Source organism: Rhinoderma darwinii, chromosome 2, assembly GCF_050947455.1.
Source record: "Rhinoderma darwinii isolate aRhiDar2 chromosome 2, aRhiDar2.hap1, whole genome shotgun sequence".
Taxonomy (NCBI): domain Eukaryota; kingdom Metazoa; phylum Chordata; class Amphibia; order Anura; family Rhinodermatidae; genus Rhinoderma; species Rhinoderma darwinii.
This window is the reverse complement of record NC_134688.1, coordinates 45,588,640-45,660,728: the sequence shown is the minus strand read 5'-3', so window position 1 is coordinate 45,660,728 and position 72,089 is coordinate 45,588,640. Positions and strand designations below refer to the sequence as shown.

At 45.2% G+C, this 72,089-nt stretch overlaps 1 long non-coding RNA gene across 1 annotated transcript in view; it reads left to right on the top strand.

Moving 5' to 3' along the window:
* Nucleotides 1-1,176, top strand: part of LOC142740524 (uncharacterized) — a 2,409-nt gene extending 1,233 nt beyond the window's left edge. Inside the window, exons 3-4 of the long non-coding RNA XR_012880752.1 lie at nt 173-304; nt 1,137-1,176. This is a non-coding gene — a long non-coding RNA (uncharacterized LOC142740524). The remainder of the gene's footprint in view (nt 1-172; nt 305-1,136) is intronic.
* Nucleotides 1,177-72,089: the final 70,913 nt, after the last annotated feature.

Here is a 72,089-nt window from a genome sequence, read left to right as displayed (position 1 = left end):
GGGGCGTATGGAGCCCCAGAGCTGTGGGCCACCCCAAATCCCTGGACCCCAGCCGGTCATCCTATTTACCCCTTTGGTAATTTTACACTGGTTGGGGACTGGACTCTGTTCTAGATAGAAATGTTGCCATTGATTGAGATTTGTCCTAAAACATTGTCTTTCTTTCTCCTAGAATTAATTCCTCATAAGAGTTAATGATAACCACACGTCCCAGGAGGGCAGATCAAAGATTAAGCAGAGCCCTCCACCTCACATCACATAACGTTCTACATTCAGTCGGATGTATTCAGTAGGAGAGTCCAAGGTCAGTGTATTTTATTAATTGCATCTCTAAATGATCACATAGTGTGTATTACTGGTCAATACTGAAGAGGGCACTACCACCATAGATGGCCTGGGCACCCTCAACTTACACTGCCGATCCGGCATTTAGGGCCCAAACCTATAATATAAAAAAACTGAAAGATACAATCCCTAGTTTATTGACTGGGTGATGTTATTTGGGCACTGTATGATTAAATTATTTGGACACTACATGGTGCATCATAAGGGGGAGGACGTCACAGATAGTGCACATGTCACCAATAAACCTAAGGCCGGCCCTGGATGTGACACAATAGCTGCCACGTGACATGCCATCCACACGGACATGACCGCTGTGGCCTAGCAACTAAAGACAACAGAACCACTAGCGCAGGAGCCACAGGGAATTTAAAAAATGAGTAGGGACAATTTGTTATTTTTAGCCATATGCGGCTTAGACTAAGGTTTATGAAACTGTCAGAAAACCCCTTTAATAATTATTTTGTCTGTTGAATCCAGAAATCCAATTTACCATTTCCTACTCTCTCTACTCCAGTCCAAAAGACTCCACAAAAGACAAATTAGAAGTTTTCCATTAAGGATAAGATTATATAGAAGAATAACAATAAGCTCCTGGTCCCTGATACAAAATCTATACCAGGGTCCTCCAACTATTATGTGCCATTATACTGCTGGTGTTATTTGTGTGGCAGAGGGGCATTGGACTCGCCCTGTGATAGAAAATGAAATGTGTGAAAGTAAATATATTATTATTCATTATAGATATGGGGTTATTTTATGTATGTGCATTAAACCCATTATGTATTTTACAGACATTTATAACATCTGAATATGTGGCACCAGTGACAGCCAACATGCTAGGAGATCCACTGTATATATGTAAGTAATATAGCAAATAACAACCTATAGAAATTCTATAATGTGATGTCATCCAGAATGTTCCTATAGAGACACATGACAAGTCTGTGGGAACAATCTCCCTGATGTTTTCAATAGGCTGAACATATATTTGTTGATATGATGAACCATACTAAGCGCACGTCATAATATCTTCACAGTTTATACTTTTTGTTCCAGAATTTCTTGAGATCGGCTGCCTGCTGCCAGGGGGACTCTCTGAAGTAATATTTCATCTATATGCAGTATGTCCATCATTAGTTACTATATACAGTATCCACCAGTAGCTCTGTACATTGAAAAAGTAATGAGCGGGCAAAATGCCAAGAAAGGCGTAGCAGTGGGGAACCTTGGATAGTTGGTAGGAATAGGCATAATGTAAGTTAGGGGTATCTTTGTCCAAAATGCTGGCCACATGGCTCGGTTTGGGACTGAACGTAGGTGTAAGGTAATTGGGTGAGGGAGTGTAGGGGGATTTTAGACAGCTTTGGTCTGCCAAGAACATTTGCGATGTGTCAAGGCCTGGATGAAATAGACAAGGACTTAAGTGAGTTTCATTACACAGTCATAATCTGCAGGCATAGGTGAAAATGGACACTGGCAGAATGTTTTTATATTTACAGCACTCAAGCGGAAAGCAATGGAAGGTGCCAGGATATTGCCACGTATAGAGCCCCCACAAGTCATGCAGCACAAGGACCTGGACTTGGGGTGTACTGGATTGTTTGGAGCAAATGGCATCAAGGAAGCAAGGCAGGTATCCTCAATGGTATCATTCTAGCAAAAATTTGAGGGAACATGGCACGATGATGGGCCAAGTGCCAGGATCCTTGCGCAGGGATCCAGGGTCAATGAAGGCAGCAATATCCCAGTAGGGCCTCATAATCTCAACATGGGAGAGGGACACCTTGGGGTTGCCAAAATGTTTAGAACACGGGGTACTGGCACAATGTTTGGAATTACAGGAGCAGCGCATCTGGATGTAAAGAGAAGCAGAAGAAGGCAACAGTAGCTGGTTGAGTCTGATTCTGATCTGTCAGATGATAATAAGTGGTCTGATGTTGGGGATAGATGGGCTAATGGGCAAGACGTTTAAGATGCTGAAAAAAATGTTTACGCAGGATAAAGTAGAAAGGTAAAAGCGAGGAGGCGTGATACCGAAAGCCAATCCTTTACTGGAAAGAGGGGGTAAAGTTTGGGGCCAGGAAACATGTTTGTTGATTTCTACCTACACACACTTGTCCCAGGAAATGTTGGGAAACATAAGGGAGGAAAGGCTTGTCTAGTTTTTGTGATGTCTATGGAAGATTTTGTTTAGTATTGCAGTGTTATGGTGGTGGAGCAGGACCCCCTTATTGATCAGGTGCCAATAAAAAGGGATGGTGCCTGTGAAGCAGGCTGGTAAGTATAAAAAAAAATACATCTGTCGCATCTAAAAGAGGCATCAGTAAACGATGAAATAGACAAGGAGTTGAGTAAGTTGCATCATTAAAGCAGAATCTGCAGGCACGGATGACAATGGATACTTGCAGAATGTTTTTTGTGCCTACAGGACTCAAGTGAGAAGCAGTGGAAAGGACACGGATATCGCCACGGATAGGGCGTCCACGAGTCATGCAGCACAAGGAACTGGACTTCTGATGTAATTGACTGTTTGGAGGAGATGGCGTACATTTGCGAAGAATGTAGTTGGCTTTCGAAGCGCGTAAGCAGTCTTGTATCATCACTTCAACATGCCGTGTGGTTTATAAAATGTTTTTCTAATAAAGTCATCACATTGTCATGAGGATTGCTGGACCGTATTTTCTTCTGTTTACTGTATATTTATTGGACAGTGCTAACGCCATACAGCCCTCCCTGTAGAGAACGCCATACAGCCCTCCTGTAGAGAACGCCATACAGTCCCCCTGCAGAGAACGCCATACAGCCCCCCCTGTAGAGAACGCCACACAGCCCCCCTGTAGAGAACGCCATACAGCCCCCCTGTAGGGAACGCCATACATCCCGCCCCTGTAGAGAACGCCATAGAGCCCCCCCCCTGTAGGGAACGCCATACAGCCCCCCTGTATGGAACGCCATACTGCCCCCCCTGTAGGGAACGCCATACAGTGTTCCCCCCCTGTAGGGAACACCATACAGCGTCCCCCCTCCCAAAAAAATGCGACCTACAGTGTGTCCTACAAAATACATGTATCCCCTATCCACAGGATAGGGGATACATGTGTGATCGCTGGCAGCGAATGCTGCTTCTATCCTCTCCTCAGGGTCCCCGGCAGTCACTGACATCCGGAGACCCGACATTCAGCAGCCCGATCGCGCGGGCAGTAAGTTAAAACCGGAGTCGTAAAAAGTCTATGGCTCGGGTTTTAAGGACCCTGACCGCTGGCCGTAAAAATACAGCCAGCGGTCGGGAACCAGTTAATGGCAGAGCGGGGAGATACCTCCCTGCTCTGCCGTAGTGTTCAGTGGCGTCCCGCTGTAGCAGCCATAGCGGCTGCCAGCGGAGCCTCCGGCCATGGTGGGGGCCCGTGCCGGCGGGCGACACGGGCCCCCTCATGCCGCGGGCCCCGTAGCAGCCGCTACAGCTACTACGGCGGTAGTTACGCCACTGCTCAGTACATATATACAACACCAAAAAAAATCTCAGTGTTATGACTGCGGACCTCTGTCGCTCACCCTGTGATGAACGGCCGCGACCACAACTTCCTGGCCACCTCCCCAGAGACCACGGCTGGCGCGGCCTTCCCTTCCTGGAGTGTGCGAGGAGTGCCTTAAAGGGCCAGCGTGCGCACTTCCTAAAAGTTTTCAATCCTACCCCAGTGCACCCTGGATTATAAAAAGGTCTCTGCCCTTCCACTCCTTGCTTGAGCGTTGTTTGTACTTTTCCCATGTTTGTATTGCAAAGGGTCCCTTAGTATTTTCCTGCTTGATCCCAGAGTTCCCGTTCCCTGCATCCTATTTCCTGTATCCCTTGCTGTTTCCTAACTGTGCCTGCCTTTTATCAGAGTCGTGTGGTACCGCCGGCTGGATATGCCACGTCTGTGTGTCATCTACCATTCCTGCTGCCATCCGCTTCGTCTGGCGCAACCTGCCACACCTAGCCCTATCTGAGCCGGAGCCCACGGCCTAGTGGGTCCTCATACGGATGTAGCCATCTTTAACTTGACTCTGATAACTTGTTGCAGCATGATATCACACAAAAATAATTGAAAAGGTCAAGATAAGGGATCTTTCCACTGTGTATTTAATGCGTTATTAGTCAAGTTAAAGTCAGCTACATATGTTCCCTAGATTGTGACAGTACGCTCAGGCCATGGAACCCGCTGGCCAGCCTAAGACCACAGTTCAGGTCATACAGACGGATATGCGTGACCTATATGCACGTCAGCAATTACTAAGGGGTGGACCCCAATAGTATATATTGTATCTATATGCACATCTATATACAGCCTCGTGGCTGTAAACTTCATCATCGCCCGACTGGATCAACCCCCTGTTCCTTCCCCAGAGACTGCTGCCGTTCCACTGTCTAATACTCCTACTGTCTGTTTTCCGGATCCACAGTTGCACTGCCTCTTTTTCCTCGCTATGACTGCGTGCTCACCATTTCTCCTCTGATGAGGCCAAGGTAGCGTTCATTATTTCCCTCCTCGCTGGCAAGTCCTCGCATGGGCGAACCCCATCCTGGAATGAAAGGGGCCCACATTTTCGGACTTAGCCCTGTTCTTACAGACTTTTTGTGACGTGTTCAAGAAGCCGGGTCGAACATCCTTAGCAGCAGCCACTCTGCTAACCCTCAAGCAAGGAGGTCCACAGCAGGAGAGTATGCCATCTCCTTCCGTACCCTGGCAGCAGAGTTGGCATGGAACAATGAAGCATTGGTGGCGACCTATGGCATGGACTGTCCTCACACACCATGGACGAGCTGGCAGCCCGCGACCTCCCACCTACCTTGGATACCCATATCCTGTTGGCTACCCAGGTCAACATGAGGATCCAGGAACGCGATGAGGAGGTTCAGTGGAGAGACGTTTTCACAGATTAGCACCCTCGTTCCAGAGACCACTACTGCCCCCTCTTGTTGCTCTACCTGAGGAACCAGTGCAGGTAGACAGAGTCAAGTTGTCCGAGCAGGAGAAACAGCGCTGACGCTCTTCAGGTCTGTGTTTGTATTGCGGCCTTAAAGGCCCTTTCGTGCGCCAATGTCCACAAAAGCCGGGAAACTCCAGCTCCTAGAGAGGCAACTCTAGGTGGGATGATGCCAAACATCAAAACCTCTTCCAAATTATCTATTCCTGTGACCATCATCTCGGGAGAGACATCACACTTCTCCTCTGCCTATTTTGACTCCAGGGCAGCTGCAGATTTCATCCAGCAGGATTTAGAAGACCGACTACATCTACCCACAGTTCTTCTGGAGAGATCCCTTGCTGTTGCTTCTGTAAATGGACTACCATTGCCCGATCCTATTGTGGCTATCATGAAACCACTTACGTTACAAATCGAAGTCCTTCACTCAGAACAGATCAACTTCCTCGTCCTGCCTAAAGCCATCAACCCGGTTCTGCTGGGTCTGCCTTGGCGACTACACGCCCAGGTCCTTCACTGGAGTTCTGGAGAGGTCCCCCAATGGGGGCCAAGATGCCTTAGCCGCTGCCTGCAACAGGTCCGCCCTGTTTTGCCTCCACTGCCTCAGTCACTCTCCGATCTACCATCTCATTAAGCCAGTTTTGAGGACATCTTCAGTAAGAGCAGGTAGATAAAAACAGTGGGAACCTGGTGGGATCCACTGTAAAAAAGAGACACCATCCAGGCGCAATACTTTTTTGAGAAAAAAAATATATATAATTAATTGTCTAAAACAATAGATCATAATAAAACATACATAAAAAAGAGAGATAGAGGGTCTCTTAAGGTACAACGCGTTTAGTGTAAACAGAACCACTTTATCAAGTAAACATGAGACCATAAAGTTTTTTCCAGAGAACCCCTTTAATGACCACCGTGAAAAGGCGTATTGTCATTAAGGGGTTAAATTCGCAGTGTTGGACGGTCATCTCCAGTTTACTGTTGTATCATTATTATACCGAAATTTATATTATATTATATAATATAATATAATAATATATTATATAATATATATATTATTATATTATACCTGTTAGGAGATGATGTCACCCCCAGATGAAGGCTTTGCCGAAACGTGCGTCGTGGTTGGCGCCATCCCGGTTGTGTCATATAGATGGGTATATACTGAGGCATGTTATTTCATATGCTGTACTCTTTTGAACATGTGTTGCACCTATCCTAGGACCATCACTACTTGTATTTAGCTTCTTGTCCATGTCCTTGTCCATCCTGCAGTATTTTAAAGACAATTTATATTATATATGGTATATATATCCTTATTTCATATATATTGCTTAGCACTATACACTTTATAAATAAGATGTATCCGTATTGTTATGGGCATGTGTTCACCCTGTGTATTTCACTCTGGAGATGTTGCTATATCTATTGTGTGACACTTTTTATTAATTTGTCCTCTATATTTAATAAAGTTTTTTGATACTTTTCAAAAGCATCACTATTTGTGCTTGGTGCCATTATTGTTTAGGTCAGGTTTGCCCCCTGCCGCTAGGGGCTGTGGGGTAACACAGCAGGAGGCGTGTGCAGATGCATGAGGGACTCAGTGGTGTGCCTGCTGAACATGGTGGGCGGTTCCCTGGTGAAGGGTGCGGGTCCATCCCAGGTTTTCGCGTGGGCGGTCCTGTTTCATTTTCCCTTGTTAACCCTCTTCCGGTGAGTTATGAGGCGGTTGCGGTCTCAGTCCAGACTGAGACACCTAATTAGGTAAACAGGGATAACTTGGCTGTGTATGTCTGCTTCGAGGGATCGGTGCCCATCTTAAGCAGGAGGTCAGGAAACAAATAGGGAAGGATGAGTATGTGGAGATGTTCTCCCTCCTCCCCTTGGAGAAGTTCTATCTGGATCAGGGGAAGAGGAGCTAGAGCATAAAAGAAGGAGGAGGAGAAAAGGCGTTATCTCCTGATTCCGCAAATGTTTACCAATTGGTTAATATGGTGAACATTTTCATTTGCGATTCTAGCTAGAGTGATTTGCGAAAAGACCCCGGAGCACTGCTCGGCCCTTTTATTTTTTATGGATTCTATTGGGGAAGCATATAGGGTGTATAAGGGCCTGGTATGGCTCCGTTATGATAAAGAAGTCACAGTACAGCTGACACTAAGCTTTATGCAGAACATAGTGGAATGTCAAAAACAGCAAAAAAAATCAAGAGAATCAAAAGAAATTTAATAAAACAACACCAGTCCCAAGTGAATATAATTCGTAATGTTGTAGGGGGGTAAGGGAATGATAATGCTGGGAACTCTCTCTGTTATACTCTACTTAAACCCTATACACACACAAGAAACAGAGTATAGAGCCAAGTATATATGAAAAGAATAACACATTTTATTAAATACATATAAAAACATACATGTTAAAAAGGTACATGAGTGGAGAGACTCTATATGATATGAACACAGGTAAGTAGGAAAACCAAGTGTATGGTGTGTTTAAAGTCCTTATATTAAGGACATATGAATAGGGCAGTGTGCTATCGTATATAACGTTAGTTGTTTGAGTGTGAGCTGTTTTGTTAAGGACAGAAGTGTCCAAAGCGTGTTTTCTAGAGTAAAATACTCCCAACATTAATAACTCAGATAGCCTTACCCATAATATTAGTCCTGGTAGCCTGGATACCTGTGTGTAGAACAATAAGATGTCATTTTTTATCAAAATTTCTTATTTTCACAGGAAACAAAATACCCCATTTTGTTGCCCAATTTGTCCTTGGTGCGGCAATACCCCATTTGTGGTGATAAACTGCCGTTTGGGCCCATGGGAGGGCTCAGAAGGAAAGGACCACCATTTGGCCTACTGGAGTTTTTCTGGTGCTAAGTCATGTATGCAGAAGCCCCCGAGGTACCAGTACAGTTGAAACCCCTGAGAAGTGACCCCATTTTAAAAACGACACCCCTTAAGACATTCATCTAGAGGTGTAGTGAGCCTTTTGACCCCACAGGTACAGTGTAAAAGATAATGCGCAGCAGATGGGGCAGAGTGAGATTTGCAATTTTCTATATATATATGGCATGTCCGTGCCCGATATAGTGTGCCCAGCATGTGCCACTGGAGATATACACACCATAAGATGTAATGTGGGTTCTCCCGGGTACGGCAATACCCTACATGTGGCTGTAATGATAGGGGTAGCGAAACGGACAAGTGAGCCCTAATCTACCCGCCACTCTGTCCCTGCCTACTTGCAACGACCCGCCCTAGGCGACGGGGTACAATTGGGCGGCGGTCCCTACGCTCAGTAAGTGCACGAGACAAACAGACAAGGGTACACAAAGCTAAGGGAAATGGGGCAGTTGCCCACGGCAACACTGTGAGCAACAAGAGAGGTGAACGAGCCGAGTCAAACCAGGAGTGTACGAGGTACCAAACGCAGAGCAGAAGAGTAGTCAGTAAGCCAGGGTCAGTATGGAGCAGGATCAAATAGTCAGGAGCTGTAGCTGGACCAGGAAACCACACGAGAAGAATCACAAGCACTGGAGGAACAGGAAAGGCAGGTATAAATAGACAGAGGGCGGGAGCTAGCTGAGTCTGGCCAGGCTGCGATAGGCTCTCCCACTCCTAAGCCTGCCAGCCTGAGTGGTGGAAGCTGGAGTCAGTCTCAGAGACATAGGCTCAGGTGTCGACTGATTACCTATGGGTGTTAACCCCGCTGTGCCTGGCAGATCCTTTACAGTACCCCCCTTTTATGAGGGGCCACCGGACCCTTTCTAAGTGGACCTGGTTTATTGGGGAAACGAAGGTGGAACTTCCTGACCAATACCCCAGCGTGAACATACCGGGCAGGTACCCAAGTCCTCTCCTCAGGCCCGTATCCTCTCCAATGGACCAGGTACTGGAGGGAGCCTTGGACCATCTTGCTGTCCACAATCTTGGCCACCTCGAATTCCACCCCCTCAGGGGTGAGAACGGGAACAGGAGGTCTCCTCGAAGGAGCTAAGGACGGGGAGCAGCGTTTAAGGAGGGAGGCATGAAACACGTCGTGTATTCGAAAAGATGGGGGCAACTCCAGTCGGAAGGAGACAGGATTGAGGACTTCAATGACCTTATACGGCCCAATAAACCGGGGAGCAAATTTCTTGGACGGGACCTTAAGGCGCAAGTTCCTAGACGATAACCACACCAGATCCCTGACCATAAACAAGGGGTTAACAGAACGTCTTCTATCAGCCTGAGTTTTTTGTACGCTCTGGGACGCCTCTAGGTTCTTCTGAACCTGGGCCCAGACTGTGCACAGTTCCCGATGAACGACCTCTACCTCGGGATTGTTGGAACTACCAGGTGAAACGGAGGAGAACCGTGGATTAAACCCAAAATTACAGAAAAAGGGGGAGACCCCTGACGAGTTACTGACCTGGTTATTGAGGGAAAATTCGGCGAGGGGAATGAATGAGACCCAATCATATTGACAGTCAGAGATAAAACACCTTAAATATTGTTCTAGAGATTGATTAGTCCTCTCAGTTTGGCCATTAGTTTCAGGATGGAAGGCAGAGGAGAAGGACAGATCAATCTCCAACTTTTTACAGAAGGCTCTCCAAAACAATGAAACAAATTGTACCCCTCTGTCCGAAACAATATTGAAAGGGACCCCATGGAGACGCAGGATGTGTTTGACAAACAAGGTAGCTAACGTCTTGGCATTGGGTAGTTTCTTGAGGGGCACAAAGTGGCACATCTTACTGAAGCGGTCTACTACAACCCACACCACCGACTTGCCTTGAGATGGAGGCAAATTGGTGATAAAATCCATGGAGATATGGGTCCAAGGTCTCTGGAGAATGGGTAAAGAACGTAGTAAGGCTGCTGGTCGGGACCTGGGAGTCTTGGACCTAGCACAAACTTCACAAGCGGCAACGTAGGCCTTAACGTCTTTAGGCAACACAGGCCACCAATAGTTTCTGGCAATGAGGTGTTTGGTACCCAGGACGCCTGGATGACCAGATAGTGCGGAGTCATGGTTTTCCCTAAGTACCCTTAGCCGGAATTGCAGGGGAACAAACAGCTTGTCCTCAGGAAGGTTCCCGGGAGCTGAACCTTCATCAGCCGCGATTTCTGAGACTAAATCAGAATCAATAGAAGAAATGATTATACCAGGAGGCAGAATACAAGCAGGATCTTCCTCTGAAGGGGGGCTGGCCATGAAGCTACGCGACAGCGCATCGGCCTTAATATTTTTAGACCCAGCCCTATAGGTAACCAAAAAGTTGAAACTGGTAAAAAATAGCGCCCATTGAGCTTGTCTCGGGTTTAGCCTCCGGGCAGATTCTAGGAAAACCAGATTCTTGTGGTCGGTAAGGACCGTTACCTGGTGCCTAGCCCCCTCCAGGAAGTGGCGCCACTCTTCAAATGCCCATTTAATGGCTAAGAGTTCGCGGTTGCCAATATCATAGTTACTCTCAGTGGGCGAAAACTTCCTGGAGAAGTAGGCACAGGGACGGAGATGGGTGAGGGACCTGGTACCCTGGGACAAGGCAGTCCCCACTCCCACCTCGGATGCGTCAACTTCCACGATAAATGGCTCCATTTGGTTGGGCTGAACCAGCACCGGGACCGAGATAAAGCACTTCTTAAGGACCTCAAAAGCCTGGACAGCCTCAGGAGGCCAGTGGAGGAGATCAGCACCTTTGCGAGTGAGGTCCGTAAGAGGCTTAGCGATGACCGAGAAGTTAGCAATAAATCTCCTGTAATAATTAGCGAACCCCAAGAAACACTGTAACGCCTTCAGGGAGGCAGGTTGGACCCATTCCGCCACAGCCTGGACCTTGGCGGGGTCCATGCGGAATTTATGAGGAGTGAGGATTTGACCCAAAAATGGTATCTCCTGTACCCCAAACACAGATTTTTCGGTTTTCGCAAACAGTTTGTTTTCCCGAAGGACCTGGAGCACCTTCCTGACATGCTCAATGTGGGAGGACAGGTCCATGGAAAACACCAGTATGTCATCAAGGTACACTACAAGAAAAACCCCCAGGTAATCCCTTAAAATTTCATTTATGAAATTCTGGAAGACCTCAGGAGCATTACACAACCCAAAGGGCATGACGAGGTATTCGAAATGACCTTTGGGCGTGTTAAACGCAGTCTTCCACTCATCCCCCTCTTTGATGCGGATAAGGTTATACTCCCCCCGTAGATCAAACTTAGAGAACCATTGGGCCCCCTGAACCTGATTAAAGAGATCAGGAATCAAAGGAAGGGGATACTGGTTCCTTACAGTGACCTTATTCAAGTTACGGTAGTCAATGCATGGCCTAAGACCACCATCCTTCTTCCCTACGAAGAAGAAGCCAGCACCTACCGGAGAAGTAGAGGGGCGAATGTAACCCTTGGCCAGGCATTCCTGGATATACTCTCTCATGGCTTCACGTTCGGGACAAGAAAGATTAAATATCCTACCCTTAGGGAGCTTAGCTCCTGGTACCAATTCGATAGCGCAATCGTATTCTCTATGAGGAGGTAACACTTCGGAGGCCTCCTTAGAGAAAACATCAGCGAAGTCCTGCACAAACTCAGGTAGCGTGTTCACCTCCTCAGGGGGAGAAATAGAATTAACAGCAAAACATGACGTCAAGCATTCATTACCCCATTTGGTAAGCTCCCCAGTATTCCAGTCAAACGTGGGATTATGCAACTGCAACAAGGGAAGGCCTAAAACCAAATCGGACGATAATCCCTGCATCAACAGTACAGAGCACTGCTCCAAATGCATGGAGCCAACAAGGAGTTCAAAAACAGGGGTATGCTGTGTAAAATAACCGTTAGCAAGAGGAGTGGAGTCGATACCCACTACCGGAACAAGTTTAGGCAAATCAATCAAAGGCATAGCTAGAGACATAGCAAATTCCACAGACATGATATTAGTAGAAGACCCTGAATCCACGAAAGCACTGCCGGTAGCAGACCTACCACCAAAAGAGACCTGAAAGGGAAGCAAGATTTTATTACGTTTCATATTTACGGGAAATACCTGTACGCCCAAGTGAGCTCCCCGATGATCACTTAGGCGCGGAAGTTTTCCGGCTGCTTATTCTTACGCCTAGGACAGGTGTTCACTTGATGCTTGTCATCCCCACAATAGAAGCAGAGACCATTCTTCCTGCGGAACTCTCTACGTTGTCGGGGGGACACGGAGGCCCCGAGTTGCATAGGTACCTCCGAGTCTTCCGTGGAAGAGCGAAGCAACGGGACCTCGGGAGGCAACATGGGGGAGTCAGAGGGGAAAACACAAAAACTTTCAAGTTGTCGTTCCCTGAGACGTCGGTCAAGTCGTACAGCTAAAGCCATAACCTGGTCTAGGGAGTCAGAAGAGGGATAGCTAACTAGCAGGTCTTTCAGGGCGTTCGACAGACCCAACCTAAACTGGCACCTTAAGGCAGGGTCATTCCACCGAGAAGCTACGCACCACTTCCTAAAGTCAGAACAATACTCCTCAACAGGTCTCTTACCCTGACGTAAGGTCACCAGCTGACTCTAGGCAAAGGCAGTCCTGTCAGTCTCGTCATAAATGAGTCCAAGAGCAGAAAAGAAACGATTAACGGAGGAAAGTTCAGGGGCAACAGGAGCCAAGGAGAAGGCCCACTCTTGGGGCCCTTCCTGGAGCCGGGACATAATTATACCCACCCGCTGGCTCTCAGAACCTGAGGAGTGAGGCTTTAAGCGAAAGTAAAGCCTACAACTCTCCCGAAAGGAGAGAAAAGTCCTCCAGTCCCCTGAGAATCGGTCAGGCAACTTGAGGTGGGGTTCAAGGGGTGAGGTGAGGGGCACTACCATGGTAGTGTCAGGCTGGTTGACCCTCTGAGTCAGGGCCTGGACCTGTAGGGAGAGACCCTGCATTTGCTGGGCCAGGGTCTCAAGGGGGTCCATAGTAGAGACAGGGAACAGGGTAGACTAGGTAACGGGCTTGTGATTATGTAATGATAGGGGTAGGGAAACGGACAAGTGAGCCCTAATCTACCCGCCACTCTGTCCCTGCCTACTTGCAACGACGGGGTACAACTGGGCGGCGGTCCCTACGCCCAGTAAGTGCACGAGACAAACAGACAAGGGTACACAAAGCTAAGGGAAATGGGGCAGTTGCCCACGGCAACACCGTGAGCAACAAGAGAGGTGAACGAGCCGAGTCAAACCAGGAGTGTACGAGGTACCAAACGCAGAGCAGAAGAGTAGTTAGTAAGCCAGAGTCAGTATGGAGCAGGATCAAATAGTCAGGAGCTGTAGCTGGGCCAGGAAACCACACGAGAAGAATCACAAGCACTGGAGGAACAGGAAAGGCAGGTATAAATAGACAGAGGGCGGGAGCTAGCTGAGTCTGGCCAGGCTGCGATAGGCTCTCTCACTCCTAAGCCTGCCAGCCTGAGTGGTTGAAGCTGGAGTCAGTTTCAGAGACATAGACTCAGGTGTCGACTGATTACCTATGGGCGTTAACCCCGCTGTGCCTGGCAGATCCTTTACAGTGGCTGTTATTAGCTGCCTGGGCACACGGCAGGGCTCAGAAGGGAAAGATGAGGGGCATAAGCTGTGCGGAGTGTATCAAGGTAAATTAAAAATTAAGGGATGTATGATAAATTCGAAAACAATCTTTCATACAGAGCCCTGGTTTTTCGGGACACGTGTCGCATTCGTATATTGTTTACCTCCTTATCCCCCTCTTTGAGCAGACTCTGCACCTCTTTTGACTTTTTCCCTTCTTGCCAGTTTGGGGAACTTCTCCTGGAAATTGTTGCCCTGGTACGATGCGTGTGGCCTCGCTTCCAGAAGTACTGGATGCTCCCTATTCTTGGTCCTAAAGATTAGGTTCTTGATAATCACCTCTTGAAATTCCAGGAAAGTTCCCCTCTGGCCTGCACATCGACGTAGCACATACGCATTGTACAATTCCATCTGTATGATGTGCACGGCCAGCTTCTTATACCACACCCTCGATTTCCGCATGGCGCTGTAGGGCTTCAGGACTTGATCTGACAAGTCAACCTCTCCCATGTACCTATTGTAGTCCAGGATGCAGTCTGGTTTGGGGGTCTCTATACTGGTACCTTGCACAGGTACATGGGTACTGGTGTGGCCATGTATTGTTGTTAATACAAGGACATCTCTCTTGTCCTTGTACTTGACACACAATATGTTGCTGCTAGATTGTGCCCTGCTCTCACCCCTTCTGAGTGTTTGCCAAGCAGAATCTTAGGGAGGCCTCTCAGATTTTTTCTAGCAGTGCCGCATGCCGCAGGACTTCTGGAAGAGAGGCACTTGAAGAGTGGGACGCTGGTATAAAAATTATCCAAGTAGAGGTGGTAACCCTGGTCCAGCAGTGGGTGCACCAAATACCACACAATTTTTGCATTAATTCCCAGTAAGGGGGGGCATTCTGGGGGCTGAATACTGCTGTCCTTCCCTTCATACATCCTAAATTTGTAGGTATACCCTGATGCACTCTCGCACAGCTTATACATCTTTACGCCATACCTTGCCCTCTTACTCGGCAGGTACTGGCGGAATTGAAGCCTCCCTTTAAAATGTACCAGGGACTCATCAATAGAAATACACTTCTCGGGGGTGTATGCTTGGGCAAACCGAGCACTGAAATGGTCTAATAGGGGTCTCAGTTTGTACAAACGGTCAAAACTGGGGTCATCTCGGGGTGGGCACTGCTCATTATCCTTATAATTTAAGAAGCAAAATATTGCCTCATAATGCATCCTGGACATGGCCATACGGTACATTGGGGGTATGGTATAAGATGTCCAAGTTCCAGTAGGTCCTAATGGATGGCTTTTTCAGAAGTCCCATGTTCAAGTGAAGTCCCCAGAACTTGCCCAACTCTGCTACATCTACAGGGGTCCACCTGTAGGATTGGGCATAAAATGATGTAGGGTTCTTAGTAATATACTGTTGGACATATAAATTTGTCTGGGAGACCATAAGATCTATAAAGTCATCAGTGAAGAAGAACTTGAAAAAGCCCATTTCACTGAGCCCTGCCGTATTAAATTTTACCTCTGGGATTTTGGGCTCATAAATGTCTGGTGTGGGGGTCCAAATGGGGGCTTGAACTGCGGCGGGGTCATTTCGCTCGGGGGCTTCAACTGCACTGGTGGTCAAGGGGCATCTCCTAGGAGGTTCCTCTTCTTCATCACTGGATGAGGAGGTGGATAAATAAAACAGAGTCTCACCATCCGACGACTCTGTGTCGGAGGCAAGAAATGAATATGCCTCTTCGGCACTAAATGTCCGTTGGGACATGTTTGATTGCTTTCCTAACTAGGAGCAATAGGCTGCTACCTAAACCAGCTAAAAAAATTGGTGTTTTTATAGAACGAGTGGGCTTCCCTGAGACTAAACCTAACAAGGGCGAGGGTTCCTAACACTAAACCTAACTAGATTTTATTTGAACTTCCCTGAGACTAATTCTAACTACGGCGACTATTCTCTGACACTTAACCTAACTAGATTATTCTGAGCTTCCCTAACACTAAACCTAACTACGGTGACGGGTGCCTGACACTAAACCTATCTAGATTATTCCGAGCTTCCCTGACGCTAAACCTAACTACTGTGATGGACCCCTAACGCTAGATTAACTATGGTGATGGATTCCTGACGCTATACCTAACTATGCTTTTTGACGGTTCCCTGACACTAACTAACACTAATACTAAACTAACTAGATAAATTGTCTAAATTAACAGGTTTTTTTTTCGTTTTTTTTTTTTTTATATATTTTTTTATTTTATATGTTTTATAAAGAAAAAAATAATCCCCAGGGACCAAGAAATTGGTCCTGAAGACTAAGAAGTGGTCAATGATAGGAGATCACTGACCAAAAATGTGGGGGGAACACAAGGAGGAAGGGTAAAGGACTGGGTAGTGGATTGGGGAGGTGGGAAGCAGAAAAAAGTTGTATTTTTTTCACTTTTTTTCACTCTTTTTCTTCTCTCCCTCTACTCACAAACGCTCTGAACGCCTCGCTATCTCCATCTCAGGGCGGCTGCGGCAGGATGTGATGTCAGGGAGAGGAAGTGAAGAGACCGATCGCCACTATTGGACAGTTACTCACTGACTGACCAATAGTGGCGATTGTGGAGGCGGGACCATCGCAATAGGTCCCGGCGTATTGAGCTGTGATAGCCTGCTGTCGGAAACAGCAGCTGTCACAGCTCGTGCACGCGCCGGTGGAAAATGTTGATACATTTTCCCTGCAACATAATATTCCGTCGCTGAGCGCGAACGGGGCGGTCAGGGCGACGGAATATTACGTTGCTGAGCTCGAAGGGGTTAAATACATTGAATACACGGTGTCAAGAAACTTTAATTTCACTTTTTCAATGGTTTTCAGTGACTTAAGTGATAAATTATCACCCTGCAGCAAGTTATCAGAGTCAGGATAAGGATTGCTATATCTGTACATGACTCCAAACAAAGAAACAAGAAGTTCATCTGCTCACCAGGCCGTCCATGTGTCCAATAAACTCTCGGTGGGCGGATAATTGTCCGGTAACTTTATCCATTAAAATGGAGACGATCCAGAACTTAGGCTACATTCACACGACAGTGAAAAAAAATGGCCATTAAAAACTGATCAACTGTCAGTTTTTCATGGCCGTTTTGCATCATTGTGTCTGCAAATTTTTATACACTTCCAGTCCGTCTGTCCGTTTTTAATGGCCGTTTGACATCCATTTTGCATCCGTTTTTCATGGCCGTTAAAAAAACTGATGAATTTCATTTGTCTGGCTTCTTTTGTCCCAACCCCCTGAAAACACCCAAACAAAGGTCATTGTCATGATTGTTTCACAGCCCCCCTGTAGATGATGCCACACAGCCCCCCTGTAGATGATGGCACATGGACCCCCTGTATATGATGCCACACAGACCCCCTGTAGATGATAAAACACAGACCCCCTGTAGATGATGGCACACAGCCCCCCTGTAGATGATGGCACACAGCCCCCCTGTAGATGATGGCACACCGCCCCATGTAGATGATGGCACACAGCCCCCTTGTAGACGATGGCACACAGCCCCCTGTAGACGATAGCACACAGCCCCCCTGTAGATGATGACACAGACACCTCTCCGGAGAAAGCACCACACCCCCCCTCCCTGTGGTAATCTTCCGGGACTCTCTCTGTAAATTCAGGACCGTGCCGAAAAATTTGCTACAGTAGACAACAATGTCCCCTGTACTAGCGCCATGCTACCATAGTAGTGAGCGCAACAATAGCCGTAATTTTTGTCAGCCTGAATGCCCTACATACTCACCGATGTATGACCGTCTACGTCACGAGTGATCTCTAGTCTCACTGGTTTTGCGAAGGCGACGCGAGGACGTCATCTTGTCACCTTCGCAGAACCCATGAGACTAGAGACCACACCTGTAGAGGACGGCGCTGCAACGGTGAGTATGTGTCATTGCGCCGCCGATTACCAGCAAGGGAGCCAATAGTTCCCTTGGCTCTTGAATCCCCAAATCACAGAACCGTTTTTAACGGCTGTTACATGTATTGACGGCCGTTAAAAATTGATCCATTGACTTCTATGGGGGCCGTCTGGCCGTGAAAGCGGCCAAAAATAGGACATGTTCTATTTTTTGACGGCAAATATTCACCGGTGGTTAAAAAAAGGCTGTGTGAATATACCCATAGAACATCATTGTTCTGAAAGCGGACGTTTTTTACTGTTGTGTGAATGTAGCCTAAAACAAAATTCAATAAAATGTATCCTTTATTAGTTCAGATGTTGCCGTCTTTACCTTGACTTTTAACGCATTAAATAAACAATCCCTTATCTTGACTTTTTCAATGGCTTTTGTTGTGTGATATCACGCTGCAACAAATGATATTTTATTTCACATATAGCGAAAAGTAGTAATCCAAAAATAGGTTTTTAACGTTTCGGTCTATACATTCAACCTTCTTTAGACACGGATATGCGGCGCTTGTGACCTCGGTCGCTGTTGGGTAATGGCGGCATTATTTTTGGATTACTACTTTTCGCTATATGTGAAATCAAATATCACTTATTGCATAATACCTTGGAGTGCTGAGTTCCCATTTTTTACACATTGGCGTGGAAGCCTACTCACGCACACTTGAAACACGGAGTGCTGCGGGATCAAGAAAGTATCACGCTGCAACAAGTTATCAGAGTCAAGTTAAAGATGGCTACATCTGTATAAAATCCATCTAGTAACAGATTACACGTTTCATACATTACATGTTCTTAGTCGTAGCCGCTATAACCACACATGTATCTTTCTTACATGTTTATAAACAGCAGTCCCATGTAACGCCTATATCCAGTGTATGCACAGACAGTCTATCCAGGCAGTAGGAGATAATTAGATGATGTAACAGATACTGCAGCCGCTTATGATGTCACTGATGATGTCATAGACAGTACTAGCCGTTAGGTTCTATGTGCAGCTGGATTACATATTTTTTACAATTTCTGCCAATGACGTCTGGACCGGGACTGTGATTGACTGTGTGATTGACAGGTAAGATGCAGCATTTTATCATTAATTCTACAGTTCAAGTTCCAGTAAAATGTTTCTATTAATGCAAGTAACAACTGAACATTTTACATTCAGATTTCAATGTTTCATATTTTCTCATTAAAGTTACAACTCAGTACATCAGAGTATGTTTACACAGCCTATTTTCAGCCGTTTCCTGGCCGTAAACACCCCGAAAAACCGTTTTTCATTGTCTCAATAGAAAAACAGCTCCAAGAACGTTGGTAAAAACGCCTCAAAAAATGTTTGTGGTTTAAAAGATGGCTGAAAATCAGAGGCTGTTTTCCCTTGAAAAGAGCTCTGTATTTTAGAGACGTTTTTTAGTTAAGTGTGTGAACATACCCTTACCATTGTCTGAGAATTGCAGCTGTCAGTAATGTGGAATGTGACTTCTCAGTAGTTTTCAATATGATGTCTAATTTAATTTAATTAAAGTCTTAAAAAGCTACCGTATATTATCCTAATAAGGCTCAGCAGTAGCCAGGGCCGGCCTTAGGGGTGTGCGACCTGTGCCATTACATAGGGTGCATCCCTCCAGCAGGTGGAACGGGGCGCTGCGCTGGCTCCTTTCCACTGCTTGTGTTTTAGAAGCGGCCGGGCAACTCAGCAGCTGCCTTTCCGCCTGGGTGCGTCTCTCACTGACATCGCGTTTCTAGCAGCGAAAATCGGGATTCCTCTAGGAGATGGGGGCATTGGGGATTGGCATTTGTAAATTGCCCACATTGTGACCCCCCCTAACGTCAGTCATGGACACCTGGGCCTGGGTGTGACTGCAACCTCTTCACCCCTATAGTTATGTTCCCTGGGTTTACACTAACATTACAAAATATTTTCAATGTCTGACTCGTCCTGTGATAGAAAATGAAAGGTGTGAAAGTAAATATATTATTATTCATTCTAGATATGGGGTTATTTTATGTTTATTCCATTATGTATTTTACAGACATTTATGACATCTGAATATGTGGCACCAGTGACAGCCGACATGCTAGGACATACACTGTATATATGTAAGTATTATAGCAAATGACAACCTATAGAAATTCTATAATCTGATGTCATCCAGAATGTTCCTATAGAGACACATGACAAGACTGTGGGAACAAATTCCCCAATGTTGTTCATCCAGGGCCTGTCTTAGGGGTGTGCGACCTGTGCGGTTACACTGTGTGCATCACCTGTCACTAATGAATGGGGCGCCACTGGTCTTGATGTCTGGGGCACCCATTGCTTGAACACTCAATCCCACTCTTCATGTAAAAAAAAGTAAAGGGCACTGGTCAGGATGCAGATGCAATTCCTTGATAATGGATTACATTACAGTGTGGCAAACAATACTTGTCTGGCAGTGTTATTTGGGCACTGTATGATTGCAGTATTTGAGTACTATATTCTACGCCATAAAGCTGAATTCAGACGCTGCAGATTTGCTGCGCGGCAAAATTCACAAGTGTTACAGGTGAATAGTTACAGTCTCAAAAACTCATCCACATGTAGCAAAAGTAAACGCTGGGAATTTTGCTGCAGCTTTATATTATTATTATTATAGAAATGCTCCATAAAGAAGATATTATGGTATTAGTAATATATAAGGGACTTGTTATTTATGTAATTTCCTAATACACATTTGGCTTATGGGGGAGCACACAGCGCACACAGAGTGTCTACATTACCAGTACTGCAGTCTGTGCGCCACCATACAGGTCCGTCCACATGAAGTTGCTGTGTACATGAGCCCTAATGTACATTTCCTTCATTGTTGGGTGGTCTATACTGAGCACACGTCTGTCTGGAGAAATAAAACTACACAATTATTGTTTTTTCCAGAACATCTTAAGATCGGCTGCCTGCTGCCAGGGGGACTCTCTGAAGCAATATTTCATCTATGCAAGGTGCGTCTCTTATTAGTTACTATATGCAGTATCCACCAATACCCTCCACAGTTAGAATGACACTTTTTGTATGTCCTGGGTCAGAATGCCCCTTTTGTATGGCCCCACAGTTATGAAGCCCCCTTTTCTAAGCCCCGACTCAGTCCTTTTATCCCCCATATTAATAGTGTGCCCCCTTTGCTCCTATAAAATAAAAAATTATACTCACCTAATAGACGACCAACCGGGTCAGACATTTCGCTTCCTCCCTGCGCCGTTATTGTTTGACCAATTTCAGGGGCGTATGGAGCCCCAGAGCTGTGGGCCACCCCAAATCCCTGGACCCCAGCCGGTCATCCTATTTACCCCTTTGGTAATTTTACACTGGTTGGGGACTGGACTCTGTTCTAGATAGAAATGTTGCCATTGATTGAGATTTGTCCTAATACATTGTCTTTCTTTCTCCTAGAATTAATTCCTCATAAGAGTTAATGATAACCACGTCCCAGGAGGGCAGATCAAAGATTAAGCAGAGCCCTCCACCTCACATCACATAACGTTCTACATTCAGTCGGATGTATTCAGTAGGGGAGTCCAAGGTCAGTGTATTTTATTAACTGCATCTCTAAATGATCACATAGTGTGTATTACTGGTCAATACTGAAGAGGGCACTACCACCATAGATGGCCTGGGCACACTCAACTTACACTGCCGATCCGGCATTTAGGGCCCAAACCTATAATATAGAAAAACAGAAAGATACAATCCCTAGTTTATTGACTGGGTGATGTTATTTGGGCACTGTATGATTAAATTATTTGGACACTACATGGTGCATCATAAGGGGGAGGACGTCACAGATACTGCACATGTCACCAATAAACCTAAGGCCGGCCCTGGATGTGACACAATAGCTGCCACGTGACATGCCATCCACACGGACATGACCGCTGTGGCCTAGCAACTAAAGACAACAGAACCACCAGCGCAGGAGCCACAGGGAATTTAATAAATGAGTAGGGACAATTTGTTATTTTTAGCCATATGCGGCTTAGACTAAGGTTTATGAAACTGTCAGAAAACCCCTTTAATAATTATTTTGTCTGTTGAATCCAGAAATCCAATTTACCATTTTCTACTCTCTCTACTCCAGTCCAAAAGACTCCACAAAAGACAAATTAGAAGTTTTCCATTAAGGATAAGATTATATAGAAGAATAACAATAAGCTCCTGGTCCCTGATACAAAATCTATACCAGGGTCCTCCAACTATTATGTGCCATTATACTGCTGGTGTTATTTGTGTGGCAGAGGGGCATTGGACTCGCCCTGTGATAGAAAATGAAATATGTGAAAGTAAATATATTATTATTCATTATAGATATGGGGTTATTTTATGTATGTGCATTAAACCCATTATGTATTTTACAGACATTTATAACATCTGAATATGTGGCACCAGTGACAGCCGACATGCTAGAAGATCCACTGTATATATGTAAGTATTATAGCAAATAACAACCTATAGAAATTCTATAATGTGATGTCATCCAGAATGTTCCTATAGAGACACATGACAAGACTGTGGGAACAATCTCCCTGATGTTTTCAATAGGCTGAACATATATTTGTTGATATGATGAACCATACTAAGCGCACGTCATAATATCTTCACAGTTTATACTTTTTGTTCCAGAATTTCTTGAGATCGGCTGCCTGCTGCCAGGGGGACTCTCTGAAGTAATATTTCATCTATATGCGGTATGTCCATCATTAGTTACTATATACAGTATCCACCAGTAGCTCTGTACATTGAAAAAGTGATGAGCGGGCAAAATGCCAAGAAAGGCGTAGCAGTGGGGAACCTTGGATAGTTGGTAGGAATAGGCATAATGTAAGTTAGGGGTATCTATGTCCAAAATGCTGGCCACATGGCTCGGTTTGGGACTGAACGTAGGTGTAAGGTAATTGGGTGAGGGAGTGTAGGGGGATTTTAGACAGCTTTGGTCTGCCAAGAACATTTGCGATGTGTCAAGGCCTGGATGCAATAGACAAGGACTTAAGTGAGTTTCATTACACAGTCATAATCTGCAGGCATAGGTGATAATGGACACTGGCAGAATGTTTTTATATTTACAGCACTCAAGTGGAAAGCAATGGAAGGTGCCAGGATATTGCCACGTATAGAGCCCCCACAAGTCATGCAGCACAAGGACCTGGACTTGGGGTGTACTGGATTGTTTGGAGCAAATGGCATCAAGGAAGCAAGGCAGGTATCCTCAATGGTATCATTCTAGCAAAAATTTGAGGGAACATGGCACGATGATGGGCCAAGTGCCAGGATCCTTGCGCAGGGATCCAGGGTCGATGAAGGCAGCAATATCCCAGTAGGGCCTCATAATCTCAACATGGGAGAGGGACACCTTGGGGTTGCCAAAATGTTTAGAACACGGGGTACTGGCACAATGTTTGGAATTACAGGAGCAGCGCATCTGGATGTAAAGAGAAGCAGAAGAAGGCAACAGTAGCTGGTTGAGTCTGATTCTGATCTGTCAGATGATAATAAGTGGTTTGATGTTGCGGATAGATGGGCTAATGGGCAAGACGTTTAAGATGCTGAAAAAAATGTTTACGCAGGATAAAGTAAAAAGGTAAAAGCGAGGAGGCGTGATACCGAAAGCCAATCCTTTACTGGAAAGAGGGGGTAAAGTTTGGGGCCAGGAAACATGTTTGTTGATTTCTACCTACACACACTTGTCCCAGGAAATGTTGGGAAACATAAGGGAGGAAAGGCTTGTCTAGTTTTTGTGATGTCTATGGAAGATTTTGTTTAGTATTGAGGTGTAAAGGTGGTGGAGCAAGGACCCCCTTATTGATCAGGTGCCAATAAAATGGGATGGTGCCTGTGAAGCAGGCTGGTAAGTATAAAAAAAATACATCTGTCGTATCTAAAAGAGGCATCAGTAAACGATGAAATAGACAAGGAGTTGAGTGAGTTGCATCATTAAAGCAGAATCTGCAGGCACGGATGACAATGGATACTTGCAGAATGATTTTTGTGCCTACAGGACTCAAGTGAGAAGCAGTGGAAAGGACACGGATATCGCCACGGATGGGGCGTCCACGAGTCATGCAGCACAAGGAACTGGACTTCTGATGTAATTGACTGTTTGGAGGAGATGGCGTACATTTGCGAAGAATGTAGTTGGCTTTCGAAGCGCGTAAGCAGTCTTGTATCATCACTTCAACATGCCGTGTGGTTTATAAAATGTTTTTCTATTAAAGTCATCACATTGTCATGAGTATTGCTGGACCGTATTTTCTTCTGTTTACTGTATATTTATTGGACAGTGCTAACGCCATACAGCCCTCCCTGTAGAGAACACCATACAGCCCTCCTGTAGAGAACGCCATACAGTCCCCCTGCAGAGAACGCCATACAGCCCCCCCTGTAGAGAATGCTATACAGACCCCCCTGTAGAGAACGCCATACAGCCCCCCCCTGTAGGGAACGCCATACATCCCCCCCTGTAGAGAACGCCATAGAGCCCCCCCCTGTAGGGAACGCCATACAGCCCCCCCTGTAGGGATTGTCATACAGCCCCCCCCTGTAGGGAACGCCATACAGCGTCTCCTCCCCCCTGTAGGGAACGCCATACAGCGTCCCCCCTCCCAAAAAAATGCGACCTACAGTGTGTCCTACAAAATACATGTATCCCCTATCCACAGGATAGTGGATACATGTTTGATCGCTGGCAGCGAAAGCTGCTTCTATCCTCTCCTCAGGGTCCCCGGCAGTCACTGACAGCCGGAGACCCGACATTCAACAGCCCGATCGCGCGGGCAGTAAGTTAAAACCGGAGTCGTAAAAAGTCTATGGCTCGGGTTTTAAGGACCCGGACCGCTGGCCGTAAAAAGACAGCCAGCGGTCGGGAACCAGTTAATGCCAGAGCCGGGAGATACCTCCCTGCTCTGCCGTAGTGTTCAGTGGCGTCCCGCTGTAGCAGCCATAGCGGCTGCCAGCGGAGCCTCCGGCCATGGTGGGGGCCCGTGCCGGCGGGCGACACGGACCCCCTCATGCCGCGGGCCCCGTAGCAGCCGCTACAGCTGCTACGGCGGTAGTTACGCCACTGCTCAGTACATATATACAACACCAAAAAAAATCTCAGTGTTATGACTGCGGACCTCTGTCGCTCACCCTGTGATGAACGGCCGCGACCGCAACTTCCTGGCCACCTCCCCAGAGACCACGGCTGGCGCGGCCTTCCCTTCCTGGAGTGTGCGAGGAGTGCCTTAAAGGGCCAGCGTGCGCACTTCCTAAAAGTTTTCTATCCTACCCCAGTGCACCCTGGATTATAAAAAGGTCTCTGCCCTTCCATTCCTTGCTTGAGCGTTGGTTGTACTTTTCCCATGTTTGTATTGCAAAGGGTCCCTTAGTATTTTCCTGCTTGATCCCAGAGTTCCCGTTCCCTGCATCCTATTTCCTGTATCCCTTGCTGTTTCCTAACTGTGCCTGCCTTTTATCAGAGTCGTGTGGTACCGCCGGCTGGATATGCCACGTCTGTGTGTCATCTACCATTCCTGGTGCCATCCGCTTCGTCTGGCGCAACCTGCCACACCTAGCCCTATCTGAGCCGGAGCCCACGGCCTAGTGGGTCCACATACGGATGTAGCCATCTTTAACTTGTTTCTGATAACTTGTTGCAGCGTGATATCACACAAAAATAACCATTGAGAAGTCATTGAAAAGGTCAAGATAAGGGATCTTTCCACTGTGTATTTAATGCGTTATTAGTCAAGCTAAAGTCAGCTACATATGTTCCCTAGATTGTGACAGTACGCTCAGGCCATGGAACCCGCTGGCCAGCCTAAGATCACAGTTCAGGTCATACAGACGGATATGCGTGACCTATATGCACGTCAGCAATTACTAAGGGGTGGACCCCAATAGTATATATTGTATCTATATGCACGTCAGGAACAACTCCTCGTGGCTGATAACTCCATCATCGCCCGACTGGATCAACTCCCTGTTCCTTCCCCAGAGACTGCTGCCGTTCCACTGCCTAATACCCCATCTGTCTGTTTTCCGGATCCACAGTTGCACTGCCTCTTTTTCCTCGCTATGACTGCGTGCTCACCATTTCTCCTCTGATGAGGCCAAGGCAGCGTTCATTATTTCCCTCCTCGCTGGCAAGTCCCTCGCATGGGCGAACCCCATCCTGGAATGACAGGGGCCCAAATTTTCGGACTTAGCCCTGTTCTTACAGACTTTTTGTGACGTGTTCAAGAAGCCGGGTCGAACATCCTTAGCAGCAGCCACTCTGCTAACCCTCAAGCAAGGGGGTCCACAGCAGGAGAGTATGCCATCTCCCTCCGTACCCTCGCAGCAGAGTTGGCATGGAACAATGAAGCATTGGTGGCGACCTATGGCATGGACTGTCCTCACACACCATGGACGAGCTGGCAGCCCGCGACCTCCCACCTACCTTGGATGCCCATATCCTGTTGGCTACCCGGGTCAACATGAGGATCCAGGAACGCGATGAGGAGGTTCGGTGGAGAGACGTTTTCACAGATTAGCACCCTCGTTCCAGAGACCACTACTGCCCCCTCTTGTTGCTCTACCTGAGGAACCAGTGCAGGTAGACAGAGTCAAGTTGTCCGAGCAGGAGAAACAGCGCTGACGCTCTTCAGGTCTGTGTTTGTATTGCGGCCTTAAAGGCCCTTTTGTGCGCCAATGTCCACAAAAGCCTGGAAACTCCAGTTCCTAGAGAGGCAACTCTAGGTGGGATGATGCCAAACATCAAAACCTCTTCCAAATTATCTATTCCTGTGACCATCATCTCGGGAGAGACATCACACTTCTCCTCTGCCTATTTTGACTCCAGGGCAGCTGCAGATTTCATCCAGCAGGATTTAGAAGACCGACTACATCTACCCACAGTTCTTCTAGAGAGATCCCTTGCTGTTGCTTCTGTAAATGGACTACCATTGCCCGATCCTATTGTGGCTATAATGAAACCACTTACGTTACAAATTGGAGTCCTTCACTCAGAACAGATCAACTTCCTCGTCCTGCCTAAAGCCATCAACCCGGTTCTGCTGGGTCTGCCTTGGCTTCGTCTACACGCCCAGGACCTTCACTGGAGTTCTGGAGAGGTCCCCCAATGGGGGCCAAGATGCCTTAGCCGCTGCCTGCAACATGTCCGCCCTGTTTTGCCTCCACTGCCTCAGTCACTCTCCGATCTACCATCTCATTAAGCCAGTTTTGAGGACATCTTCAGTAAGAGAAGGTAGATAAAAACAGTGGGAACCAGGTGGGATCCACTGTAAAAAAGAGACACCATCCAGGCGCAATACTTTTTTGAGAAAAAATATATATAGAATTAATTGTCTAAAACAATAGATCATAATAAAACTTACATAAAAAAAGAGAGATAGAGGGTCTCTTGAGGTACAACGTGTTTAGTGGAAACAAAACCACTTTATCAAGTAAACATGAGACCATAAAGTTTTTTCCAGAGAACCCCTTTAATGACCACCGTGAAAAGGCGTATTGTCATTAAGGGGTAAAATTCGCAGTGTTGGACGGTCATCTCCAGTTTACTGTTGTATCATTATTATACCAAAATTTATATTATATTATATAATATAATAATATATTATATAATATATATATTATTATATTATACCTGTTAGGAGATGATGTCACCCCCAGATGAAGGCTGTGCCGAAACGTGTGTCGTGGTTGGCGCCATCCCGGTTGTGTAATATAGATGGGTATATATTGAGGCATGTTATTTCATATGCTGTACTCTTTTGAACATGTGTTGCACCTATCCTAGGACCATCACTACTTGTATTTAGCTTCTTGTCCATGTCCTTGTCCATCCTGCAGTATTGTAAAGACAATTTATATTATATATGGTATATATATCCTTATTTCATATATATTGCTTAGCACTATACACTTTATAAATAAGATGTATCCGTATTGTTATGGGCATGTGTTCACCCTGTGTATTTCACTCTGGAGATGTTGCTATATCTATTGTGTGACACTTTTTATTCATTTGTCCTCTATATTTAATAAAGTTTTTTGATACTTTTCAAAAGCATCACTATTGGTGCTTGGTGCCATTATTGTTTAGGTCAGGTTTGCCCCCTGCCGCTAGGGGCTGTGGGGTAACACAGCAGGAGGCGTGTGCAGATGCCTGAGGAACTGTTACGTCCATGGCCGGGGATTGCCGTTCTAACTCACCCCCTGATGATCCCGGCCATGGACACCTCTCTGCTCGGCGTCCTCCTACGTCTGGCAGGCGCCGGCACTGTCTTCCGGGTCCTCGCGCCGTTCCCCGCAGGGCGCGCGCGCCCGCGCATGCACGGCCTTAAAGGGCCAGTACGCGTCCAGCTGCCAGTAATCAGTTATTAGCCCAAATGGCTGCTGGACTATAAAAATGAGCTCTGCCCACTGGTTCCTTGCCTGAGCGTTGTTGTATACCCTAGTCTGTCTTGCTAAAGGTCTCCCAGTGTTTTCCAGTTCCCAGTGTTGCCCGTTCCTGCTGCCTGTACCCTGTATCCCGTACTATCATTACCTGCTGTAAAAGCCAAGTCGTGCCTTCCCGCTGCATCCGCGGCGTCACCTGCTGTGAAAGCCAAGTCGTGCCTTCCCGCTGAATCCGCGGTGTCACCTGCTGTGAAAGCCAAGTCGTGATCCTGCCACTGTCTACTATTGTGTCAGGTACCCGTTTTGAACTATAGACATTGTTTTGTACCTAGTTGGCCAGCTGCTACCCCGCTACGCGGCACGGCCCAGTGGGTCCACACCCCGCGCCGTGACAGTACGCTCAGGCCATGGACCCCGCTGGCCAAGTCAAGAGTCTGTCATCCTCCCAAGCCATGCAGGCAGACCTGCAGGATCTGCAAGCGTGACAGGATCAACTCATTGTGGCAGTAGACTCCATGGCGCAGCATCTTGGTGCACTAGTTTCTTCCGTCATCGCTCCTAGTGAAACTCCTCCCATCAACCCTCCAGCTACACCTCCTGGCAGCTCCAGTTCGGACTCTCGGTTCTCGCTGCCATTGCCACCGCGGTTTCATGGAGATGCAAGTTCGTGCAGGGAGTTCCTGAACCAATGCCAAATACATTTCACTCTGCACGCCCAAGCATTTCCTTCGGACAGAGCCAGGATCGCCTTTATTGTATCCCTACTCGCCAGCAAGGCCTTTGTGTGGGCTAACCCAATCTGGGAACGACAGAGACTTCCTGGGGTTTGTGCGGTTGTTCTGTTCCGTATTTGAGGAGCCTGGACGAGCCTCATCGGCTGCTACTGCTATTTTTAACCTGCGTCAGGAGGACGTCTCCGTGGGCGAATACACCATCCAGTTCCGGACTCTGGCAGGAGAATTGTCTTGGAATAATGAGGCCTTGGTAGCATCCTTCTGGCATGGCCTATCAACAAAGTGAAAAAATGAAAAAAGATTTAACCAAAAGTTTTGCTCACCTCATGACCTTCATACTGAATTGCGTTATTCCAATGCGTTTTGATGAAGTTTGGTAAAAACCAATGTAGGTATAAGAAATCCAAAAAGGCTGTAGGTGCTCGCAGATCCTCCTGAACTTAATCCTGTGTCGACAGCAGGCTATAGAAACAAAAATGGTGTGTAGGAAAGGCAGATCCAGCACTCTGATATGTAAAAAATTCGATTTTTATTAGGTCATATTAAAAATAGGGATAAAACAACAATCCCGGGACCACACTTACGCGTTTCAGACCACTAGGGTCCTTAATCATAGCATACTGAATAAAAGTAAAATTCACATATATATAGTCAAGACATTCGATCACATGATTGTTTAGGGCTGGGTTAGAAAATTGTAACCCTATGCGGTAATGAACAGAACTTATGTCGTAGTTATCTCTAAATATCAGAAATCACAGAATTATCTTGCTGTAACGATATATGTTATCACAGAAAGCACAGGAATAAATAGATGTTACGGAACAGAAACTTCTTTTCAAAGGTATATGTTGAAGGAGTGTCTATACATCTCTCCATTGTATTTCTATGGTTGGAGCCTAGTGGATTAGTAAGGTGGTTAGTTGGACACCAGGTGTGTAATGACGTCAAGCTTAATTAAACAGAATAAGTGTTTCATGCGTAAATGGTTACTAGGATATATATATATAATTATGTGTAACATACTATTTCATATTGTTTTCTATTGATAGTAGAAAGCGCCAGGCATCAAAATTAATTTACAATCTATATTATTATAGGATATGTTTTATATAAAGATTTCTCTGTATATGTAAATTTTATTACTTTTCAAAAAATTGAGAAATTATGTGTATGCCGCTCCTCAATTATGTCTCAACAATCATTATAAAGACAGATGCGTTGTCTGTTGGATTAATGAAAAAATTAAAAAATTAGTTGAGATTAACCTGGAGAAAGCAACTAAAACAACAGAGTTAAACAAGAAAACGGCATGTGTGAATAGGTTATATTAATGTTATCTCCGTGGTGTTGAATGGACAGCTCTGGTTACTCTGTTTGTGATATATCTGTTTTATCCCTATTTTTAATATGACCTAATAAAAATCGAATTTTTTACATATCAGAGTGCTGGATCTGCCTTTCCTACACACCATTTTTGTTTCTATAGCCTGCTGTCGACACAGGATTAAGTTCAGGAGGATCTGCGAGCACCTACAGCCTTTTTGGATTTCTTATACCTACATTGGTTTTTACCAAACTTCATCAAAACGCATTGGAATAACGCAATTCAGTATGAAGGTCATGAGGTGAGCAAAACTTTTGGTTAAATCTTTTTTCATTTTTTCACTTTGTTGGTCGTCAATACCTAAGTTATATGCTCCCCATACCACAATCCTAAATACGGGATTTTTTTCACAATCTGTGGAAACAAACCAATGCTGAAATCAGAAATAAATCCCAGCTGTACTACTTATTACCATATGGTCAACTCGGACTAAGTTTTCCACATCCGATAGTCTATTTAGACTTATTTATATTTTCAAATTATACAATGGAAACGAACATTCCGATATCCACAAGCTTGAAAGCTTTTGAATTAATAGATATCAACAGTCAAGAAAGACTCAATCGGGCTGCAACCCTTTTTTCAGACAATCATGTGCTGACTAATGATGTTAATCACAATTTAACTAAATTAATGCATGAATTGGAAAGAAATCTCAGCCAACAAATTAAAATATGGTGGGACAGCATAACTCTGCAATCGTATGTGGATAAGAATATGGTTCCAAGAGGTCTGCGTATTCACAAATCCCCTACAACCATTTACAACACTGAATTTACTTCAGATTGGGATAACATTCTCAGTGACGCTTCACTCAAACTAATGAATCTCATCATAAAACATGAGAAAATCAAATTAAAAGATGTGGAAACCACCATAAAAGAAATTCGTAATAGTTTAACTAAGCTGAACCATCTGAGCAATTATGATGACCTTAATACAAAAGTTAAGGAGAACATATATCATCTTGAAGAAGATATAATGAAAATTAAACGCAACAAATTTGAACGTGACAGCAGAGATTATAAGGAAAACAGTGTTTACATCTGGAAAAATTTCCGCAGTCATAACGCAGGATTGCAATCCATTTTAAAAAAACGAAATCAAGATAAAAAATGGAAATGGAAAAGAAACACGAACAGAGTGAATTTCTTGTCCTCTGACCATGACTCCACGGATGTGGCATCAGACTCCGATGGTTATTTGGGAAATGCAACAACCGAGATCCCGAGGGGGTCTTTACCCCCATCTAGGGCTAGGATCCAGTCACGAGATTTTGGTGATACACGCACTACCACTTTTTTAGATCCAGGCGGACGCGGACGCGTACAAGAAGATCCAGGGGAACCTCCGAGAGGAAACAGCAGGTATCCAAAAAGGAGAACTTACAAATAATAGGTGTGAATAAAGGCATAAGATCCTCAAATCCGCAACTAAACACGACTATGCATGAAGAAAATGTGAACAAAGGCATAAGATCTTCAAATCCTCATCACACTAATCAAGACATGCTGAAACATGGAGAAAGTGCAAATAATAGCTTAAATTCACATTATACCAATCAAGATATTACTATATATGGAGAAAATATAATTACTGCTACAGCTGAACATCAGAATAATGATTTCACTGTTGTGAATCTATCAGCATATATTTTCAATCCCAACCAATTAAAATTATTGAAAAGAGGACTCAATTTTGTACCAACTAGAAGTTTTGATTTATATCAGACTTTAATTGATGTCAACAAATTTGTACGACTACTAACAGTCAAAAAATATTTTTTGAAAGAAGATACCATTCCACCAGAGGAAAAGAAAAGTAATTTATCAGCAATAAATGACTTTGACAACTTCATATTCGAAGAACAGATAACGATTATGAACTTGCAAACCTTGGAAAATGAAAGCTCTGCTTCTACGGAACTGTCTATTTTTCCTACTAATCAAATTACCTTATCTAACCCTGATTTTTATCCCTTAATATGCAGATCCAATGCTATGGATGATTTACAAACGGCTATAGAGCAAGCTCTAAAATCTCTATACCAAGAGAAAAAAATTCCTATTTACAATCTCTCTAAAGGGGAAAATTTAGCCTTGAAGGAATTACACGAAAATAAAAACATAACAATAAAAAATGCAGACAAGGGAGGGTCGGTAGTTATTATTGATTCTGAACTATATAAAAAATTGGTTATGGAATTATTAGAAGACAAAAACACATATAAAAAACTTGAATCAGATCATCATTATTGATGATATAGAGGATGGGATTAATAGCACTATTTCTATTTTTGCAGATGACACCAAGCTATGCAATATAGTTCAGACTATGGAAGATGTTTGTGAATTGCAGGCAGATTTAAACAAACTAAGTGTTTGGGCGTCCACTTGGCAAATGAAGTTTAATGTAGATAAATGTAAAGTTATGCATCTGGGTACGAAAAACCTGCAAGCATCATATGTCCTAGGGGGAGCTACACTGGGGGAGTCAATTGTTGAGAAGGATCTGGGTGTACTTGTAAATCATAAACTAAATTTCAGCATGCAGTGTCAATCAGCTGCTTCAAAGGCCAGCAAAATATTGTCGTGTATCAAAAGAGGCATGGACTCGCGGGACAGGGATGTAATATTACCACTTTACAAAGCATTAGTGAGGCCTCATCTAGAATATGCAGTCCAGTTCTGGGCTCCAAAACCACAAAAAAGGCCATACTCACTAGGTAGGTGGGTGGGTGAAAACCCGTTCCCAAGTTATGAGGAAAGATTAAAAGAACTAAACCTATTTAGCCTTGAGAAAAGACGACTAAGGGGGGACATGATTAACTTATATAAATATATGAATGGCGCATACAAAAAATATGGTGAAATCCTGTTCCATGTAAAACCCCCTCAAAAAACAAGGGGGCACTCCCTCCGTCTGGAGAAAAAAAGGTTCAACCTGCAGAGGCGACAAGCCTTCTTTACTGTGAGAACTGTGAATCTATGGAATAGCCTACCGCAGGAGCTGGTCGCAGCAGGGACAGTAGATGGCTTTAAAAAAGGCTTAGATAATTTCCTAGAACAAAAAAATATTAACTGCTATGTGTAGAAATTTTTTACTTCCCCTTTCCCATCCCACTTCCTCTTTCCCATCCCTTGGTTGAACTTGATGGACATGTGTCTTTTTTCAACCATACAAACTATGTAACTATGTAACTAATATTTTTAAAAGCAAACTAGCTAAAGTCATTCAAGAGGGTTTTTCTTTGGGTATTCTCTCAGAAAAAGAAACAAAATATCTAAATAAAAATTTTCCGGTAATACCTATTTTTCACGCTCTCCCCAAAATTCATAAAGAGATTTTTCCACCGCCTTTAAGATCAATAGTCTCGAGCATAGACTCACTAAATGAACGTTTCGGGGAGTGGTTATATAATTTACTGCAACCTCTGGTTAAGAGAGCCCCTAGCTATATTAAAGACAGCACCAATGTTCTTCAAATAATGGACAGATTAAAGTGGTCGGATACTTTTAGTTGGGTTACATGTGACATCAGTGCTCTATATTCATCTATCCCACATAACAAAGCCATTGTAGCTCTTAGTGATCAACTACACAAATATACCAACTACTCAGATAATCTCAAAGAATATATTCTTAGTGTCACTTTTCATCTATTAAAACATAATTATTTTTTGTTTGATAATTCCTTTTATCTACAAAGTTTGGGATGCTCTATGGGGGCTAAATTTTCCCCTTCATTAGCTAATATCTATGTAACTTGGTGGGAAGAACGCTGCATTTATAACAACTCTAATCCATTTTCGAAAGACATTCACTATTACGGTCGCTTCATTGATGATATATTGATCATTTGGTCAGGTTCATACACAACAATTGAGGAATTTGTAGTGTATATAAACAACAATGAGGATAATTTAAAGTTTACACACAATAAAAATTTAACTTCTTTATCTTTTCTTGATATTACACTAACGGGTGACTCGTCAGAACCTAACATTGTAAGTAGTTTATACCGTAAACCCACTTCTGGGAATTCAATTTTACATGCTTCAAGTGCACATCCAAAGCATGTTATCAATAATCTTCCAATAGGAGAATACACACGTGCAAAAAGAATATGCACCCAGAATTCAGCTTTTCTTGCCGAATGTAATATTATTGACACTAGACTCACAACACGGGGTTATTCAAAACAAACATTACAAGAAGCGAAAAACAAAGTAATAGCTAAATCTAGATCTGAATTGTTGTACCCCACAATGAAAAATATTAAACATAGTCAGCATCAAAGTAAATCTTTAACTTTTTCCACTCCTTACAGCAATGAGTACAACCAAATAATATCCATCATGAAACGATATTTACCCATTCTAGATAAAGACCAGGATCTTAGAAAAATATTAAAAACAGGTTGTAATTTTGTGGCCAGAAATTCAACCACGATAGGCAATAGAATTTCACCTAGTATTTTCCCTAAAACCTCAGACAAGATAACCACATGGCTGAAATATACAGGTTCCTGTAAATGTGGGGGTAACAAATGTAACATTTGTCAATTCATGATAATCTCAAACAATTTAACATCTTTTTCAACTAATATTTCTTTTCCCATAAAATCTTTTATCAATTGCAGTACTACTCATGTGGTATATGTTATATCTTGCAATATTTGCAATACACAATATGTAGGATGTACTATAAGACCTTTAAAAAGGAGAATAGCTGAACATTTAGCAGATATAAAAAATGCAAATAAAATTAACATCTCAGGAGCAGCAAAGCATTTTAGAGAAAAACATCAAGGGAATATTAGTACATTAAATGTTTGTGGCTTGGAAAGAGTATTTTGTCCTAAAAGAGGGGGCAATTGGAGAAAACTAATACTAAACAGAGAAGCTTTATGGATTTTAAAACTAGATACTCGTTTTCCAACTGGCATGAATTACAGGAATGATTTGATGTATATTTACTAATTAAATCTGGAATACATTTTCATTGGTCGAAATATTATGAAAATTATAGTTTAAATAATTTTTTTGTTATGCTTACAATCTTCAAGCCAATTTTTATCAACTACTGCCGTTTTTTCATTTAGGGGCATTGCCTTTATAATAAATTCTAGAGTGGAGCTGTCCCTTCAGCACCACGGAGACAGTGGATAGTGCTTTTACAGATATATCACAAACAGAGTAACCAGAGCTGTCCATTCAACACCACGGAGATAACATTAATATAACCTATTCACACATGCCGTTTTCTTGTTTAACTCTGTTGTTTTAGTTGCTTTCTCCAGGTTAATCTCAACTAATTTTTTAATTTTTTCATTAATCCAACAGACAACGCATCTCTCTTTATAATGATTGTTGAGACATAATTGAGGAGCGGCATACACATAATTTCTCAATTTTTTGAAAAGTAATAAAATTTACATATACAGAGAAATCTTTATATAAAACATATCCTATAATAATATAGATTGTAAATTAATTTTGATGCCTGGCGCTTTCTACTATCAATAGAAAACAATATGAAATAGTATGTTACACATAATTATATATATATATCCTAGTAACCATTTACGCATGAAACACTTATTCTGTTTAATTAAGCTTGACGTCATTACACACCTGGTGTCCAACTAACCACCTTACTAATCCACTAGGCTCCAACCATAGAAATACAATGGAGAGATGTATAGACACTCCTTCAACATATACCTTTGAAAAGAAGTTTCTGTTCCGTAACATCTATTTATTCCTGTGCTTTCTGTGATAACATATATCGTTACAGCAAGATAATTCTGTGATTTCTGATATTTAGAGATAACTACGACATAAGTTCTGTTCATTACCGCATAGGGTTAAAATTTTCTAACCCAGCCCTAAACAATCATGTGATCGAATGTCTTGACTATATATATGTGAATTTTACTTTTATTCAGTATGCTATGATTAAGGACCCTAGTGGTCTGAAACGCGTAAGCGTGGTCCCGGGATTGTTGTTTTATCTCTATTTTTAATATGACCTAATAAAAATCTAATTTTTTACATATCAGAGTGCTGGATCTGCCTTTGCTACACACCATTTTTGGCATGGCCTATCGCCTGAGATCAAAGACGAACTGGCTGCTCGAGATCTCCCAGCTGCCCTGGATGACCTGATTCAGCTGGCTAGCCGCGTGGACATAAGGCTCAGAGAGAGATCCCAAGAGATTCTTCAGGAGAGACGGCTTCCTAGACTGGCGCCCAACTTCCAGCAACCCCTCTTGCCCTGTTCTTCTGCTGTGTCCGAGGTCCCGATGCAGGTGGATCGGCTTAAACTGTCTGGTCAGGAGAAACAGCGCAGGCGCACCTCTGGACTCTGTCTGTATTGCGGCCTCGCTGGCCATGTCGTGCGTCTGTGTCCCCAGAGGCCTAAGAAACCCCAATGTCTGGGATTGGTTGAAGAGACAACCCTGGGCGCTACTGCACTTGATAGAGAATTCTCGTCCAAGCTGTTAATTCCTGTAACCATTGTCGCTGGCGGGAGACCTCATCCAGTCTCTGCCTACCTGGACTCTGGCTCCGCAGCCAATTTCATCTGTCAAGACCTTGTGGATCTCCTTCAGTTGCCCACTGTTTTGCTGGAGAGACCATTGATCGTTGCCTCGGTAGATGGACTGCCTTTGCCTGACCCAGTATTGTCTGTGACCAAGCCGTTGAGACTCCAGGTGGGAGCTCTTCATTCCGAGCTGATCTCTCTGTATGTCCTGTCCAAGGCCGTCAACCCCGTGCTGCTGGGCTTGCCTTGGCTCCGTCTTCACGCCCCTGTCCTGAATTGAAACTCTGGAGAGGTTCTTCAGTGGGGTCCCAAGTGTCTAGACCGCTGTCTGGGTCATGTCCTTCCATCCCAGCCTTCTTCGCCTCAGTCATTGTCTGGGCTACCTCCTTGTTACTCTCAGTTCGCTGATGTCTTCGACAAAAAGGAGGCAGAGATATTGCCACCACATCGAGAATACGACTGTCCTATCGACTTGATTCCTGACTCTTCTCCTCCTCGCGGTAGAGTATACCCTCTTTCCTTGCCAGAGACCCAGTCTATGTCGGCCTACATTAAAGAGAATCTAGAGAGGGGCTTAATACGAAAGTCTTCATCCCCGGCCGGAGCCGGGTTTTTGCTTTGTCAAAAAGAAGGATGGATCCCTTCGACCCTGTATTCACTACCGGGGTCTCAATCAGATCACGGTAAAGAACAGGTACCTCTTGCCGTTGATTTCTGAGCTCTTTGATCGTATACGGGGGGCGAAAATTTTTTCCAAGCTTGACCTGCGGGGGGCCTACAATCTAATCCGGATCCGTCAGGGAGACGAGTGGAAGACTGCCTTTAACACACGTGATGGACACTACGAATATTTGGTCATGCCCTTCGGCCTGTGTAACGCTCCCGCAGTATTCCAAGAATTTGTGAATGACATATTTCGTGACCGTCTGTGTTGTGGTGTACCTCGATGATATCTTGATTTTTTCCCCAGATCTTGTGACTCATCAGGGCCATGTCCGCCAGGTGTTGCTTAGATTAAGAGAGAATCATCTATACGCCAAGTTGGAGAAGTGTGTGTTCCAAGAAAAGTCTCTTCCCTTCCTGGGCTACATTATCTCTGATCAGGGTCTCAAGATGGATCCTGAGAAAGTCAAGGCTGTCCTGGAGTGGCCACGTCCCCAAGGCTTAAGGGCCATACAACGCTTCCTGGGATTCGCCAACTTCTACAGACTATTCATCCCCAACTTCTCTTCTCTGACAGCTCCCATCTCCACCCTTACTAAAAAGGGTATGAATGCCAAAGTATGGACTCCAGAGGCGGAGATCACATTTGAAACCTTAAAGAAAGCCTTCACGTCTGCCTCCATTCTGCACCATCCTGATGTGTCTCTGCAGTTTTCGTTAGAGGTGGACGCCTCCTCTATTGGTGCCGGGGCTCTATTGTACCAGAGGGGTCCGAAAGGCAAGACGGTGGTATGTGGTTACTACTCCAAGCTGTTTTCTTCTGCAGAGCGCAACTACTCGATTGGGGACCGGGAGTTACTGGCCATCAAGATGGCTCTGCAGGAATGGAGACACCTACTGGAAGGCGCAGCTCATCCTATCCTGGTCTTCACGGACCACAAGAACTTGACCTATCTACAGACGGCTCAACGACTGAATTCTCGTCAAGCCAGATGGTCATTGTTTTTTGCACGGTTCCAGTTCGAACTCCACTACCGACCTGCCGACAAGAATGTGAGGGCCGATGCCTTGTCTAGGTCTTTTGAAACAGAGGACACTGTGGAGCCCCCACAGAATATTATCGATCCCTCCTGCATCTACCCTGTCAACCGTCTGCAGGTTAGAGGCATTCCCCCAGGAAAAACTTTCGTACGGCTGGCAGACAGAGGAAGAATCCTTCGCTGGGGTCACTGTTCCAAGCTGGCAGGACATGCGGGTGCCCGTAAGACCCGAGACCTGATTGCCCATCAGTTCTGGTGGCCCACGCTGCCCAAAGACGTCATAGACTTTGTCTCCTCCTGTACGGTGTGTGCAGCCAACAAGGGTCCCCACTCCAGACCAGCCGGTCTGCTCCAACCACTGCCGGTGCCCGAGGCCCCCTGGCGGCATATTGATATGGATTTTGTTAAGGATCTGCCTCCCTCTGCAGGATGCAGTGTGATCTGTGTGGTGTTGGATCGTTTTTCAAAGATGGCTCATTTTGTTCCCCTGACTGGCTTGTCTTCTGCCGCTCGACTGGCTGACCTCTTCATGCAACACATCTTCCGTCTGCATGGATTACCTCTGCATATTGTCTCGGATCGAGGGGTCAAGTTCACCTCTAAGTTCTGGAGAGCACTCTGTGGCCTACTCGGGGTAAAGTTGGACTTCTCCTCAGCTTATCACCCTCAGTCCAATGGGCAAGTTGAGAGGATTAATCAAATTATGGAGAACTACCTACGGCACTTTGTTTCCAGAAGACATGATGACTGGGTGCAGCTGCTTCCATGGGCGGAGTTCTCTTATAATAATCATACCAGTGAGTCCACCACTTCCAGTCCGTTCTTTATAGTCTATGGCCAACATCCTCGAATACCCCTGCCCGGCTCTACTATGTCTCAGGTGCCTGCAGCCGATTCTACCTTCAGGAACTTTCTGCAAATATGGCAGCAGACACGGTCTTCTATTCTGCTGGCGGTGGACCGCATGAAGAGAAAGGCAGACACTAGAAGACGAGAATCTCCCCAGTTTCTTCCAGGTACAAAGGTCTGGCTGTCTTCCAGGAGTATCCGGCTTAGGGTGCCATCTTGCAAGTTTGCCCCCAGGTTCCTTGGACCCTTCGAGATTCTGCTGCAGATAAATCCTGTGTCGTAAAAGCTTCGACTGCCTCCTACCCTCAAGATCCCTAATTCCTTCCACGTCTCCTTGCTAAAACCCGTGGTTCTAAACCGCTACTCCAGGACTCCTAGTTCCGCAGTGGCTCCTGGCAGTTCAACCAGAACTTTTGAAGTGAGGGAGATCCTGGCCACTAAGAAAGTAGGAGGCAGGACATTTTACTTGGTGGATTGGAGGGGATTTGGTCCAGAGGAGAGGTCTTGGGAGCCAGAGGAGAATATCGATGCCCCGGTCCTCGTGAAGAAATTTCTTTCCCGCTCTGGTCCCAAGAGGAGGGGGCGTAAGAGGGGGGATACTGTTACGTCCATGGCCGGGGATCGCCGTTCGAACTCACCCCCTGACGATCCCGGCCATGGACACCTCTCTGCTCGGCGTCCTCCTCCCTCTGGCAGGCGCCGGCACTGTCTTTCGGGTCCTCGCGCCATTCCCCGCAGGGCGCGCACGCCCACGCGTGCACGGCCTTGAAGGGCCAGTACGCGTCCAGCTGCCAGTAATCAGTTATTAGCCCAAATGGCTGCTGGACTATAAAAATGAGCTCTGCCCACTGGTTCCTTGCCTGAGCGTTGTTGTATACCCTAGTCTGTCTTGCTAAAGGTCTCCCAGTGTTTTCCAGTTCCCAGTGTTGCCCGTTCCTGCTGTCTGTACCCTGTATCCCGTACTATCGTTACCTGCTGTAAAAGCCAAGTCGTGTCTTACGCCGCATCCGCGGCGTCACCTGCTGTTAGAGCCAAGTCGTGCCTTCCCGCTGCATCCGCGGTGTCACCTGCTGTGAAAGCCAAGTCGTGCCTTCCCGCTGAATCCGCGGCGTCACCTGCTGTGAAAGCCAAGTCGTGATCCTGCCACTGTCTACTATTGCGTCAGGTACCCGTTTTGAACTATAGACATTGTTTTGTACCTAGTTGGCCAGCTGCTACCCCGCTACGCGGTACGGCCCAGTGGGTCCACACCACGCGCCGTGACAGGGACTCAGTGGTGTGCCTGCTGAAAATGGTGGGCGGTTCCCTGGTGAAGGGTGCGGGTCCATCCCAGGTTTTCGCGTGGGCGGTCCTGTAAAACATTTTCCCTTGTTAACCCTCTTCCGGTGAGTTATGAGGCGGTTGCGGTCTCAGTCCAGACTGAGACACCTAATTAGGTAAACAGGGATAACTTGGCTGTGTATGTCTGCTTCGAGGGATCGGTGCCCATCTTAAGCAGGAGGTCAGGAAACAAATAGGGAAGGATGAGTATGTGGAGATGTTCTCCCTCCTCCCCTTTGAGAAGTTCTATCTGGATCAGGGGAAGAGGGGCTAGAGCATAAAAGAAGGAGGAGGAGAAAAGGCGTTATCTCCTGATTCCGCAAATGTTTACCAATTGGTTAATATGGTGAACGTTTTCATTTGCGATTCTAGCTAGAGTGATTTGCGAAAAGACCCCGGAGCACTGCTCGGCCCTTTTATGTTTTATGGATTCTATTGGGGAAGCATATAGGGTGTATAAGGGCCTGGTATGGCTCCGTTATGATAAAGAAGTCACAGTACAGCTGACACTAAGCTTTATGCAGAACATAGTGGAATGTCAAAAACAGCAAAAAAAATCAAGAGAATCAAAAGAAATTTAATAAAACAACACCAGTCCCAAGTGAACATAATTCGTAATGTTGTAGGGGGGTAAGGGAATGATAATGCCGGGAACTCTCTCTGTTATACTCTACTTAAACCCTATACACACACAAGAAACAGAGTATAGAGCCAAGTATATATGAAAAGAATAACAAATTTTATTAAATACATATAAAAACATACATGTTAAAAAGGTACATGAGTGGAGAGACTCTATATGATATGAACACAGGTAAGTAGGAAAACCAAGTGTATGGTGTGTTTAAAGTCCTTATATTAAGGACATATGAATAGGGCAGTGTGCTATCGTATATAACGTTAGTTGTTTGAGTGTGAGTTGTTTTGTTAAGGACAGAAGTGTCCAAAGGGTGTTTTCTAGAGTAAAATACTCCCAACATTAATAACTCAGATAGCCTTACCCATAATAGTAGTCCTGGTAGCCTGGATACCTGTGTGTAGAACAATAAGATGTCATTTTTTATCAAAATTTCTTATTTTCACAGGAAACAAAATACCCCATTTTGTTGCCCAATTTGTCCTTGGTGCGGCAATACCCCATTTGTGGTGATAAACTGCCGTTTGGGCCCATGGGAAGGCTCAGAAGGAAAGGACCACCATTTGGCCTACTGGAGTTTTTCTGGTGCTAAGTCATGTATGCAGAAGCCCCTGAGGTACCAGTACAGTTGAAACCCCTGAGAAGTGACCCCATTTTAAAAACTACACCCCTTAAGACATTCATCTAGAGGTGTAGTGAGCCTTTTGACCCCACAGGTACTGTGTAAAAGATAATGCGCAGCAGATGGGGCAGAGTGAGATTTGCAATTTTCTATATATATATGGCATGTCCGTGCCCGATATTGTGCCACTGGAGATATACACACCATAAGATGTAATGTGGGTTCTCCCGGGTACAGCAATACCCTACATGTGGCTGTTATTAGCTGCCTGGGCACACGGCAGGGCTCAGAAGGGAAAGATGAGGGGCATAAGCTGTGCGGAGTGTATCAGGGTAAATTAAAAATTAAGGGATGTATGATAAATTCGAAAACAATCTTTCATACAGAGCCCTTGTTTTTCGGGACACGTGTCACATTCGTATATTGTTTACCTCCTTATCCCCCTCTTTGAGCAGACACTGCACCTCTTTTGACTTTTTCCCTTCTTGCCAGTTTGGGGAACTTCTCCTGGAAAGTGTTGCCCTGGTACGATGCGTGTGGCCTCGCTTCCGGAAGTACTGGATGCTCCCTATTCTTGGTCCTAAAGATTAGGTTCTTGATAATCACCTCTTGAAATTCCAGGAAAGTTCCCCTCTGGCCTGCACATCGACGTAGCACATACGCATTGTACAATTCCATCTGTATGATGTGCACGGCCAGCTTCTTATACCACACCCTCGATTTCCGCATGGCGCTGTAGGGCTTCAGGACTTGATCTGACAAGTCAACCCCTCCCATGTACCTATTGTAGTCCAGGATGCAGTCTGGTTTGGGGGTCTCTATACTGGTACCTCGTACAGGTACATGGGTACTGGTGTGGCCATGTATTGTTGTTAATACAAGGACATCTCTCTTGTCCTTGTACTCGACACACAATATGTTGCTGCTAGATTGTGCCCTGCTCTCACCCCTTCTGAGTGTTTGCCCAAGCAGAGTCTTAGGGAGGCCTCTCAGATTTTTTCTAGCAGTGCCGCATGCCGCAGGACTTCTGGAAGCGAGGCACTTGAAGAGTGGGACGCTGGTATAAAAATTATCCAAGTAGAGGTGGTAACCCTGGTCCAGCAGTGGGTGCACCAAATCCCACACAATTTTTGCATTAATTCCCAGTAAGGGGGGACATTCTGGGGGCTGAATACTGCTGTCCTTCCCTTCATACATCCTAAATTTGTAGGTATACCCTGATGCACTCTCGCACAGCTTATAAATCTTTACGCCATACCTTGCCCTCTTACTCGGCAGGTACTGGCGGAATTGAAGCCTCCCTTTAAAATGTACCAGGGACTCATCAATAGAAATACACTTCTCGGGGGTGTATGCTTGGGCAAACCGAGCACTGAAATGGTCTAATAGGGGTCTCAGTTTGTACAAACGGTCAAAACTGGGGTCATCTCGGGGTGGGCACTGCTCATTATCCTTATAATTTAAGAAGCAAAATATTGCCTCATAATGCATCCTGGACATGGCCATACGGTACATTGGGGGTATGGTATAAGATGTCCATGCTCCAGTAGGTCCTAATGGATGGCTTTTTCAGAAGCCCCATGTTCAAGTGAAGTCCCCAGAACTTGCCCAACTCTGCTACATCTACAGGGGTCCACCTGTAGGATTGGGCATAAAATTATGTAGGGTTCTTAGTAATATACTGTTGGACATATAAATTTGTCTGGGAGACCATAAGATCTATAAAGTCATCAGTGAAGAAGAACTTGAAAAAGCCCATTTCACTGAGCCCTGCCGTATTAAATTTTAACTCTGGGATTTTGGGCTCATAAATGTCTGGTGTGGGGGTCCAAATGGGGGCTTGAACTGCGGCGGGGTCATTTCGCTCGGGGGCTTCAACTGCACTGGTGGTCAAGGGGCATCTCCTAGGAAGTTCCTCTTCTTCATCACTGGATGAGGAGGTGGATAAATAAAACAGAGTCTCACCATCCGACGACTCTGTGTCGGAGGCAAGAAATGAATATGCCTCTTCGGCACTAAATGTCCGTTGGGACATGTTTGATTGCTTTCCTAACTAGGAGCAATAGGCTGCTACCTAAACCAGCTCAAAAATTGGTGTTTTTATAGAACGAGTGGGCTTCCCTGAGACTAAACCTAACAAGGGCGAGGGTTCCTAACACTAAACCTAACTAGATTTTATTTGAACTTCCCTGAGACTAAATCTAACTATGGCGACTATTCTCTGACACTAAACCTAACTAGATTATTCTGAGCTTCCCTAACACTAAACCTAACTACGGTGACGGGTGCCTGACACTAAACCTATCTAGATTATTCCGAGCTTCCCTGACGCTAAACCTAACTACTGTGATGGACCCCTAATGCTAGATCTAACTATGGTGATGGATTCCTGACGCTATACCTAACTATGCTTTTTGACGGTTCCCTAACACTAACACTAATACTAAACTAACTAGATAAATTGTCTAAATTAACAGGTTTTTTTTTCTTTTTTTTTTTTTTATATATTTTTTTATTTTATATGTTTTATAAAGAAAAAAATAATCCCCAGGGACCAAGAAATTGGTCCTGAAGACTAAGAAGTGGTCAGTGATAGGAGATCACTGACCAAAAATGTGGGGGGAACACAAGGAGGAAGGGTAAAGGACTGGGTAGTGGATTGGGGAGGTGGGAAGCAGAAAAAAGTTGTCTTTTTTTCACTTTTTTTCACTCTTTTTCTTCTCTCCCTCTACTCACAACCGCTCTGAACGCCTCGCTATCTCCATCTCAGGGCGGGTGCGGCAGGATGTGATGTCAGGGAGAGGAAGTGAAGAGACCGATCGCCACTATTGGACAGTTACTCACTGACTGACCAATAGTGGCGATTGTGGAGGCGGGACCATCGCAATAGGTCCCGACGTATTGAGCTGTGATAGCCTGCTGTCGGAAACAGCAGCTGTCACAGCTCGTGCACGCGCCGGTGGATAATGTTGATGCATTTTCCCTGCGACATAATATTCCGTCGCTGAGCGCGAGCGGGGCGGTCAGGGCGACGGAATATTACGTTGCTGAGCTCGAAGGGGTTGAATACATTGAATACACAGTGTCAAGAAACTTTAATTTCACTTTTTCAATGGTTTTCAGTGACTTAAGTGATAAATTATCACGCTGCAGCAAGTTATCAGAGTCAGGATAAGGATTGCTATATCTGTACATGTCTCCAAACAAAGAAACAAGAAGTTCATCTGCTCACCAGGCCGTCCATGTGTCCAATAAACTCTCGGTGGGCGGATAATTTTCCGGTAACTTTATCCATTAAAATGGAGACGATCCAGAACTTAGGCTACATTCACACGACAGTGAAAAAAAATGGCCATTAAAAACTGATCAACTGTCAGTTTTTCATGCCCGTTTTGCATCATTGTGTCTGCAAATTTTTATACACTTCCAGTCCGTCTGTCCGTTTTTGATGGCCGTTTGACATCCATTTTGCATCCGTTTTTCATGGCCGTTAAAAAAGCTGATGAATTTCATTTGTCTGGCTTCTTTTGTCCCAACCCCCTGAAAACACCCAAACAAAGGTCATTGTCATGATTGTTTCACAGCCCCCCTAGAGATTATGCCACACAGCCCCCCTGTAGATGATGGCACACGGACCCCCTGTATATGATGCCACACAGACCCCCTGTAGATGATGGCTCACAGCCTCCCTGTAGATTATGTCACACAGCCCCCCTGTAGATGATGGCACACAGCCCCCCTGTAGATGATGGCACACCGCCCCATGTAGATGATGGCACACAGCCCCCTTGTAGACGATGGCACACAGCCCCCTGTAGACGATGGCACACAGCCCCCCTGTAGATGATGACACAGACACCTCTCCGGAGAAAGCACCACACCCCCCCTCCCTGTGGTAATCTTCCGGGACTCTCTCTGTAAATTCAGGACCGTGCCGAAAAATTTGCTACAGTAGACAACAATGTCCCCTGTACTAGCGCCATGCTACCATAGTAGTGAGCGCAACAATATCCGTAATTTTTGTCTGCCTGAATGCCCTACATACTCACCGATGCATGACCATCTACGTCACGAGTGATCTCTAGTCTCACTGGTTCCGCGAAGGCGACGCGAGGACGTCATCTCGTCACCTTCGCAGAACCCATGAGACTAGAGACCACACCTGTAGAGGACGGCGCTGCATCGGTGAGTATGTGTCATTGCGCCGCCGATTACCAGCAAGGGAGCCAATAGTTCCCTTGGCTCTTGAATCCCCAAATCACAGAACCGTTTTTAACGGCTGTTACATGTATTGATGGTCGTTAAAAATTGATCCATTGACTTCTATGGGGGCCGTCTGGCCGTGAAAGCTGCCAAAAATAGACATGTTCTATTTTTTGACGGCCAATATTCACGGGTGGTTAAAAAAAGGCTGTCTGAATATACCCATAGAACATCATTGTTCTGAAAGCGGACGTTTTTTACTGTTGTGTGAATGTAGCCTAAAACTAAATTCAATAAAACGTATCCTTTATTAGTTCAGATGTTGCCGTCTTTACCTTGACTTTTAACGCATTAAATAAACAATCCCTTATCTTGACTTTTTCAATGGCTTTTGTTGTGTGATATCACGCTGCAACAAATGATATTTTATTTCACATATAGCGAAAAGTAGTAATCCAAAAATAGGTTTTTAACGTTTCGGTCTATACATTCAACCTTCTTTAGACACGGATATGTGGCACTTGTGACCTCGGTCGCTGTTGGGTAATGGTGCCATTATTTTCGGATTACTACTTTTCGCTATATGTGAAATCAAATATCACTTATTGCATAATACCTTGAAGTGCTGAGTTCCCATTTTTTACACATTGGCGTGGAAGCCTACTCACGCACACTTGAAACACGGAGTGCTGCGGGATCAAGAAAGTATCACGCTGCAACAAGTTATCAGAGTCAAGTTAAAGATGACTACATCTGTATTACAGTATAAAATCCATCTAGTAACAGATTCAACGTTTCATACATTACATGTTCTTAGTCATTGCCCCTATAACCACACATGTATCTTTCTTCCATGTTTATAAACAGCAGTCCCATGTAACGCCTATATCCAGTGTATGCACAGACAGTCTATCCAGGCAGTAGGAGATAATTAGATGATGTAACAGATACTGCAGCCGCTTATGATGTCACTGATGATGTCATAGACAGTACTAGCCGTTAGGTTCTATGTGCAGCTGGATTACATATTTTTTACAATTTCTGCCAATGACGTCTGGACCGGGACTGTGATTGACTGTGTGATTGACAGGTAAGATGCAGCATTTTATCATTAATTCTACATGTTACTGGACACATGAAATATATACGCTCTAGAATTCTCATATAAGGCCAGATTCACACTGGACATTACTGCAGCAATTTCTAACCACACCAACACCTCACCACAACTATATGATTGTAGAAGGATTTTTTTCTGGTGATTGTCGGGGGTTGTTTTTTTTTTTAGACAAACAGTTCAAGTTCCAGTAAAATGTTTCTATTAATGCAAGTAACAACTGAACATTTTACATTCAGATTTCAAGGTTTCATATTTTCTCATTAAAGTTACAACTCAGTACAACAGAGTATGTTCACACAGCCTATTTTCAGCCGTTTTCCTGGCCGTAAACACCCCGAAAAACAGCCGAAAATACGGAGGCTGGACGCCTCCAAACATCTGCCCATTGATTTCAATGGGAAAAACTGGTTTTTTTTCTGATGGTGCATTTTACGTGGGCGTTTGATAAAGCGGCGCATAAAAAACACCCTGTAAAAAGAAGTGCATTTCACTCCTTCGGCCGTTTTTTGGAGCCGTTTTTCATTGTCTCAATAGAAAAACAGCTCCAAGAACGTTGGTAAAAACGCCTCAAAAAATGTTTGTGGTTTAAAAAATGGCTGAAAATCAGAGGCTGTTTTCCCTTGAAAAGAGCTCTGTATTTTAGAGACGTTTTTTAGTTAAGTGTGTGAACATACCCTTACCATTGTCTGAGAATTGCAGCTGTCAGTAATGTGGAATGTGACTTCTCAGTCGTTTTCAATATGATGTCTAATTTAATTTAATTAAATAGTCTTAAAAAGCTACCGTATATTATCCTAATAAGGCTCAGCAGTAGCCAGGGCCAGCCTTAGGGGTGTGCGACCTGTGCCATTACATAGGGCGCATCCCTCCAGCAGGTGGAACGGGGCGCTGCGCTGGCTCCCTTCCACTGCTTGTGTTTTAGAATCGGCCGGGCAACTCAGCAGCTGCCTTTCCGCCTGGGTGCTTCTCTCACTGACATCGCGTTTCTAGCAGCGAAAATCGGGATTCCTCTAGGAGATGGGGGCATTGGGGATTGGCATTTGTAAATTGCCCACATTGTGACCCCCCCTAGTCAGTCAGTCATGGACACCTGGGCCTGGGTGTGACTGCAACCTCTTCACCCCTATAGTTATGTTCCCTGGGTTTACACTAACATTACAAAATGTTTTCAATGTCTGACTCGTCCTGTGATAGAAAATGAAAGGTGTGAAAGTAAATATATTATTATTCATTATGGATATGGGGTTATTTTATGTTTATTCCATTATGTATTTTACAGACATTTATGACATCTGAATATGTGGCACCAGTGACAGCCGACATGCTAGGACATACACTGTATATATGTAAGTATTATAGCAAATGACAACCTATAGAAATTCTATAATCTGATGTCATCCAGAATGTTCCTATAGAGACACATGACAAGACTGTGGGAACAAATTCCCCAATGTTGTTCATCCAGGGCCTGTCTTAGGGGTGTGCGACCTGTGCGGTTACACTGGGTGCATCACCTGTCACTAATGAATGGGGCGCCACTGGTCTTGATGTCTGGGGCACCCATTGCTTGAATACTCAATCCCACTCTTCATGTAAAAAAAGTAAAGGGCACTGCTCAGGATGTAGATACAATTCCTTGATAATGGATTACATTACAGTGTGGCAGACAATACTTGTCTGGCAGTGTTATTTGGGCACTGTATGATTGCAGTATTTGAGTACTATATTCTACGCCATAAAGCTGAATTCAGACGCTGCAGATTTGCTGCGCGGCAAAATTCACAAGTGTTACAGGTGAATAGTTACAGTCTCAAAAACTCATCCACATGTAGCAAAAGTAAACGCTGGGAATTTTGCTGCAGCTTTATATTATTATTATTATAGAAATGCTCCATAAAGAAGATATTATGGTATTAGTAATATATAAGGGACTTGTTATTTATGTAATTTCCTAATACACATTTGGCTTATGGGGGAGCACACAGCGCACACAGAGTGTCTACATTACCAGTACTGCAGTCTGTGCGCCACCATACAGGTCCGTCCACATGAAGTTGCTGTGTACATGAGCCCTAATGAACATTTCCTTCATTGTTGGGTGGTCTATACTGAGCACACGTCTGTCTGGAGAAATAAAACTACACAATTATTGTTTTTTCCAGAACACCTTAAGATCGGCTGCCTGCTGCCAGGGGGACTCTCTGAAGCAATATTTCATCTATGCAAGGTGCGTCTCTTATTAGTTACTATATGCAGTATCCACCAATACCCTCCACAGTTAGAATGACACTTTTTGTATGTCCTGGGTCAGAATGCCCCTTTTGTATGGCCCCACAGTAATGAAGCCCCCTTTTCTAAGCCCCGACTCAGTCCTTTTATCCCCCATATTAATAGTGCCCCCTTTGCTCCTATAAAATAAAAAATTATACTCACCTAATAGACGACCAACCGGGTCAGACATTTCGCTTCCTCCCTTCGCCGTTATTGTTTGTCCAATTTCAGGGGTGTATGGAGCCCCAGAGCTGTGGGCCACCCCAAATCCCTGGACCCCAGCCGGTCATCCTATTTACCCCTTTGGTAATTTTACACTGGTTGGGGACTGGACTCTGTTCTAGATAGAAATGTTGCCATTGATTGAGATTTGTCCTAATACATTGTCTTTCTTTCTCCTAGAATTAATTCCTCATAAGAGTTAATGATAACCACACGTCCCAGGAGGGCAGATCAAAGATTAAGCAGAGCCCTCCACCTCACATCACATAACGTTCTACATTCAGTCGGATGTATTCAGTAGGAGAGTCCAAGGTCAGTGTATTTTATTAACTGCATCTCTAAATGATCACATAGTGTGTATTACTGGTCAATACTGAAGAGGGCACTACCACCATAGATGGCCTGGGCACCCTCAACTTACACTGCCGATCCGGCATTTAGGGCCCAAACCTATAATATAAAAAAACAGAAAGATACAATCCCTAGTTTATTGACTGGGTGATGTTATTTGGGCACTGTATGATTAAATTATTTGGACACTACATGGTGCATCATAAGGGGGAGGACGTCACAGATACTGCACATGTCACCAATAAACCTAAGGCCGGCCCTGGATGTGACACAATAGCTGCCACGTGACATGCCATCCACACGGACATGACCGCTGTGGCCTAGCAACTAAAGACAACAGAACCACCAGCGCAGGAGCCACAGGGAATTTAATAAATGAGTAGGGACAATTTGTTATTTTTAGCCATATGCGGCTTAGACTAAGGTTTATGAAACTGTCAGAGAACCCCTTTAATAATTATTTTGTCTGTTGAATCCAGAAATCAAATTTACCATTTTCTACTCTCTCTACTCCAGTCCAAAAGACTCCACAAAAGACAAATTAGAAGTTTTCCATTAAGGATAAGATTATATAGAAGAATAACAATAAGCTCCTGGTCCCTGATACAAAATCTATACCAGGGTCCTCCAACTATTATGTGCCATTATACTGCTGGTGTTATTTGTGTGGCAGAGGGGCATTGGACTCGCCCTGTGATAGAAAATGAAATGTGTGAAAGTAAATATATTATTATTCATTATAGATATGGGGTTATTTTATGTATGTGCATTAAACCCATTATGTATTTTACAGACATTTATAACATCTGAATATGTGGCACCAGTGACAGCCGACATGCTAGAAGATGCACTGTATATATGTAAGTATTATAGCAAATAACAACCTATAGAAATTCTATAATGTGATGTCATCCAGAATGTGATGTCATCCAGACACATGACAAGACTGTGGGAACAATCTCCCACATGTTTTCAATAGGCTGAACATATATTTGTTGATATGATGAACCATACTAAGCGCACGTCATAATATCTTCACAGTTTATACTTTTTGTTCCAGAATTTCTTGAGATCGGCTGCCTGCTGCCAGGGGGACTCTCTGAAGTAATATTTCATCTATATGCGGTATGTCCATCATTAGTTACTATATACAGTATCCACCAGTAGCTCTGTACATTGAAAAAGTAATGAGCGGGCAAAATGCCAAGAAAGGCGTAGCAGTGGGGAACCTTGGATAGTTGGTAGGAATAGGCATAATGTAAGTTAGGGGTATCTTTGTCCAAAATGCTGGCCACATGGCTCGGTTTGGGACTGAACGTAGGTGTAAGGTAATTGGGTGAGGGAGTGTAGGGGGATTTTAGACAGCTTTGGTCTGCCAAGAACATTTGCGATGTGTCAAGGCCTGGATGAAATAGACAAGGACTTAAGTGAGTTTCATTACACAGTCATAATCTGCAGGCATAGGTGATAATGGACACTGGCAGAATGTTTTTATATTTACAGCACTCAAGCGGAAAGCAATGGAAGGTGCCAGGATATTGCCACGTATAGAGCCCCCACAAGTCATGCAGCACAAGGACCTGGATTTGGGGTGTACTGGATTGTTTGGAGCAAATGGCATCAAGGAAGCAAGGCAGGTATCCTCAATGGTATCATTCTAGCAAAAATTTGAGGGAACATGGCACGATGATGGGCCAAGTGCCAGGATCCTTGCGCAGGGATCCAGGGTCGATGAAGGCAGCAATATCCCAGTAGGGCCTCATAATCTCAACATGGGAGAGGGACACCTTGGGGTTGCCAAAATGTTTAGAACACGGGGTACTGGCACAATGTTTGGAATTACAGGAGCAGCGCATCTGGATGTAAAGAGAAGCAGAAGAAGGCAACAGTAGCTGGTTGAGTCTGATTCTGATCTGTCAGATGATAATAAGTGGTCTGATGTTGTGGATAGATGGGCTAATGGGCAAGACGTTTAAGATGCTGAAAAAAATGTTTACGCAGGATAAAGTAAAAAGGTAAAAGCGAGGAGGCGTGATACCGAAAGCCAATCCTTTACTGGAAAGAGGGGGTAAAGTTTGGGGCCAGGAAACATGTTTGTTGATTTCTACCTACACACACTTGTCCCAGGAAATGTTGGGAAACATAAGGGAGGAAAGGCTTGTCTAGTTTTTGTGATGTCTATGGAAGATTTTGTTTAGTATTGCAGTGTTATGGTGGTAGAGCAGGACCCCCTTATTGATCAGGTGCCAATAAAAAGGGATGGTGCCTGTGAAGCAGGCTGGTAAGTATAAAAAAAATACATCTGTCGCATCTAAAAGAGGCATCAGTAAACGATAAAATAGACAAGGATTTGAGTGAGTTGCATCATTAAAGCAGAATCTGCAGGCACGGATGACAATGGATACTTGCAGAATGTTTTTTGTGCCTACAGGATTCAAGTGAGAAGCAGTGGAAAGGACACGGATATCGCCACGGATAGGGCGTCCACGAGTCATGCAGCACAAGGAACTGGACTTCTGATGTAATTGACTGTTTGGAGGAGATGGCGTACATTTGCGAAGAATGTAGTTGGCTTTCGAAGCGCGTAAGCAGTCTTGTATCATCACTTCAACATGCCATGTGGTTTATAAAATGTTTTTCTAATAAAGTCATCACATTGTCATGAGGATTGCTGGACCGTATTTTCTTCTGTTTACTGTATATTTATTGGACAGTGCTAACGCCATACAGCCCTCCCTGTAGAGAACGCCATACAGCCCTCCTGTAGAGAACGCCATACAGTCCCCCTGCAGAGAACGCCATACAGCCCCCCCTGTAGAGAACGCCATACAGCCCCCTCTGTAGAGAACGCCATACAGCCCCCCCTGTAGGGAACGCCATACATCCCGCCCCTGTAGAGAACGCCATAGAGCCCCCCCTCCTGTAGGGAACGCCATACAGCCCCCCCTGTATGGAACGCCATACAGCCCCCCCTGTAGGGAACGCCATACAGCGTTCCCCCCCCTGTAGGGAACACCATACAGCATCCCCCCTCCCAAAAAAATGCGACCTACAGTGTGTCCTACAAAATACATGTATCCCCTATCCACAGGATAGGGGATACATGTGTGATCGCTGGCAGCGAAAGCTGCTTCTATCCTCTCCTCAGGGTCCCCGGCAGTCACTGACAGCCGGAGACCCGACATTCAGCAGCCCGATCGCGCGGGCAGTAAGTTAAAACCGGAGTCGTAAAAAGTCTATGGCTCGGGTTTTAAGGACCCTGACCGTTGGCCGTAAAAATACAGCCAGCGGTCGGGAACCAGTTAATGGAAGAGCGGGGAGATACCTCCCTGCTCTGCCGTAGTGTTCAGTGGCGTCCCGCTGTAGTAGCCATAGCGGCTACCAGCGGAGCCTCCGGTCATGGTGGGGGCCCGTGCCGGCGGGCGACACGGGCCCCCTCATGCCGCGGGCCCCGTAGCTGCCGCTACAGCTTCTACGGCGGTAGTTACGCCACTGCTCAGTACATATATACAACACCAAAAAAAATCTCAGTGTTATGACTGCGGACCTCTGTCGCTCACCCTGTGATGAACGGCCGCGACCGCAGCTTCCTGGCCACCTCCCCAGAGACCACGGCTGGCGCGGCCTTCCCTTCCTGGAGTGTGCGAGGAGTGCCTTAAAGGGCCAGCGTGCGCGCTTCCTAAAAGTTTTCTATCCTACCCCAGTGCACCCTTGATTATAAAAAGGTCTCTGCCCTTCCACTCCTTGCTTGAGCGTTGTTTGTACTTTTCCCATGTTTGTATTGCAAAGGGTCCCTTAGTATTTTCCTGCTTGATCCCAGAGTTCCCGTTCCCTGCATCCTATTTCCTGTATCCCTTGCTGTTTCCTAACTGTGCCTGCCTTTTATCAGAGTCGTGTGGTACCGCCGGCTGGATATGCCACGTCTGTGTGTCATCTACCATTCCTGCTGCCATCCGCTTCGTCTGGCGCAACCTGCCACACCTAGCCCTATCTGAGCCGGAGCCCACGGCCTAGTGGGTCCACATACGGATGTAGCCATCTTTAACTTGACTCTGATAACTTGTTGCAGCATGATATCACACAAAAATAATTGAAAAGGTCAAGATAAGGGATCTTTCCACTGTGTATTTAATGCGTTATTAGTCAAGTTAAAGTCAGCTACATATGTTCCCTAGATTGTGACATTACGCTCAGGCCATGGAACCCGCTGGCCAGCCTAAGACCACAGTTCAGGTCATACAGACGGATATGCGTGACCTATATGCACGTCAGCAATTACTAAGGGGTGGACCCCAATAGCATACTATATTGTATCTATATGCACGTCAGGATCAACTCCTCGTGGCTGTAAACTCCATCATCGCCCGACTGGATCAACTCCCTGTTCCTTCCCCAGAGACTGCTGCCGTTCCACTGTCTAATACTCCTACTGTCTGTTTTCCGGATCCACAGTTGCACTGCCTCTTTTTCCTCGCTATGACTGCGTGCTCACCATTTCTCCTCTGATGAGGCCAAGGTAGCGTTCATTATTTCCCTCCTCGCTGGCAAGTCCCTCGCATGGGCGAACCCCATCCTGGAATGACAGGGGCCCAAATTTTCGGACTTAGCCCTGTTCTTACAGACTTTTTGTGACGTGTTCAAGAAGCCGGGTCGAACATCCTTAGCAGCAGCCACTCTGCTAACCCTCAAGCAAGGGGGTCCACAGCAGGAGAGTACGCCATCTCCTTCCGTACCCTGGCAGCAGAGTTGGCATGGAACAATGAAGCATTGGTGGCGACCTATGGTATGGACTGTTCTCACACACCAAGGACGAGCTGGCAGCCCGCGACCTCCCACCTACCTTGGATACCCATATCCTGTTGGCTACCCGGGTCAACATGAGGATCCAGGAACGCGATGAGGAGGTTCAGTGGAGAGACGTTTTCACAGATTAGCACCCTCGTTCCAGAGACCACTACTGCCCCCTCTTGTTGCTCTACCTGAGGAACCAGTGCAGGTAGACAGAGTCAAGTTGTCCGAGCAGGAGAAACAGCGCTGACGCTCTTCAGGTCTGTGTTTGTATTGCGGCCTTAAAGGCCCTTTCGTGCGCCAATGTCCACAAAAGCCGGGAAACTCCAGCTCCTAGAGAGGCAACTCTAGGTGGGATGATGCCAAACATCAAAACCTCTTCCAAATTATCTATTCCTGTGACCATCATCTCGGGAGAGACATCACACTTCCCCTCTGCCTATTTTGACTCCAGGGCAGCTGCAGATTTCATCCAGCAGGATTTAGAAGACCGACTACATCTACCCACAGTTCTTCTGGAGAGATCCCTTGCTGTTGCTTCTGTAAATGGACTACCATTGCCCGATCCTATTGTGGCTATTATGAAACCACTTACGTTACAAATCGGAGTCCTTCACTCAGAACAGATCAACTTCCTCGTCCTGCCTAAAGCCATCAACCCGGTTCTGCTGGGTCTGCCTTGTCTTCGTCTACACGCCCAGGTCCTTCACTGGAGTTCTGGAGAGGTCCCCCAATGGGGGCCAAGATGCCTTAGCCGCTGCCTGCAACAGGTCCGCCCTGTTTTGCCTCCACTGCCTCAGTCACTCTCCGATCTACCATCTCATTAAGCCAGTTTTGAGGACATCTTCAGTAAGAGCAGGTAGATAAAAACAGTGGGAACCTGGTGGGATCCACTGTAAAAAAGAGACACCATCCAGGCGCAATACTTTTTTGAAAAAAAATATATATATAATTAATTGTCTAAAACAATAGATCATAATAAAACATACATAAAAAAGAGAGATAGAGGGTCTCTTGAGGTACAACGCGTTTAGTGTAAACAGAACCACTTTATCAAGTAAACATGAGACCATAAAGTTTTTTCCAGAGAACCCCTTTAATGACCACCGTGAAAAGGTGTAGTCATTAAGGGGTTAAATTCGCAGTGTTGGACGGTCATCTCCAGTTTACTGTTGTATCATTATTATACCGAAATTTATATTATATAATATAATATAATAATATATTATATAATATATATATTATTATATTATACCTGTTAGGAGATGATGTCACCCCCAGATGAAGGCTGTGCCGAAACGTGCGTCGTGGTTGGCGCCATCCCGGTTGTGTCATATAGATGGGTATATATTGAGGCATGTTATTTCATATGCTGTACTCTTTTGAACATGTGTTGCACCTATCCTAGGACCATCACTACTAGTATTTAGCTTCTTGTCCATGTCCTTGTCCATCCTGCAGTATTGTAAAGACAATTTATATTATATATGGTATATATATCCTTATTTCATATATATTGCTTAGCACTATACACTTTATAAATAAGATGTATCCGTATTGTTATGGGCATGTGTTCACCCTGTGTATTTCACTCTGGAGATGTTGCTATATCTATTGTGTGACACTTTTTATTCATTTGTCCTCTATATTTAATAAAGTTTTTTGATACTTTTCAAAAGCATCACTATTGGTGCTTGGTGCCATTATTGTTTAGGTCAGGTTTGCCCCCTGCCGCTAGGGGCTGTGGGGTAACACAGCAGGAGGCGTGTGCAGATGCCTGAGGGACTCAGTGGTGTGCCTGCTGAACATGGTGGGCGGTTCCCTGGTGAAGGGTGCGGGTCCATCCCAGGTTTTCGCGTGGGCGGTCCTGTAAAACATTTTCCCTTGTTAACCCTCTTCCGGTGAGTTATGAGGCGGTTGCGGTCTCAGTCCAGACTGAGACACCTAATTATGTAAACAGGGATAACTTGGCTGTGTATGTCTGCTTCGAGGGATCGGTGCCCATCTTAAGCAGGAGGTCAGGAAACAAATAGGGAAGGATGAGTATGTGGAGATGTTCTCCCTCCTCCCCTTGGAGAAGTTCTATCTGGATCAGGGGAAGAGGGGCTAGAGCATAAAAGAAGGAGGAGGAGAAAAGGCGTTATCTCCTGATTCCGCAAATGTTTACCAATTGGTTAATATGGTGAATGTTTTCATTTGCGATTCTAGCTAGAGTGATTTGCGAAAAGACCCCGGAGCACGGCTCGGCCCTTTTATTTTTTATGGATTCTATTGGGGAAGCATATAGGGTGTATAAGGGCCTGGTATGGCTCCGTTATGATAAAGAAGTCACAGTACAGCTGACACTAAGCTTCAAAAACAGCAAAAAAAATCAAGAGAATCGAAAGAAATTTAATAAAACAACACCAGTCCCAAGTGAATATAATTCGTAATGTTGTAGGGGGGTAAGGGAATGATAATGCTGGGAACTCTCTCTGTTCTACTCTACTTAAACCCTATACACACACAAGAAACAGAATATAGAGCCAAGTATATATGAAAAGAATAACAAATTTTATTAACCCCTTCCCTCTTTAGCCATATTTGACCTTCCTGACAGAGCCTCATTTTTCAAATCTGACATGTTTCACTTTATGTGGTAATAACGTTGAAATGCTTTCACCTATCCGGGCGATTCTGAGATTGTTTTCTCGTGACACATTGGACTTTAAGATAGTGGTAAAATTTGGTCGATACATTCAGTATTTAATTGTGAAAAACACGAAAATATAGTGAAAAATTGCAAAAATTAGCATTTTTCTCAATTTAAATGTATCTGCTTGTAAGACAGGCAGTTATACCACACAAAATTGTTGCTAATTTACATCCCCCATATGTCTACTTTAGATTGGCATCGTTTTTTGAACATCCTTTTATTTTTCTATGACCTCACAAGGCTTAGAACTTTAGCAGCAATTTCTCACATTCTCACATTTTCAAGAAAATTTCAAAAGGCTAATTTTACAGGGGCCAGTTCAGTTGTGAAGTGGTTTTGAGGGCCTTATATATTAGAAACCCCCAAAAAGTCACCCCATTTTAAAAACTTCACCCCTCAAAGTATTCAAAACAGCATTTAGAAAATGTCTTAACCCTTTACACATTTTACATGAATTAAAGCAAAGTAGAGGTGAAATTTACAAATTTCATATTTTTTTGTAGAAAGAAATTTTTTATACAATTTTTTTTTATAACACAGAAGGTTTTACCAGAGAAATGCAACTCAATATTTGTTGCCCAGTTTCTGCAGTTTTAGGAAATATCCCACATGTGGCCGTAGCGTACTACTGGACTGAAGCACCGGCCTCAGAAGCAAAGGAGCACCTAGTGGATTTTGGGGCCTTATTTTTGTTAGAATATATTTTAGGCATCATGTCAGGTTTGAAGGGCTCTTGCGGTGCCAAAACAGTGAAAATCCCCCAAAAGTGACCCCATCTGGGAAACTAGACACCTCAAGGAAATTATCTAGGGGTGTAGTGAGCATTTTGACCCCACAGGTTTTTTGCATAAATTATTGGAAGTAGGCTGTGAAAATGATAATCTAAATTTTTTCAAAGAAAATGTAGGTTTAGCTAATTTATTCTCATTTCCACAAGGACTGAAGGAGAAAAAGCACCACAAAATTTGTAAAGCAATTTCTCCCGGGTAAAACAATACCCCACATGTGGTAATAAACGGCTGTTTGGACACACGGCAGGGCTTAGAAGGGAAAGAGCACTATTTGGCTTTTTGAGATCACATTTAGCAGGAATGGTTTGCGGAGGCCAGGACACATTTGCAAAGCCCCTGAGGGGACAAAACAATGAAAACGCCCAAAAAGGGACTCCATTTAGGAAACTACACCTCTTGAGGAATTCATCTAGGGGTGTAGTAAGCATTTTGACCCCACAGATGTTTCATAGAATTTATTAGAATTAGGCAGTGAAAATAAAAACAGTCCTTTTTCTTCAATAAGACGTAGCTTTAGCGCAATTTTTTTCATTTTCTCAACAAATAAAGGAAAAAAAGAACCCAAAATTTGTAAAGCAATTTCTCCCGAGTACGGCAATACCCCATATGTGGTCATAAACTGCTGTTTGGGCAAACGGCAGGGCTCAGAAGGAAAGGACCGCCATTTGGAGTGCAGATGTTGCTGGATTGGTTTCTGGGCGCCTGTGGGCCCAAAACAGTGGAAACCCCCCAGAAGTGACCCCATTTTGGAAACGACACCCCTCAATGCATTTACCAAGGGGTGTAGTAAGCATTTTAACCCTGCAGGTGTTTTGTAGAAATTTGTGTTCACTCGATGTTGCAGAGTGAAAATGGGATTTTCTTCCATAGATATGCCAATATGTGGTGCCCGGCTTGTGCCACCATAACAAGACAGCCCTCTAATTATTATGCAGTGTTTCCCGGTTTTAGAAACACCCTACATGTGGCCCTAATATTTTGCCTGGACATATGACAGGGCTCAGGAGTGAAGAGTACCATGCGGAGTGGAGGCCTAATTTGGCGATTTACAATGTATTGGTTCAGAACTGCAGAGGCTCAGATGTGAAATAATAAAAAGAAACCCCTGAGAAGTGACCCCATTATGGAAACTGCACCCCTCAAGGCATTTATTAAGAGGTGTAGTGAGCATTTTCACCCCACAGGTCTTTTCCATAAATGAATGCACTGCGGATGGTGCAAATTAAAACTTTATATTTTTCCCTAGATATGCCATTCAGTGGCAAATATGTCATGCCAAGCTTATGACACTGGAGACACACACCCCAAAAATTGTTAAAAGGGTTCTCCCGGGTATGACGATGCCATATATGTTGAAGGAAACTGCTGTTTGGGCACGCTGTAGGGTTCAGAGCCGAGGGAGCACCATTTGGCTTTTGGAGAGCGGATTTTGCTTGGTACTAAATTTGTTTGAGTATTGCTGGTGTTTTATAATGTGGGGGTACATGTAAGCGGGGCGGAGTATATAAGGGGCATAGTCAGGAGGTATAAAAAAATAAAAATAATCCATAGATGTGTGTTACGCTGTGAAGCAATCCTTTCCGCACAGGCCAGTGTCGCACTGATAAATGGTGTAATTTCTTATCCCCCTTTTGGTCCACACTCTGCACCTTTGTAGTTTGAGGAATTTTGCTGGGAAAGTGTTGTCCTGGTATAATACGGGCACCGTCGCTTCCAGCGGATATATTTGGGCCCTCCCTTTCCTGGTTCCCTAATTTTAGGTCCTTGATAAATCGCGTCTTCAAACTGAAGAAATGTTCCCCTCGGGCACAACTGCATATTTTTTTATTTCCTGACTTATTGGAGCCATAACTAATTTTATTTTTCATAGACGTAGCGGTATGAGGGCTGGTTTGTTGCGGGACGAGCTGTAGTTATTATTGGTACCATTTTGGGGTACATGTGACTTTTTGATCACCTTTTATCCTATTTTTTGGGATGCCAGGTAAACAAAAAAATGCAATTCTGGTACAGCTTTTTTCGTTTTTTTTATACAGCGTTCACGATGCGTTATAAATTACATGTTAACTTTATTCTGCGGGTCAGTACAATTCCGGCGATACCTAATTTATAGCATTTTTTTATGTTTTACAACTTTTTTCACAATAAAATTACTTTTGTAAAAAGAATGTATTTTTTTTCTGTCGCCAAGTTGTGAGAACCATAACGTTTTAATTTTTTTGTCGACGGAGGTGTATGAGGGCTTGTTTTTTGCGGGACGAGCTATAGTTTTTATAGGTACCATTTTTGGATACGTGCGACTTTTTGATCACTTTTTATTCTAATATTTGTAGGGCAAAGTGACTAAAAAACAGAAACTCTGGTAACGTTTTTTACGTTTTTTTTTACGCTGTTCACCGCGTGCAATAAATAATACAATATTTTGATACCTCAGGTCGTTACGGTCGTGGCGATACCAAATACATATGGTTTATTATTATTTTTCAATAATAAAGGACTTGATAAGAGTAAAAGGGGAATTGTGTTTTATTTGATTACTTGAAACTTTTATTGTTTTCAAACTTTTATTTTTTGCACTTTTTTTTACACTTTTTTATACTTTTTTTACACTTTTCTTCAAGTCCCACTAGGGGACTTGAAGGTCCAACGGTCAGATATTTTTTTTTCTAATACATTGCACTACCTATGTAGTGCAATGTATTAGATCTGTCAGTCATTCACTGACAGCAAGCCGATTAGGCTTCGCCTCCCGGCGGGGCCTAAATCGGCTTCCGTAATGGCAGAGCAGGAGAACATTGTGTCTCCTGTTGCCATAACAGCAGTCGCCAGTCCCGATTGCCTGTCAGGGCTGGCGATCTGCTAGTAACCGCTAAGATGCAGCAATCGCTTTCGATTGCTGCATCGAAGGGGTTAATGGCAGGGATCGGAGCTAGCTCCGGTTCCTGCCATTACAGGTGGATGTCAGCTGTACAGTACAGCTGACTTCCACTGCTGATGACGCCGGATCAGCTCCTGACCCGGCGCCATCTTGCCGGCAGCTACGGAAGCCGATCAGGCTCCGCCGCCGGGCGGATCTTGACCGGCTTCGGTGCTAGGCAGACCGGGAGGCCAGTATTAGGCCTCCGGTTGCCATTGCAGCCACCGGAACCCCGGCAATTTCATTGCTGGGGCTCCGATGAGCTGCAAACAACTTAAGTGCAGCGATCGCGTTTGAGCGCTGCACTTAAGGGGTTAATGGCGGGGATCGAAGCTAATTTCGGTCCCCGCCGTTACAGTCGGATGTCAGCTGTAAGATACAGCTGAGATCCGGTGATGATGGCACCGGCTCAGCTTCTGAGCCGGTGCCAAACATTTGACGTACATGTACGGCATTTTGCGGGAAGTCAATGCTTTTTATGACGTACATGTACGGCAAATGTCGGGAAGGGGTTAAATACATATAAAAACATACATGTTAAAAAGGTACATGAGTGGAGAGACTCTATATGATATGAACACAGGTAAGTAGGAAAACCAAGTGTATGGTGTGTTTAAAGTCCTTATATTAAGGACATATGAATAGGGCAGTGTGCTATCGTATATAACGCTAGTTGTTTGAGTGTGAGCTGTTTTGTTAAGGACAGAAGTGTCCAAAGGGTGTTTTCTAGAGTAAAATACTCCCAACATTAATAACTCAGATAGCCTTACCCATAATAGTAGTCCTGGTAGCCTGGATACCTGTGTGTAGAACAATAAGATGTCATTTTTTATCAAAATTTCTTATTTTCACAGGAAACAAAATACCCCATTTTGTTGCCCAATTTGTCCTTGGTGCGGCAATACCCCATTTCTGGTGATAAACTGCCGTTTGGGCCCATGGGAGGGCTCAGAAGGAAAGGACCACCATTTGGCCTACTGGAGTTTTTCTGGTGCTAAGTTATGTATGCAGAAGCCCCTGAGGTACCAGTACAGTTGAAACCCCTGAGAAGTGACCCCATTTTAAAAACGACACCCCTTAAGACATTCATCTAGAGGTGTAGTGAGCCTTTTGACCCCACAGGTACTGTGTAAAAGATAATGCGCAGCAGATGGGGCAGAGTGAGATTTGCAATTTTCTATATATATATGGCATGTCCGTGCCCGATATAGTGTGCCCAGCATGTGCCACTGGAGATATACACACCATAAGATGTAATGTGGATTCTCCCGGGTACGGCAATACCCTACATGTGGCTGTAATGATAGGGGTAGGGAAACGGACAAGTGAGCCCTAATCTACCCGCCACTCTGTCCCTGCCTACTTGCAATGACCCGCCCTAGGCGACGGGGTACAATTGGGCGGCGGTCCCTACGCTCAGTAAGTGCACGAGACAAACAGACAAGGGTACACAAAGCTAAGGGAAATGGGGCAGTTGCCCACGGCAACACCGTGAGCAACAAGAGAGGTGAACGAGCCGAGTCAAAACAGGAGTGTACGAGGTACCAAACGCAGAGCAGAAGAGTAGTCAGTAAGCCAGGGTCAGTATGGAGCAGGATCAAATAGTCAGGAGCTGTAGCTGGGCCAGGAAACCACACGAGAAGAATCACAAGCACTGGAGGAACAGGAAAGGCAGGTATAAATAGACAGAGGGCGGGAGCTAGCTGAGTCTGGCCAGGCTGCGATAGGCTCTCCCACTCCTAAGCCTGCCAGCCTGAGTGGTGGAAGCTGGAGTCAGTCTCAGAGACATAGACTCAGGTGTCGACTGATTACCTATGGGTGTTAACCCCGCTGTGCCTGGCAGATCCTTTACAGTACCCCCCCTTTTATGAGGGGCCACTGGACCCTTTCTAAGTGGACCTGGTTTATTGGGGAAACGAAGGTGGAACTTCCTGACCAATACCCCAGCGTGAACATCCCGGGCGGGTACCCAAGTCCTCTCCTCAGGCCCGTATCCTCTCCAATGGACCAGGTACTGGAGGGAGCCTTGGACCATCTTGCTGTCCACAATCTTGGCCACCTCGAATTCCACCCCCTCAGGGGTGAGAACGGGAACAGGAGGTCTCCTCGAGGGAGCTAAGGACGGGGAGCAGCGTTTAAGGAGGGAGGCATGAAACACGTCGTGTATTCGAAAAGATGGGGGCAACTCCAGTCGGAAGGAGACAGGCTTGAGGACTTCAATGACCTTATACGGCCCAATAAACCGGGGAGCAAATTTCTTTGACGGAACCTTAAGGCGCAAGTTCCTAGACGATAACCACACCAGATCCCTGACCATAAACAAGGGGTTAACAGAACGTCTTCTATCAGCCTGAGTTTTTTGTACGCTCTGGGACGCCTCTAGGTTCTTCTGAACCTGGGCCCAGACTGTGCACAGTTCCCGATGAACGACCTCTACCTCGGGATTGTTGGAACTACCAGGTGAAACGGAGGAGAACCGTGGATTAAACCCAAAATGACAGAAAAAGGGGGAGACCCCTGACGAGTTACTGACCTGGTTATTGAGGGAAAATTCGGCGAGGGGAATGAATGAGACCCAATCATATTGACAGTCAGAGATAAAACACCTTAAATATTGTTCTAGAGATTGATTAGTCCTGTCAGTTTGGCCATTAGTTTCAGGATGGAAGGCAGAGGAGAAGGACAGATCAATCTCCAACTTTTTACAGAAGGCTCTCCAAAACAATGAAACAAATTGTACCCCTCTGTCCGAAACAATATTGAAAGGGACCCCATGGAGACGCAGGATGTGTTTGACAAACAAGGTAGCTAACGTCTTGGCATTGGGTAGTTTCTTGAGGGGCACAAAGTGGCACATCTTACTGAAGCGGTCTACTACAACCCACACCACCGACTTGCCTTGAGATGGAGGCAAATCGGTGATAAAATCCATGGAGATATGGGTCCAAGGTCTCTGGGGAATGGGCAAAGAACGTAGTAAGCCCGCTGGTCGGGACCTGGGAGTCTTGGACCTAGCACAAACTTCACAAGCGGCAACGTAGGCCTTAACGTCTTTAGGCAACACAGGCCACCAATAGTTTCTGGCAATGAGGTGTTTGGTACCCAGGACGCCTGGATGACCAGATAGTGCTGAGTCATGGTTTTCCCTAAGTACCCTTAGCCGGAATTGCAGGGGAACAAACAGCTTGTCCTCAGGAAGGTTCCCGGGAGCTGAACCTTCATCAGCCGCGATTTCTGAGACTAAATCAGAATCAATAGAAGAAATTATTATACCAGGAGGCAGAATACAAGCAGGATCTTCCTCCGAAGGGCCATGAAGCTACGCGACAGTGCATCGGCCTTAATATTTTTAGACCCAGCCCTATAGGTAACCAAAAAGTTGAAACTGGTAAAAAATAGCGCCCATTGAGCTTGTCTCGGGTTTAGCCTCCGGGCAGATTCTAGGAAAACCAGATTCTTGTGGTCGGTAAGGACCGTTACCTGGTGCCTAGCCCCCTCCAGGAAGTGGCGCCACTCTTCAAATGCCCATTTAATGGCTAAGAGTTCGCGGTTGCCAATATCATAGTTACTCTCAGTGGGCGAAAACTTCCTGGAGAAGTAGGCACAGGGACTGAGATGTGTGAGGGACCTGGTACCCTGGGACAAGGCAGCCCCCACTCCCACCTCGGATGCGTCAACTTCCACGATAAATAGCTCCATTTGGTTGGGCTGAACCAGCACCGGGGCCGAGATAAAGCACTTCTTAAGGACCTCAAAAGCCTGGACAGCCTCAGGAGGCCAGTGGAGGAGATCAGCACCTTTGTGAGTGAGGTCCGTAAGAGGCTTAGCGATGACCGAGAAGTTAGCAATAAATCTCCTGTAATAATTAGCGAACCCCAAGAAACACTGTAACACCTTCAGGGAGGCAGGTTGGACCCATTCCGCCACAGCCTGGACCTTGGCGGGGTCCATGCGGAATTCATGAGGAGTGAGGATTTGACCCAAAAATGGTATCTCCTGTACCCCAAACACAAATTTTTCGGTTTTCGCAAACAGTTTGTTTTCCCGAAGGACCTGGAGCACCTTCCTGACATGTTCAATGTGGGAGGACAGGTCCTTGGAAAACACCAGTATGTCATCAAGGTACACTACAAGAAAAACCCCCAGGTAATCCCTTAAAATTTCATTTATGAAATTCTGGAATACCGCAGGAGCATTACACAACCCAAAGGGCATGACGAGGTATTCGAAATGACCTTCGGGCGTGTTAAACGCAGTCTTCCACTCATCCCCCTCTTTGATGCGGATAAGGTTATACTCCCCCCGTAGATCAAACTTAGAGAACCATTGGGCCCCCTGAACCTGATTAAAGAGATCAGGAATCAAAGGAAGGGGATACTGGTTCCTTACAGTGACCTTATTCAAGTTACGGTAGTCAATGCATGGCCTAAGACCACCATCCTTCTTCCCTACGAAGAAGAAGCCAGCACCTACCGGAGAAGTAGAGGGGTGAATGTAACCCTTGGCCAGGCATTCCTGGATATACTCTCTCATGGCTTCACGTTCGGGACAAGAAAGATTAAATATCCTACCCTTAGGGAGCTTAGCTCCTGGTACCAATTCGATAGCGCAATCGTATTCTCTATGAGGAGGTAACACTTCGGAGGCCTCCTTAGAGAAAACATCAGCGAAGTCCTGCACAAACTCAGGTAGCGTGTTCACCTCCTCAGGGGGAGAAATAGAATTAACAGCAAAACATGACGTCAAGCATTCATTACCCCATTTGGTAAGCTCCCCAGTATTCCAGTCAAACGTGGGATTATGCAATTGCAACCAGGGAAGGCCTAAAACCAAATCGGATGATAATCCCTGCATCAACAGTAGAGAGCACTGCTCCATATGCATGGAGCCAACAAGGAGTTCAAAAACAGGGGTATGCTGTGTAAAATAACCGTTAGTAAGAGGAGTGGAGTCGATACCCACTACCGGAACAGGTTTAGGCAAATCAATCAAAGGCATAGCTAGAGACATAGCAAATTCCACAGACATGATATTAGTAGAAGACCCTGAATCCACGAAGGCACTGCCGGTAGCAGACCTACCACCAAAAGAGACCTGAAAGGGAAGCAAGATTTTATTACGTTTCATATTTACGGGAAATACCTGTGCGCCCAAGTGACCTCCCCGATGATCACTTAGGCGCGGAAGTTTTCCGGCTGCTTATTCTTACGCCTAGGACATGTGTTCACTTGATGCTTGTCATCCCCACAATAGAAGCAGAGACCATTCTTCCTGCGGAACTCTCTACGTTGTCGGGGGGACACGGAGGCCCCGAGTTGCATAGGTACCTCCGAGTCTTCCGTGGAAGAGCGAAGCAACGGGACCTCGGGAGGCAACGTGGGGGAGTCAGAGGGGAAAACACAAAAACTTTCAAGTTGTCGTTCCCTGAAACGTCGGTCAAGTCGTACCGCTAAAGCCATAACCTGGTCTAGGGAGTCAGAAGAGGGATAGCTAACTAGCAGGTCTTTCAGGGCGTTCGACAGACCCAACCTAAACTGGCACCTTAAGGCAGGGTCATTCCACCGAGAAGTTACGCACCACTTCCTAAAGTCAGAACAATACTCCTCAACAGGTCTCTTACCCTGACGTAAGGTCACCAGCTGACTCTTGGCAAAGGCAGTCCTGTCAGTCTCGTCATAAATGAGTCCAAGAGCAGAAAAGAAACGATTAACGGAGGAAAGTTCAGGGGCAACAGGAGCCAAGGAGAAGGCCCACTCTTGGGGCCCTTCCTGGAGCCGGGACATAATTATACCCACCCGCTGGCTCTCAGAACCTGAGGAGTGAGGCTTTAAGCGAAAGTAAAGCCTACAACTCTCCCGAAAGGAGAGAAAAGTCCTCCAGTCCCCTGAGAACCGGTCAGGCAACTTGAGGTGGGGTTCAAGGGGTGAGGTGAGGGGCACTACCATGGTAGTGTCAGGCTGGTTGACCCTCTGAGTCAGGGCCTGGACCTGTAGGGAGAGACCCTGCATTTGCTGGGCCAGGGTCTCAAGGGGGTCCATAGTAGAGACAGGGACCAGGGTAGACTAGATAACGGGCTTGTGATTATGTAATGATAGGGGTAGGGAAACGGACAAGTGAGCCCTAATCTACCCGCCACTCTGTCCCTGCCTACTTGCAACGACGGGGTACAATTGGGCGGCGGTCCCTACGCTCAGTAAGTGCACGAGACAAACAGACAAGGGTACACAAAGCTAAGGGAAATGGGGCAGTTGCCCACGGCAACACCGTGAGCAACAAGAGAGGTGGACGAGCCGAGTCAAACCAGGAGTGTACGAGGTACCAAACGCAGAGCAGAAGAGTAGTCAGTAAGACAGAGTCAGTATGGAGCAGGATCAAATAGTCAGGAGCTGTAGCTGGGCCAGGAAACCACACGAGAAGAATCACAAGCACTGGAGGAACAGGAAAGGCAGGTATAAATAGACAGAGGGCGGGAGCTAGCTGAGTCTGGCCCACTCCTAAGCCTGCCAGCCTGAGTGGTGGAAGCTGGAGTCAGTCTCAGAGACATAGACTCAGGTGTCGACTGATTACCTATGGGCGTTAACCCCGCTGTGCCTGGCAGATCCTTTACAGTGGCTGTTATTAGCTGCCTGGGCACACGGCAGGGCTCAGAAGGGAAAGATGAGGGGCATAAGCTGTGCGGAGTGTATCAGGGTAAATTAAAAATTAAGGGATGTTTGATAAATTCAAAAACAATCTTTCATACAGAGCCCTGGTTTTTCGGGACACGTGTCGCATTCTTATATTGTTTACCTCCTTATCCCACTCTTTGAGCAGACTCTGCACCTCTTTTGACTTTTTCCCTTCTTGCCAGTTTGGGGAACTTCTCCTGGAAAGTGTTGCCCTGGTACGATGAGTGTGGCCTCGCTTCCGGAAGTGCTGGATGCTCCCTATTCTTGGTCCTAAAGATTAGGTTCTTGATAATCACCTCTTGAAATTCCAGGAAAGTTCCCCTCTGGCCTGCACATCGACGTAGCACATACGCATTGTACAATGCCATCTGTATGATGTGCACGGCCATCTTCTTATACCACACCCTCGATTTCCGCATGGCGCTATAGGGCTTCAGGACTTGATCTGACAAGTCAACCCCTCCCATGTACCTATTGTAGTCCAGGATGCAGTCTGGTTTGGGGGTCTCTATACTGGTACCTCGTACAGGTACATGGGTACTGGTGTGGCCATGTATTGTTGTTAATACAAGGACATCTCTCTTGTCCTTGTACTCGACACACAATACGTTGCTGCTAGATTGTGCCCTGCACTCACCCCTTCTGAGTGTTTGCCCAAGCAGAATCTTAGGGAGGCCTCTCAGATTTTTTCTAGCAGTGCCGCATGACTTCTGGAAGCGAGGCACTTGAAGAGTGGGACGCTGGTATAAAAATTATCCAAGTAGAGGTGGTAACCCTGGTCCAGCAGTGGGTGCACCAAATCCCACACAATTTTTGCATTAATTCCCAGTAAGGGGGGGCATTCTGGGGGCTGAATACTGCTGTCCTTCCCTTCATACATCCTAAATTTGTAGGTATACCCTGATGCACTCTCGCACAGCTTATACATCTTTACGCCATACCTTGCCCTCTTACTCGGCAGGTACTGGCGGAATTGAAGCTTCCCTTTAAAATGTACCAGGGACTCATCAATAGAAATACACTTCTCGGGGGTGTATGCTTGGGCAAACCGAGCACTGAAATGGTCTAATAGGGGTCTCAGTTTGTACAAACGGTCAAAACTGGGGTCATCTCGGGGTGGGCACTGCTCATTATCCTTATAATTTAAGAAGCGAAATATTGCCTCATAATGCATCCTGGACATGGCCATACGGTACATTGGGGGTATGGTATAAGATGTCCATGCTCCAGTAGGTCCTAATGGATGGCTTTTTCAGAAGCCCCATGTTCAAGTGAAGTCCCCAGAACTTGCCCAACTCTGCTACATCTACAGGGGTCCACCTGTAGGATTGGGCATAAAATGATGTAGGGTTCCTAGTAATATACTGTTGGACATATAAATTTGTCTGGGAGACCATAAGATCTATAAAGTCATCAGTGAAGAAGAACTTGAAAAAGCCCATTTCACTGAGCCCTGCCGTATTAAATTTTAACTCTGGGATTTTGGACTCATAAATGTCTGGTGTGGGGGTCCAAATGGGGGCTTGAACTGCGGCGGGGTCATTTCGCTCGGGGGCTTCAACTGCACTGGTGGTCAAGGGGCATCTCCTAGGAGGTTCCTCTTCTTCATCACTGGATGAGGAGGTGGATAAATAAAACAGAGTCTCACCATCCGACGACTCTGTGTCGGAGGCAAGAAATGAATATGCCTCTTCGGCACTAAATGTCCGTTGGGACATGTTTGATTGCTTTCCTAACTAGGAGCAATAGGCTGCTACCTAAACCAGCTCAAAAAATTGGTGTTTTTATAGAACGAGTGGGCTTCCCTGAGACTAAACCTAACAAGGGCGAGGGTTCCTAACACTAAACCTAACTAGATTTTATTTGAACTTCCCTGAGACTAAATCTAACTACGGCGACTATTCTCTGACACTAAACCTAACTAGATTATTCTGAGCTTCCCTAACACTAAACCTAACTACGGTGACGGGTGCCTGACACTAAACCTATCTAGATTATTCCGAGCTTCCCTGACGCTAAACCTAACTACTGTGATGGACCCCTAACGCTAGATCTAACTATGGTGATGGATTCCTGACGCTATACCTAACTATGCTTTTTGACGGTTCCCTGACACTAACTAACACTAATTCTAAACTAACTAGATAAATTGTCTAAATTAACAGGTTTTTTTTTCATTTTTTTTTTTTTTATATATATTTTTTTATTTTATATGTTTTATAAAGAAAAAAATAATCCCCAGAGACCAAGAAATTGGTCCTGAAGACTAAGAAGTGGTCAGTGATAGGAGATCACTGACCAAAAATGTGGGGGGAACACAAGGAGGAAGGGTAAAGGACTGGGTAGTGGATTGGGGAGATGGGAAGCAGAAAAAAGTTGTCTTTTTTTCACTCTTTTTCTTCTCTCCCTCTACTCACAACCGCTCTGAACGCCTCGCTATCTCCATCTCAGGGCGGGTGCGGCAGGATGTGATGTCAGGGAGGAATTGAAGAGACCGATCGCCACTATTGAACAATTACTCACTGACTGACCAATAGTGGCGATTGTGGAGGCGGGACCATCGCAATAGGTCCCGGCGTATTGAGCTGTGATAGCCTGCTGTCGGAAACAGCAGCTGTCACAGCTCGTGCACGCGCCAGTGGAAAATGGCGATGCATTTTCCCTGCGACATAATATTCCGTCGCTGAGCGCGAACGGGGCGATCAGCGCGACGGAATATTACGTTGCTGAGCTCGAAGGGGTTAAATACATTGAATACACAGTGTCAAGAAACTTTACTTTCACTTTTTCAATGGTTTTCAGTGACTTAAGTGATAAATTATCACGCTGCAGCAAGTTATCAGAGTCAGGATAAGGATTGCTATATCTGTACACGACTCCAAACAAAGAAACAAGAAGTTCATCTGCTCACCAGGCCGTCCATGTGTCCAATAAACTCTCGGTGGGCGGATAATTGTCCGGTAACTTTATCCATTAAAATGGAGACGATCCAGAACTTAGGCTACATTCACACGACAGTGAAAAAAAATGGCCATTAAAAACTGATCAACTGTCAGTTTTTCATGGCCGTTTTGCATCATTGTGTCTGCAAATTTTTATACACTTCCAGTCCGTCTGTCCGTTTTTAATGGCCGTTTGACATCCATTTTGCATCCGTTTTTCATGGCCGTAATTTTTGTCCGCCTGAATGCCCTACATACTCACCGATGCATGACCGTCTATGTCACGAGTGATCTCTAGTCTCACTGGTTCAGCGAAGGCGACGCGAGGACGTCATCTTGTCACCTTCGCAGAACCCATGAGACTAGAGACCACACCTGTAGAGGACGGCGCTGCATCGGTGAGTATGTGTCATTGCGCCGCCGATTACCAGCAAGGGAGCCAATAGTTCCCTTGGCTCTTGAATCCCCAAATCACAGAACCGTTTTTAACGGCTGTTACATGTATTGACGGCCGTTAAAAATTGATCCATTGACTTCTATGGGGGCCGTCTGGCCGTGAAAGCTGCCAAAAATAGGACATGTTCTATTTTTTGACGGCCAATATTCACGGGTGGTTAAAAAAAGGCTGTGTGAATATACCCATAGAACATCATTGTTCTGAAAGCGGACGTTTTTTACTGTTGTGTGAATGTAGCCTAAAACGAAATTCAATAAAATGTATCCTTTATTAGTTCAGATGTTGCCGTCTTTACCTTGACTTTTAACGCATTAAATAAACAATCCCTTATCTTGACTTTTTCAATGGCTTTTGTTGTGTGATATCACGCTGCAACAAATGATATTTTATTTCACATATAGCGAAAAGTAGTAATCCAAAAATAGGTTTTTAACGTTTCGGTCTATACATTCAACCTTCTTTAGACACGGATATGCGGCGCTTGTGACCTCGGTCGCTGTTGGGTAATGGCGCCATTATTTTTGGATTACTACTTTTCGCTATATGTGAAATCAAATATCACTTATTGCATAATACCTTGGAGTGCTGAGTTCCCATTTTTTACACATTGGCGTGGAAGCCTACTCACGCACACTTGAAACACGGAGTGCTGCGGGATCAAGA